The 55,612-nt window shown below is 50.9% G+C and overlaps 4 protein-coding genes and 1 pseudogene across 4 annotated transcripts; 2 read left to right on the plus strand and 3 right to left on the minus strand.

Annotated features, from left to right (window-relative positions):
• Window positions 1–349: 349 nt before the first annotated feature.
• Znf584 (zinc finger protein 584) lies at window positions 350–3,534 on the minus strand. Its single transcript, XM_076839414.2, has 3 exons — window positions 3,379–3,534; window positions 2,825–2,951; window positions 350–1,564 (listed from the first exon to the last, which is right to left on the minus strand). The coding sequence occupies exons 1-3, from the start codon at window positions 3,394–3,396 to the stop codon at window positions 564–566; spliced, it is 1,146 nt and encodes a 381-aa protein (XP_076695529.2). The 5' UTR covers window positions 3,397–3,534; the 3' UTR covers window positions 350–563.
• Window positions 3,535–23,089: 19,555 nt separating this feature from the next.
• Window positions 23,090–24,043, minus strand: Rnf225 (ring finger protein 225). Its single transcript, XM_076839418.2, has one exon. It carries the CDS (start codon window positions 24,041–24,043, stop codon window positions 23,090–23,092), a length of 954 nt encoding a protein of 317 aa, XP_076695533.1.
• A 1,253-nt stretch (window positions 24,044–25,296) lies between these two features.
• Window positions 25,297–30,322, minus strand: Rps5 (ribosomal protein S5). The gene is made up of 6 exons (XM_076839419.1): window positions 30,217–30,322; window positions 29,294–29,402; window positions 26,556–26,765; window positions 26,256–26,384; window positions 25,501–25,599; window positions 25,297–25,413 (listed from the first exon to the last, which is right to left on the minus strand). Exons 2-6 carry the CDS (start codon window positions 29,399–29,401, stop codon window positions 25,345–25,347), a joined length of 615 nt encoding a protein of 204 aa, XP_076695534.1. The 5' UTR covers window position 29,402; window positions 30,217–30,322; the 3' UTR covers window positions 25,297–25,344.
• Window positions 30,323–46,789: 16,467 nt separating this feature from the next.
• LOC143384372 (adenylate kinase isoenzyme 6-like) lies at window positions 46,790–48,349 on the plus strand (annotated as a pseudogene).
• Window positions 48,350–51,289: 2,940 nt separating this feature from the next.
• On the plus strand, window positions 51,290–55,150 carry A1bg (alpha-1-B glycoprotein). The gene is made up of 8 exons (XM_076839202.1): window positions 51,290–51,323; window positions 51,397–51,432; window positions 51,530–51,811; window positions 52,136–52,408; window positions 52,501–52,791; window positions 53,243–53,539; window positions 54,030–54,317; window positions 54,933–55,150. Exons 1-8 carry the CDS (start codon window positions 51,290–51,292, stop codon window positions 55,148–55,150), a joined length of 1,719 nt encoding a protein of 572 aa, XP_076695317.1.
• Window positions 55,151–55,612: the final 462 nt, after the last annotated feature.

Consider the following 55,612-nt stretch of genomic DNA (forward strand, 5'->3'; position numbering starts at 1 on the left):
AGGTCATCATTTTTATTTTATTTTTTTTGTACCAGGGATTGAATTTGGGGCACTCAACCACGAAGCTGTATCTCCAGTCCTATTTTGTATTTTATTTAGAAACAGGGTTTCACTGAGTTGCTTAGCACCTCGTCATGCCGAGGCTGGCTTTGAACTCATGATCCTTCTGTCTCAGCTTCCTGAGCCGCTGGGATTACAGGCATGTGCCACTGCGCCCGGCCCTTTTATATTTTTTTAATTGGAGACAGGGTCTCACTAAGTTGCTGAGGCTGACCTCAAATTTGCAATCCTCTGACTTCACAGCCTCAGCAAAAAGTGAGGAATTAAGCAACTCAGTGAGACCCTGTCTCTAAATAAAGTACAAAATGGGGCTGGGGATGTGGCTCAGTGGCTGAGTGCCCCTGAGTTCAATCCCTGGCACTCCCCTCTTCTCTGGTTGCTGGGATTACAGGTGTGCACCACCACCACCAGCACAAAGGCCATTGGATCTCCTTTCTGGAATGAGTCTTCTTGTGTTGAGCAAGGTGCTAGTGACTGAAGGCTTTCCCACAGGCCCTGATCTCCTAAGGCCTTTCTCCAACATGAATTTTCTTATGCTGAAGGAGGGTAGAACTGTGTTTGAAAGCTTTCCCACATTCTGGGCATTCATGAGACCTCTCTTCAGTGTGGAATTGCTGGTGTCGGTTGCGGTAGGACCTGGTGGTAAAGGTTTTCCCACACAGGCTGCACTCATAGGGCCGCTCTCCAGTGTGAACTTTCCAGTGCTGATACAGGCCAGAACGGGTCACATAAGTCTTCCCACATTGCTCACATTCAAAAGGCCTTTCTCCAGTGTGAACTCTCTGGTGAAGAATGAAGCTATTGTTATATTTGAAGAACTTCCCACATTCTCTGCACTCATAGGGCCTTTCTCCATTGTGAACTTTCCGGTGTCGAATGAGGGTGGACAGAACGCTGAAGGCTTTCCCACATTTGCTGCATTCATAAGGCCTTTCTCCAGTGTGAATCCTCTGGTGCAGAGCAAGTGCATCTTTGCGGTTGAAGGTCTTACCACATTCACTGCATTTGAAAGGTCTTATGCCTGTGTGAACCTTCTGGTGCTTCCTCAGTTTACAAGGGTAACTGAAGGCCTTCCCACACTCACCACACACATGGGATGTTTCTCCAGTGTGATTTTTTCCGTGATTAATATGAGTTGATTTCTCCTCAAAGGCAGTTCTGCCTGTTTGGTACCTGAAAGATTTCTTTTCAGAATGAGTTATCAAGTGGTCGAGGAGAGCAAAGGCCTTCAGGAAGCTTCTCCCACAGCTGCTGCACTTGAAGGGTTTCTGAGCAGCACAGACTCTCTGCTGCTGTCCACAGCTGGAGCTGGAGGGGAAGGCTGCTCTGTGCCTAGTGCTCCTGCACAGCTTCCCAGGGGTGGCCTGGTGCTGGAGGGAGCCTGTGGTGACTGGGCCCTCCTTCACAAACCTTTCATACACAAAAGGCTTCTCTGACAGGTCGACTCTGCAACTCTTCACTTGCTTGGGAGGGGCATCCTCATCCTTCATTCTACACAGACAACCTGAAGTCAAGAAAAAGCCCGTTGCTGGAGTTGGGCTGGAAGGAAGAGGCACCTTCATCACCAGTGCACATCACACCTTCCCAGAAGGGACTCCAAAGAACTGCTATGAGTTGCTGGGAAAGGTCTAGAGGAAGAAAGGCTGGACAAGCAGAACTGGGCTCTACTGACCACAGAATCAGGAAGACCTGGATGGAGATGAGGACACAAAATGGGGTGCAATGCAGGGAAGAAACCTGTGGTTACCAAGACACTTGTATCCAAAGGCTGTCAGCAGGGCCTTGGATGCTGGTGACAGTGAGCACTGTGAAGAGGCAGGTGTTTGTCCCAGCAAAACTGACTACGAAACAGCAGCTGGTCTTCAAAAAACATTTAAGGATATATACATATCTCACAGGCCACTAGGTGAGATTATCTAAAGCCTGAGAGTCGTGGCACGGAGAAGGCAAAACTGCACAGTGTCCCAAGGGAAAAGGAAGGAGGGAATAAGGTACAGTCACTGACCTCAACACAAAATGCCAGTGTACACAGGTATCCAGCATGAGCCTGTCAATGAAACCAAGGCATCCCCTGCTCCACCAAGGAATAAATCAACAAAAGAAGTTAAGTTTTGTACACTGAAAACTTAAGATGTGGAAAAAAACTAAAGAACTATATAAATGAGAAGACACCCCACATTCTCTGATCTAGAAGACTTACGATGGCAGTATTCCCCAGAATGATGTACTGATTCAAGTTCATGCTCCGGCCTGGTCCAGGGAGGGCCCTATAAAATTTCTTGTGGAAAAAGAAAGCACACCTGGGGCTGGGGATGTGGCTCAAGGGGCAGCCCGCTCGCCTGGCATGTGTGTGGCCCGGGTTCGATCCTCAGCACCACATACAAACAAAGATGTTGTATCTGCTGAAAACTAAAAAATAAATATTAAAAAAAAAAAAAAAAAGCACACCTGGAGCAAGGAGGGACATGTCCTCAGCAGTAAAAGGGCCAGAGAGTCAGAGGTGTGTGGGATTCGGGGGTCAAACAGTGAAACAGCTGCCCCCCCAAATCCTGCTGCACTAGGCTCTGGAGCCACAGGTGTTTACAGGCTGCCAAGAGGGCTGCTCAGAAAGAGGCAGAGAAAGGGCTCAACCCGGCCTAGCTCTCACAAAACCTAAGACTGGGACCCTGGGAAGGGGCAGCCCTGTGGTCCAGCTTCAGCGTGGACAGAACTCCGGGGGGAAAGGCCCGAGGTGCCAGTGTGCTGGGAGTAGTGAGAGACTTACCCAGTGAGCTAACGAGCGCCAGGTTCTCCAGCATCACATCACGGTACAGGCTCCTCTGGGTCACATTAAGGAGACCCCATTCCTCCCAGGAGAAATGCACGGCCACATCCTCAAACATCACCAGGCCCTACAAGGGCGGATTCAACTGAGACTTGAGGTCAACCCATGGTGGGGGAGATACTTATTTATTTATTTTCGACTTGGCACACATCCAGGTCCTCGCCCTGCGTCCCAGATCACTCACGGGCATTACTTCTCCTGTGAGCTCGACCTTCCCCCAACACACATACCCTCATACCTCTCCTACCCCAAGACCCCGACCTCAGAGGACTCGGGGCGGGTGTCACTGGTGCTTCTGAACACTGCGTCCTACCCACACCCCTCGCCGGCCCAGGGCCCTCTCAGACGCGCCACCTCCCCGCGCAGGTCCCCAACCCCGGCCCAGGGCGCGGACCCCACCGCCTGGCGCCCACGGCCCCGCTCCGGCCCGCACTGGGCCCCTCCCCCCGGCACGTCGTCCTCGGTCACCGGACGCTGCCTGTCCCTGCGCTCACCTGCGCTGGGCCGGCCATGGGAACCAGTGCGCCAAGTGGAAACCTCCCGTTACCTGCCCTCCAAAAGCCGGTCTCCCGCGCCCGAGCACTAGCGAGTCTTCCCGCCCGGGCCCGGGCGGTCACTCCCGGCGCTGGGTCCAGCTCGCCGGTGCCGAACCCGGCCGGCCCCACCATGCCGGAAGTCCCGCCCCGCCGGCGCGGCCCTCGCCTGGGCGCCCGCCGTCTCTTCAGCCGCACCCCGGCGCCCCGAGATCGGCGCGCGGTGGTTGCCAAGGCGACAGAGGAGGGCGCGGACTACATTTCCCACAAGCCACCGCGCCGCGCGTCCGTCCGTCCGGGCCAATCAGGGCCCAGGAGGGGGCCCGGCGGCTGCGCCCCGGACGGCGTTCCGGAGGCTCCTGAGCTTCGGAACCGGGAATCTCGGCCTTCGGAACTGGTGCGGTGAGCAGCTGGTCTTCAAAAAACATTTAAGGTCCCAGGTCCTGGAGGTCGCACTGCTGGGGTGTCGCCGGGTCGCCCCCTGGGCGTAGCGTCCGCTCAGAAAGTCTGGGCTTGGGGTCCCGGGCAGCAGAGGATCGGAGGAAGATCGGCGGCCGGTGCCCCGCAGCAAAAGCGACAAATGACCGCTGGTAGACAAGAGAGGGGTGCCAGGGAGTCTCCCCTGCGCTGGTCCTCAGCACAGTAGGCTCCGAGCCTACCCCATTTCCAGACATGGTGTCATTTCAGAATCGGGGTCTGTGGAAGGAGGGGTGGCAGTGGAGACAGGGTCTTGGATATATCAAAGTCAGGAGGCTGGCCCTAATTAAGACCTGCTCCTGGTCGTGGCCCTGTGTCTCCTGGAAGGAGCAAGGCTCAGAGGAGCATCTGCCTTGGGCTGATGCTGAAGAACTGTGCGCTCGTGACTTCAGTGCTCACAGTTTTCCTCTACTTTTCCGGTGTCGCCCTTGGAAGTTGCCACTGGTGCTGGGATGAAGGCACTGCCACCTCCTATTCCTAGCAGCTACATGAGCATCCTCACACATTCTACCCTGGGGTCATGGGTGGTCAAGATTGGGGTACAAGTCTAAATCTTCACAGCAGATGATGTCCAGCTCAGTCACTGTACAAAACGTCAGGCACTGCCTGTGCTAACATGGTCAATTTTGGGTCTACTGTACTCTTCCTGGGCGTTTCTCCTGGACGTTCAGTTTGTGAAGTTCAGTGTTGTGCTCAATGTACAGCTTATTCTTACCTTCTGGTGTTTGCCCCAGGGTGTATTGGCCTCTGCTGGGCAGTATTCATAAAAATCTGTCATCCCCAAGGTCTGGCTGCTTCAACATTCCACTACCAAAATCAGCTGTGGCAGACCGGCCAAAAGGAGACCTGTCCCTGGTGACCGTCCCTCAAGGTGGGTTGATCTCACATCTGCTTCCTGGTCCATGCCCTCTCAGATCTTGGTGAGTCCCTGACTCCTGATTTATTTTTCCATCCTCTTGATAGCTCTCTGAGTCTAGTCCCCTGGCTGTGCCCCTTCTCTCTTAGAGCTCAGCTGTGCAACGTTCACCTTTCCTTAACTATCCTGATCATACATCCTCAGCTCTATAACTCAGTGACACCTTATTGTCTCCAGTGGAGGCGGGCACAGGTGAAACTGCCCCAGCTCATGGTCAGTAGCCACGTACTGACATAGGTGGGTTGTCCCACCTGGACTGGACTTTCACCAGCTTATTCATACCCCACAGGATTGTCACCTTTAAGCTCCATGAGTTTACCCAACTGGAGTACAGTCAAAGGCACTGATTGATGATCTAGATAGAATTGAAACCAGGGATAGCACCAGAGGTTCAGCTGTGGAGATTGCAAGTGGTGGGGGGAGTCTCCCTGGGGTCTTCTTATACTGGTACCTGAGCTGTCCTTCTCGTGTCTGAATGCCAAGGTCACTAGCCTTGCCAACTTTCAATCTTCCTCCTGATCTGTTGGACAGTCTACCTTCATACCTGCTTACTGATTCCTGTAACTGTCCTCTGACTTGTTTTTGGTACTGGGTATTGAATCCAGGAGCACTTTACCACTGAGTCCTGTTTTTTTTTGATAGGGTCTTGCTAAGTTGCTGAGGCTGGCACTGAACTTGTGATCCTGCCAGAACCTTCTGAATCACGGGAGTTACAGGTGTTTACCTCTGCGTTCAGCTCTCACTCCATCTTACTGCCCAGTTCTAAGACGCTGGCCACTCCTTAACATGCTATGGACTGATACATATTTTTAAAAATATTTATTTATTTTTTTTAGTTTTAGGTGGACACAACGTCTTTATTTTTTATTTTTATGTGTGTTGAGGATCGAACCCAGTGCCCCGTGCATGCCAGGCAAGCGCGCTACCGCTTGAGCCACATCCCCAGCCCATTGATACATATTTAGTCACTGAAAACTGGTAGTTCTGTGAAGTGAGTTTGTTCTGCCCCACCAAGGCATAGGTCATATAGTCAATGAGAGGCATCACAGAGTTGGTCCTGAGCAGTGTCAGACAAGTTCCCACTCTTAACAGGTTCTCTCTTGAGCCTGCACTCATGGCTGTTTGTCCTGGCACTGCTTCCTGGCTCCTCACTTTGGTTTCACTTTTCCCACTTCACATTTCAGTCTGAGTGCTTCCCTAGAGACCACAGAGTCTTACTAAAGAGGGGACAAGGTGACCCCTTCCTCTAAGGTGCTCCACTGGGCACTGGCTGCTGGTGACAGCCAAGCATTGTGAAGATGCTTGTGTCACGGGGTGGGTGATGCCCTCCTGTAATCCCAGCAACTCTGGAGCTGAGACAGGAGGATCGTAGCTCTAGGCCAACCTAGTGAGATCCTGCCTCAAAATAAAAAGGACTGGGGCTGTAGTTTGGTGGTGAACACCCCTTTCAATCCCCAGTACAAAAAAAAAAAATCTCAGTTGAACAGGGGGCTGAGTTACATCAATTGTGACAGCCTTGCTAAGTCTTAAGTTCCTTGTGTGAAAATTAAAACAATTGGTAAAAATGGTACACTGAAACTCAATGGGAATATCTGGTTGGACCCAGATGAAATGAGTTCCCAAGGCACTCTCTCTTGCCAGCAGTAGTTTGCTCTTCAGTGTCTGAGAAAACTATCCCTGCTCTGCTTGAAAACCCGTGAGAAACTCACCTGGGGCACATGCCCATTCTCAGCAAGAGCCACATGACCTCTACCTAAGGCTGCTAGACCCATAACTAGGTTACATCTCAGCTTCTTCTTGGGGAGAGAACATGACTTCACATGGAGAAATTTCAAGACTGCCATTAATGCATCAGCGGGAAACTGGAAAATGTGTGAGATGGATTCTCAGGTCAAGAGGGTGGAATTTAATAACAGGGCTGACATTGTTGCGATTTACGACAATTTCCAATTTGATGTTCTTGCTCAGTTGCGGAAGGCTTAAGAACTGGACTCACTGGTGGCCTGAAGTCAGTGAGTCAGAGACGCCAGATCTTCCCTGGTGTGAAGTGGAGGGGAGGCCAGGGCTTAGGACAGGCTTGCTGGACTGGATTCATCCCGTGAATTGTCTTGTGCTCCGGTCATTAGCTAAATACTAACATCTCTGCTGTAATCCCAGAACCTGTGACTATGTTATTTTACATGGCAAAATTAATTTGCAGATGGGTTTAAGGTTGCTAATCAGCTGCCTTTAAAACGGGGTTGGTATCCTGGATTATTCCTGTGGACCTTGGAAAGCAGAAGAGGAGCAGACTTGGTAGTATGTGCCTCTAGACCCACCTGCTCAAGGATGTAGGCGACAGGGTGGCTTCGCCCAGGAGTTCATACCTGGGCAACACTGTGAGACACCATCTCGGAAAAAGAACACAAGTGAAAAAGTGAGTGAGAGAGACAGTAATCAAAGAAAAAAACAAAAACAAAACTGAGGAGTGATTGAAAGCATGAGAGGAAACCGAACGGCCATTACTGACTCAGGACGGAGGAAGGGGACCACAAGCCAGAGAATGCAGAGGCCTGTGGAAGGGCAGAAGGGGGTGCACCGTGGGTGCCATGACTGACAGCAAAGGTCTATGGAATCGTCTCCTGTGTGATGCAGATAGTGCCGGAGCAAAAGTTTCACTGATGTTACGATTCTAGACCCCAAGAAGGAGGACACAGCCAGAACCAGCCATCTCAATGTGGTCTTTCAATGGGTAGAGCCCTGCAGGTGTACGACACGAACCTCAGAGAAATGGAAAATTCGGAAACAATTTTTACGAAGAAACAGAAGGCAGCATTGCTGGAGCATATGAAAAAATGTTGGGCACGAAAAGCAGAATCTTCAAGCCAAACAAATACAAAAAAAACTGCCCAGAGCATGATGCTTTGGCAAAAATGATCCAGCACCATCCAGACAGGCACAAGACACTAAAGGGACTGGAGGCTCTGAGGAAAGAATCAGCACACCTTTCACAGACTCAAGAAAGCACTGGAGATAAGCCGGACTTGAGACAGAAACAGCCTCACGTTCTTCTCACACCCTCTACACCATTCAGCAAACCCTGGAAATGACAAAAAGCTCTAAGGCAGAAGCTCAGGAAACAAACATGGCAGGCTGATCCCACTCCCAAGGGTTCTGACAGAGCTGGGTGATCCTGAGTGTGTCTAGAATATCCTAAGACATCTGAAGCTTGGTGGTGACATCCTTTGCTCTTACATATTAATGATAATTAATATTAAAAATAAATGAGAACACATTTATTTTAATATAAAGGAAAACAGCTTCAGTGTATATTTGTTTTATTGAAATGAATTTTTCATTTTTAAAAGATAGGCAGCAACACCCACAATCATTTAATAAAGGTCTTCAAACTAGATGTTTTTGATCATTATTATTCCAGATAGTTTGTTTTTTGGTACTGGGATTGGACCCAGGGCATTCAACCACGGAGCCACATCCCAGCACTTTTTGTGTTGTATTTAGAGACAGGGTCTTGATGAGTTGCTGAAGCTGGCTTTGAACTTGCAGTCCTCTTGCCTCAGCCTCCTGATCTGCTGGGATTACACGCGCCACTTAGGTAGTTTTAACTGGTAACATTGATTCCTTATGAAATAAGTTGAAGATGTGAGAAGGTGGCATTTCTAGGATGTAAGAAGATGACCCAACTTCTAGAAATCACCACTTTGGAAAACGAAGTCCATAAATAGGCTTCAGAGGGGCCAGGAACCTGTGAGATTCTGTGCGAGACGAGTGTGGTGTGCGTTTGTTGTGGGAGAGATTCTCTGATGCTGAGAACCACTGACTGGTATGACCAGGAGCAGCAAAGCAAATCCACGTTCACCACTTCCTCTCTCCCTCTCTAGTACTCGAGGAATGTGGTTGTTAATGTTTTCTTATGTGCTTTGTCTCAACTGTTTTAGTCTTTAGGACTATTTTAATCAAAAAATATTTGAGGTGAAAAAAAAATGGTGAGAATGACCCTCAGGCTGGTGTCCAGCAAGGACATCAAGACCTTTGTGGACAACCACCGGAAGCTGAACTCTGAATCCCAATGAGCAAGATGTCTTTCAGAGCCTCAGAAGGGAGTGCAGCCCTGCTGACACCCCAGTTTAGGTCCAGCGAGCCCGTGTCGGACTTCTGACCTCAGAAACAGAACTCTAAGGCACTCATCTGTGTTTTGTCTTAAGCTGTTAGGTTTGTGCTGATTTGTTGTGGCAGCAATAGGGAACACATCACCATTCCCAACCATGCTCTGTAAGGAGAGGAGGGAGGTCTCTTCCACTAGTGTGATTGGGAAACTAAGAGAACTGCGCCATGAAGATCTCTGCAGGCCAGTTATAACCAGAGGTGCTGCCACTGGTGTGGGATCCTAACTATCCAGTACAGGTGGGCGTGTCTGCCAGTGGAAGGCCTTGACAGATTGATTACATTCCTCAAAAATAAATGAGAACCACAATAATGGGAAGTTATTCTCCACGTATGTATGATATGTTAAAATACAATCTACTGTCATGCATAACTAAAAAGAACATATTTTAAAAAGTGAAAAAAAAATAGTGGGGCTGGGGCTGTACCTCTGTAGCAGAGTGCTTGCCTAGCACACACAAGGCATTGGGTTCAATCCCTAGCACCACATAAAAATAAAAATAAAGGCATTCTGTCCCTCTACAACTCCAAAAAGCATTTTTTAAATAGTGTATTATTATCCCATGTGCATATATGACTACATGACTGGTGTGATTCTACATCATGTACAACTGGAAAAATGATAAGTTAAACTCCATTTATGTATGATGTGTCAGAGTGCATTCTACTGTTATGTATAACTAACTAGAACAAACAAAAATAGTGTTCATTTGGAAAGGTAGGGCCAAAGTCAGTGGTAAAATAAATAAATGAGTAGTGTGTGGACTATTAAGATAAGCTCTAGTTCTAGTGCCAAAGACATGACTTCATTTGCCAGGAGAGAATCACAGCCCCTCAGTTTTCAGACAGGTCAGCTCACAGCCTTGCAGACACTTTGCTTGAAGAAGAGACCAGGTTTTCCTGAGAAAGGACCTGGCATCATTGTCAAAAGCAGGCTCCACTGAACTGGGTGCAGCTCAGGGCAGATTGCCTGAGTTCCATCCCCAGCACACACACAGTACACAATCTCAGTCTTCTTCAACACCTTCCCAGAGGGACTTGCGGCTAGTTATTAGGGTGACTACACTGGGGAAAAGGATATGCCCAGCCCTTCTGGGGTTTCCTGAACACTTGTGTGTAAATTGACAGTTCCTCAAACCCCAAACACCATGATTGTCCTTTAGTTAAAGTGGAGCCCCATAATGGTCCATTGATAGATGGTCTTAACTCAGGTACAACTCTCTCTCTCTGTGTGGGGGCACTGGGGATCTAACACAGATGAACTCTACCACTGCGCTACATCCTCAGCTCTTTTTATCTTGAAACAGGGCCTAAGTTGCTGAGGCTGGCCTCAAACTTACAATCCCCCTGCCTCAGCCTCCTGAGTCACTGGATTACACTTGCATCACGGCACCCAGCTTCAAGTACAACTCTGGATGAATTCCTTGGGTTCACTGACCCACCCTGGTTACTTCCCCAGCCACTGAGTACATAATTGGTATAGGCATACCAATACCTGGCACAACCCACCTCACCACGCTGACCCCCAAAGTGAGTCACTTTGCAAGAAGGCTAAATGGAAGCCTCTGTCTATCTAAGCCCTGCCTAGACAGCAAACTGGAAAGAGCAGCACATCCCTGGAAGGAATGCAGATTAGATCCACAGTCAAACTTTAGAACAGCAGAAGTGGTTGTGCACATCACATTCCCATTTAACTCATGAGTTCTGCCTGTGCAGAAGTTATCATTTTTAAGAAGTATTTTGTCATGAACCTTTATTTATTTATATATGGTGCTGAGAATTAAAGCCAGTGCCTCACACGTTCTAATCAAGTGTTCTACCACTTAGCCACAACCCCAGCCCAGAAGTTAGCATATCTTGATGAATGTGAACCACAGAAATTTTTTTTTTTTTTTTTTTTTTTTGTGTGTGTGTGTGTGGTGGTGCTGGGGATTGAACCCAGGGCCTTATGCGTGTGAGACAAGCACTCTACCACTCTACTGAGCTATACCCCCAGCCCAACCATAGTAAATTTAATCCAGTGGTGACACCAATCATCCCTGCTGTTCCAGAGGTAGTGCCCTTATTGCAACATGCAACAAGCCCCCAGCGCTAGGCATGCAGCCACTGAAAAGTGGGTGTCTTTTTCTCCACATAGTTTGAAAGGACCACCAGAAACTATTTGCTTTTGCCTGGCCAGACCAACGGTGCACCTTCACACTGGTGCCTCAGGACCTGTCAGTCTGCTCTCTGCCATCATACAGCTCACAGAGCTCTTGATCATCTGGACACTCCAAAGGTGCCACATCAATCACTTTGTTGATGACATTATACTATGTGCATCTGATAAGAAGTAGCAAGTACTTTAGATACTTAATAAGACACAGGCAAAAAGAGTAGGAGAGAAAACCTATGCAAATTCAGGGACTGCTACCTCTGTGAAGCCCTTGAAGTCTGGCTGTGGATCTAATCTGCATTTCTTCCAGGGATGTGCTGCTCTTTCCAGTTTGCTATCTAGGCAGGAAATGGATACACCGGCTTCCATTTAGCCTTCTCGCAAAGTGACTCACTTTGGGGTCAGCGTGGTGAGGTGGGTTGTGCCAGGTATTGGTATGCCTATCCAATTATGTACTCAGTGGCTGGGGAAGTAACCAGGGTGGGCCAGTGAACCCAAGGAGTTCACCCAGAGAGGTACTGGAAGCTGGGTGCGGTGGTGTCTGATTCTATCTACCACAACAGACCAGAGGCAAAGCACTTATAAGCCTGTCATGTTCGACTCTACTTCTTCGGCTATCCACAGAGTGGTCAAGCTTCCTGTTTGGGGTGGGAACCAGAAAGAAAGAAGGCTCTGAAACAGCTTCAGGCTGCAGGGCAGCCTACTCTACTACCTGGCTTGGGATCCAGCCGATTCAACATTTGAAATGTTTGTGGCAAATGAGAATACTGTATGGATTGCAGAAGCTCAGGACGCTGAGGCAGGAGGATTGCAGGTTCAAAGCCAGCCTCAGCAAATTTAGCCCTACCTCTACCATGCGGCCAGCGCAATGGTTTCATTAATGAGGTTCTTGGCATAAAAGTTAGCTAGCAGAGATCGAAATAAACACACAGACTCAGTTACCTTTTTCTATGACCAGGTCCGAGACAGCTCCCCTCTCTGGTTCCCTCCTCTAACCGCCCGGCAGGGCAGCAAGGATTACTCAGGGCTAGCAGGAGAGAGAGAGCGAGCACGCCAGGGAGTAGCCTTTTATTGGGGAGCAAGAAACTCAGGGGATAATTCCATCCAATGAAGGTTGAAGGGGGGCCGCACTCCAAGGTCAGGGTCAGTGATTGGGCCTCCGGGGTCAGTGGTCAGTTACACCCCCACACGGACAGGTTCTCTCAACAGGAGAGGGCCGGGAAAGCTCCGACACAGCCAGAGCGCCTCAGACCCTGACCGGAGTCACCCAGTCACGTGTGAGAATGGCTCCCGACACTACCTAACTGGGTGAGAGCCTATCTCTTAAAAAAAAAAAAAAATAGAAAAAAAGGGCTGGGGATGTGATTCAGTGGTTAAGCACCCCTGGGTTCAATCCCCGGTACCAAAATAAATAAATAAATATATAAACAAACAAACCAGTATGGAGCCTCCAGCAAGTAGCAAAGCACAACAGGATTTAGGAGCAAGTCTGTACCTTTTCTACCTTGGAGAGTCTAGCTTGCTACTGCACCTTTAGTAGCAAACGAATGCCTATGAGCCATCAGGCAACCATGTGGCCTTAATGCCACGGGATACCACGTTACCATCATGAGCTGGGTATTGTCGGACCCTTGTAGCCCTGAGTCAGCTGGGCACATGCAACAATCTGCTGTTTTGTGAAAATGGTCTATTAGAGATCAAGCTCGGCCTGCGACTCAGCAGGCCCTGTCTCAAGACTTGTGGAGGGCTCAGTGGCAGAGCATTTGTCCAGCATGGGCAGCTCCCTGGGTTCAAATCCTGTACTGAGAAGAAGAAAAGACTTGACTGAGGAAGAAGAGAGGGTACATTTATAGCAGAAAGGGGCCATAACACCAACCAAGCCAGGGTCAGATAAATGGGATCCGCTGGGCACACTGAAAGCCCAGCCCCCAAACCTTACCCTATAAAACCTGAGGTGACGGCTGCTGAGGCTGCTTTCAGGGGCACTCAAGGGGAGCCAAGGACTGCATGTGCACAGCCCCTGCACCCACGGCACCAGCCAAGGGAGCAGCGAGTGGTCCGGCGTTGGGGTGCACTGACCTTCCCAAGTTCCCAGGGGTGAGGCAGCGTGCTGAGGAGGGCAGGAGGGATGGACTCAGTGAGCTTAAGAGCTCAAGGCTCTCCAGCATCACCCCATGGCACAGGCCTCTGAGCACACTGTGAAGCCTCTCCTCCTCCTGGGAAAAATGCGTGGCCACATCCTCAAGTGTCACCAAACCCTGCAATGGATGGGTTCAGCCGATCCTGGGGGCAGAAGTATGGACAGACAGACCCTGCCAGGCTCTTGACCAGAAAGGGTCCTGCCACACTTCCACTGCATCAAACTTCCCCAAGGCCCGCAGCACAGTGCACATCCTGATTCCACCTTCCCTCAGACCTGTTTCAGTCGCCTTTTCACTGCTGTGACCAGAAGACCTGACAAGAATAAGTAGAGAAGGAAAAGTTATTTGGGGGGTTCTCCTTCAGAGATGGCTACTCCCTTGCTTTGGGCTTGAAGTGAGGAAGGACATCATGGCAGAGGGTGTGGCAGAGGGAAGCAGCTCAGGGTAGCCCGAGGCAGAAAGCTCCATTCCACAAAGATACAATATAGGCCCCAAAGGCCGCTCCCAGTGGCCCACCTCCTCTAGCCACACCCTACAGTTACCCTGCAAGTGGGTTAATGCACCAATTAGGTTAAGGCTTTCATAACCCAATCACTTCACTTCTGAACCATCTTGTATTGTCTCACAGCTGAGCTCTGGGGGGCCCTCATATCTAAACCATAACAGCCTCTACCTCTGAGGGTCTGGTTGCCTCTTACTTTACTATCAGACACTGTGTCCAGTCTGCAGCAACAAAAGGCAGGTGACCAGTCTCCCAGCAGCTGGGGAGGCTGAAGCAGGAGGATGGCAAGTTCAAAGCCAGCTTGCAGAACTTAGTGAGACCCTGTCTCAAAGTAAAATATAAAAAGGGGGGGCTGGGGTTGTAGCTCAGTGGTAGAGTACTTGCCTAGCATGTGCAAGGTGCTGGGTTCAATCCTCAGCACCATGTAAAAATAATTAAATATAAATAAAAGTATTGTGTCCAACTACAACTAAAAAAATTTTTTTAAAAATAAAAATATATAAAATAAAAAGGGACGCAGCTATAGTCAGAGGCTGGCCTAGCATGCAGGAGGCTCTGTGTTCAGTCCCCAATAGGAGGGAAGGAAGAGGCAGGAAAAGAATAAAAGGAGAAAAAAGGAAAGCCCGAGGCTCCAGGGACAGCAGACACACAAGCCCACAGAAGGAGAATCAACCCAGACCCAGGCCCTGCCGACACTCTTACCTGCCTCATCGCCATGCCACGGGCTCCATCCCCAGTCACTCGCCCTTCAGGAGAGTTGGCTCCCACGCCCTCTCTGCATTCCCCTCCTGACACAGGCGCCCTCCACAGAAGGCACTGTGACACCTGCACCTTCCTGGTTTAAGAACTAGACAGCTGTTCTCACCATCCAGACCCTTGGGGCACTTATTGCCCCCCCCCCAATCCAACACCTAGGTGTGTTCTGGTCCACACAGCAGTTCTGACTACTCAGAAGTCTCCACCCAGGAGAGCTGAGCGCTTCTGCCCACACAGCGCCGCCACTCAGCAGCCTCTGGGACATCTCGAAATACTGGGCACAAACCCAAGCCAGGACCTTCCTCCTGAAACACGGACTGGGCTCTCAGTGGTTACCCCAGCCTTTCCAGAAACAGTGTCAGAGAGCACGCACCAAATGTCTCGCCCTGCAGGGAGCAGGCTTGCAGCACCACGGAACTACATTACCCAGAAATCCCAGTCCCATGGCACCCTGATGCTCGACAATGCAGAAGGCCCAGTCTCAGACAAGCTAGTCCTTAGAGGCAAAATAGATGAGTGGCTTACCCGGATGAGGGCAGGCAGGAATGGGATTTAACTGCTAAGGAGTATTAAGTTTCTTTTTAAAAAAATGTTGTTTGATACTTTGTCCCACAGCTCTGTTGTCCATGAATTGCATGGATGGGCAAATTGCAAAAAAAAAAAAAAAAAAAGCTTCAATAAAGCTATATTTAAAAAATAAAAAAGTAGGTGCCCAGGGTGATGGCACATGCCTTTAGTAATCTCACCTTCCCAGGAGGCTTAGGCAGGAGGATCCCAAATTTCAGGACAGCTAGGGCAATTCAGCAAGACCCTGTCTCAAAATAAATTTTCAAAATGGTTTGGCATGTAGTTCAGTGGTAGCCCATGGGTTGAACCAGAGTGATTAAAAAATATGGCAGGGGCTGGGGTTGTGGTTCAGCGGTAGTGCACTTGCATGGCATGTGTGAGTTCAATTCTCAGCACCACATATAAACAAATAAAATAAAGGTCCATCAACTGTAATGCCAGATTTGTGGGACTCCAGTAGACCTCCAGAGCCGAATCTGATGCAATCACACGAGTCTTTATTGCAAGCTCCAGCCTGGACTCACAACAACCGTTCCCAACACAGTGGTCCCAGTCCTTTGTCCAGTGAGATTTTATAGGTTTGGGGGGATACTCTATGCGTCACAGCATCACACAGCAAATCAATCCATACCGCGGGAAAAATCAAACAACAACCCTTAACATTGATTAGCACATTCAATGGTGGGAACAAGTTGGGTAGGGGTGATTGGTTAGTACAAGAGGGGGGTTCCTTTGAACTGATTGGTTTAAGCCTCGAGGGGTGTACATGCTGAACTACATGGTTTCCCAACATTTTATCAATCACTGTAAACTACTGGGGGGGTCATCTGGCATCCCAGGTATTCTCCCTGTCTCATGCTGATTGGAGGTTGCTAGGGGGCTGCTATGGGTCCTCACCTGGCCTGACTGAGTCAGGGACACCTGGTGCCACAGACCTCTCCTGTTATTTACAGACAAACAACTCAGCAGGGAGCCTAGAAAGGCTCTGAGAGTTTTTCCAAGGACAAGAGTTACGCCCCCTTCCTTAGGACAGGCCTTGAGGTAGAAGCTGCTGTTATTTATTTATTTTCTTTTACAAATTTTTTTAGACTTTATTATTTATTTATTTATTATTTGTATATGGTGCTGAGGATGGAACTCAGGACCTTGCGTGGGAGGCTAGCGCTCTACCGCTGAACCACAACCCCAGCCCCTATTTATTTATTTTCAAAAATGGAGTCACATCAGTTTCTTACAACAACTAGAAAATACCTATTAAAATTTTTAAAAAATAAAAAAAATATGGCAAAGGGGCCTGGGAATGTGGCTCAGTGGTAAAGTGCTTGCCTGGCATGCATTAGGCCCTGGGTTCAAATCCCCAAGCACCAAATAAATAAATAAATAAATATATGACAAAGAACCAGAGAGATTCATAGTTAGAATCTGAGCAGCCAGGCAGGATGGCTCAGATGCCTGAAGCAGGAGGATCCCAGGTTCCAAGCCCAGCCACAGCAACTTATAGCAAAGCTCTAAGCAACTTAGACTGTCTCAATATAAAAAAGGACTAGGTAGTGGCTTAGTGGTTAAGCACCCCTGGGTTCAATCCCTGCTACCAAAAAAAAAAAAGGACATATTCATCCCCAGGGAGCGGGGGATGCAGGTGACTGTCACTCCCTAGGATGGGGAAGCCAAACCCTGCTCCTTCCCATTGACGCCAGAATTAGACAGGCAGTCTGTGTAGATAGGTAAATAGAGTCAGGTCCAGGTCTGGTCAAGGAGGCCAGTTTTGAGTGAGTCTGGGAAGTTGGAGACTGTCCCCTGAGGGATCTTATCAAGAACCTGCCCCTGCTCCGATCTGTTGCCAAGTAACCCATCCCAGGAATTTCCCCTCCCTGTAGGGAGGGGAAAATGCACGCCAGGCAAGCACTTTACCACTGAGCCACATTCCCAGGCCCCTTTGCCATATTTTTTATTTTCTTAATTTTTTAATAGGTATTTTCTAGTTGTAAGAAACTGATGTGACTCCATTTTGAAATAGGGGCTTCCCCCTTCAGCCCACCTGTTGGCCTCCCACCGGCATTCCTGGGCCTAGTCACCTCTGCGGGAAGGAGAAAGATAAGGAGGGAAAGGAGAACAGAGGAACCCTGGACGTAGAACAAGGGAGGACACCTTGCCTCTGGGGACGCGGACACCAGCTAGGCCCTCCTCCCTGGCAGAAGTCGGTTACCCCTTTTTAAATAAGCCCTGCTTCCTAGCTTGCCTCAGCTGCTTCTGAGGCTCAGACTCCACGTGTGCGGCAGCAGGGCTCTCCCTCGGTCGCGTCTCACTCTTCCTCCACAGCCTCACCCACCTGTGGACAACTGGCCGCAGCCAAGTGTGCTCTCAGCTCGCTGTGCCGCCACGGCGCCTTGGGAGGTGCCCCTAACGACGGCCTGCGCCTGGCGACCGCCAAAACGCCGCGCCCCTTCAGCGAGCACTCGGTGTCAGGATCCCTGCCCGGCTCACCCGTGCCGCTCCGCCCGGCAGCCGCAGGTCACACCCTCCGTTCCCTCCCCTACTCGCGGCGGCAGCCTGGTCTCCACCTCCTCCACGCCCCCTCCGACCCCTGGCGCTCTGGGCGCGTCGTCAGAGCCACGCAGGTCTCAGGCTCCTGATTGGTCAGCCTCTCTGGTGTTCCCGCCCTGCCTGGCCCTGGTCTGAGAGCGACGCGCAGACCTCGCGGTACGGCGAAGGCGGGGCCTCACCCCGGACCTCTCGCCTCTGATTGGCCGTTCCGGTCTGACGCGCTCGCCGTCCCTTCCACCAGGCTGGGGGCTCCTGGCGCGCGCAGGGAGGGCGGGACCTGTTGCTATCGCAATAAAAGTCCCGACTCTCCTGCCCGGTGGGGGTCTCCTGCCAACCCCTCCGCTTTCCCGGGTGACCCGGGAGGGGGCGAGCGAGGAGGTAAGATGGTGGCTGAGTGTGTAGGCGAAAAGTGCGTCGGAGGAGAACTGAGGAGGGAGGGAGAACGGGCTGCCCGGCGGAGGCGAGGTGGGCAGGCATTTTGAAGAGAGCTCCCGCAGCCCACCCTGCCCTGCTGGGAGCCTGTTTTCCCATCTCTCAGTCTGCACATGGCACCCCCCAGTGTCCAGCGACGGCCCCTCTTGGCCCCCGGTTCCTCGGAGGCCAAGAGAATGCCCTTATGGCCACGGACTTGTCGGGTCTGGGCAGGAGCCTCTCGGCCCCTGGCAGGATTCTGTTTTGGTCAGGGCCCTCTAGAGGAACAGAACCAAGAGGAGGTATGATTATGAAAAGGGGGTTTATTAGCTTGGCTTATACAACCAGAAGCTGGATAGTCCACAGTGGCCATTGCAGGCTGGAGAGCTGGAGGAACCAGCAGCAGCATGGTCCAAGATGCTGAAGCCTCAGAACAAGAGAGATCAGTGGTGCTGCCCCAATCCAAGACTGAAGGCTTCTGAAAACTCCCTGGAGAATCACTGGCAGAGTCCACTTGGGAAGAGTGGAGGAGCAAGAGTCTGATGTCCTCCTACCATCCCAGCAGCAATCAAGAATGCAGTCAAGAAGAATCTAGCTTGCATCTGCTGCCACTTCCTTGTTCTTCAGCTTTTATTCCATCCAAGCCTCCAATCTATTGGACTGGGCTGCCCACATATAGGGAGGGTCTCCACTTTGGTTAGCTATCCCACATGCCAGTCATTCCTAGACGTATCCTCACCGACACACCCAGAAGCCTCTTTTTTAAAAATATTCTTTATTTTACATTTATTTGGTGCTGAGGATCGAACCCAGTGCCTCATGCTTGGTAGGCGAACGCTCTACTACTGAGCCACAACCCCAGCCCCCAGAAGCCTGTTAATCTTCAGCATTTTAATCCAATCAAGTTGATGATTTAAATTAACCATTATAGATCACAAACAGTGGAGCCCCTGACATCCCTCCTGGCTTGTGGGGAAGAGAGCTGGGAGACAGGACTAGGGAAGGTTTGGGAAAATGAGCTTGGCAGAGGAGGCAGTGTGGTGGCCAGAAGAAGGGGTCAGTCTGCTCAGCCCTTCATCTGCAGTGTGAGGTCCGTCCTTGTTCCTGAGTCCCCTAAACCTGGTATGTAAAAGTCACTCAACAAATACTTGTGGATAAACAAATTTCCTCAAATTGAGGGTTTATTGTCGCCCATATTAGAGAAGAGAGAGCAAAGGTCTGGCCCACACAGGCCTCTTGGGCACCTGTGCCAGAGTCTGAAGCTGTCTCCACTTTCTGGGCATCAAGGCACAACAAAATTGGGGCTAAGTGACAAGGCCATGGGACCAGTGGTGGTGTCCAGTGGGCATGGGGTGGGCAAAGGGAGGGTGCAACTCCCGAGCCCAAGATGAGAGGGAAATGGGCTGAGGTGAAAAAGTACCCTGTAGTCCTGTGCTGGGTGGTTTAGGGTAGCCCCTTTGTGGGCAGTGGGCAAGGAGGAACCAAAGTAGTAATCTACAGATGGATGTCAGCAACACCTGGGCTCTGTCATCAGCCTCCTTTTAGGGAAGGAGAGGATAAGGCCCAGGCTCCCAGACTGGAATGGTGCAGAAGCCACAGTAGTTCTTCCAAGGCAGCTAGTTAGGACAGGGAGGGGACAGCCCTGCCCACACCCCTGGCCTCCACCTGTCCTCCCCAGATTCATTTACCTTTCTGCAGGATATGCACCTACCTCAATGCCAGCTCTTGAATGCACTTAAGGATACAGCCCTGAGGTTCCCTCCTCCAGGATCCTGCAGGGTCCTCCTCAGACGGCAAACTCTCTGGCTTCTCTTCACTGCCAGCCAAGGATCCCTTTCTGGCCAGGTCTGCCCACCCTCACTCCCCCAGGTTGGGGTGGAGGAGAGTCAATGAGGAGGGAGATCTCAGAATCCCAAAGATGTCCAGGTGGTGATCCTAGAACCTGTGAGTCTGCTACCTTACCTAGAAAAATGGACCTTGTAGATTGATTAGATTAAGAGTCTGGGGATGGGAGTTATCTTGGATGATCTGTACAGACCCAGGGTACTCTCACAGTCTTTCTAAGTGAAAGAGAAGGGTCAGAGAGGTTTGTAGATATTATGCTGATGGCTTTGAAGAAACTATGCCAAGCCAAGGAAGACAGCTATAGAAGCTGGGAAAACTAAGGACACAGATTTTTGCATAGCCTCCACAAAGAACTAGAACTGTTTGAACCTGGATGTTAGTCCAGTGAAATGATCTTGGGCTTCTGGACTGCAGAACTGTAAGATAATAAATGTATGGTCCTAAGGCATTGAGTTGGGGATAGTTTGTTACAGTAGCCAGAGAAGGGACCACCAGCCCTGCTCCTGCCGGGCTGGCTTCCTTCCTGAGGCAGGGGTGTGGCTTCCCAGTGACCCAGTGTGCTAACCCCAGCTCCCACGGATGATGTTCACAGTGGTGTGGGGCAAGAACTGGTCCGGGAAGACACACCCTGGACGCCCTGGTGTTCCTCCTCTGGCTTGCCACCTGAACTACTTCTGAAGACACGCCTGAGCAGGGTGTTGGGGCCCTGGCAAGCCTTGGGTACCCGCCAGCATTCCCAGGCTGCATCTCAGTTATCTGTGATGCCACCAATTTCCAGTAACCATTCCCCCAGTAACCTCCTGGCACCCACTGCATCTCCAGTGCCGGCGACAGACATGTGAACATCACACAGGAGCCTCCCATCCCTTGGTGAACCCCCCAACACCAAGTGGGGTTTCAAGCCTGTGGTCAGTCTGTGCAGAAGGTAGTACCATCGGCCTCTCCTGTGACAAGAAGGCTTCTGGGAGCCCATGCCACCTTCCCTGAAGACCTGTGAACTAGAAGACTCCAGCTTCCACTGGAGCTGGAGGAGAGGCTCCGCAGAGCTGATGGAGCCACGGAGAAGGAAACTGCCCCTGCCATCAAACTAAAATGCTTCTTCACATAAAGGAAGCAGCCAAGAATGTGAGGAGAGCCTACTGAATGCGAGAAAATCTTGGCCAGATGCACCTCAGAGCATTAATCTCTAGGATAACTCAAGAACTCAAAAAACTGCACGTCAAAAAACCAAATAACCCAATAAAAAATGAACAAAGGAGCCAAACACTTCACAAAAGAAGAAATATGAATGGTCAATAAATATATGAAAAAATGTTCAATATCTCTAGCAATTAGAGAAATTCAAATTAAAACTACAATGAGATTTCATCTCAGTCCAGTCAGAATGGCAATTATCAAGAACACAAATAACCATAAATATTGGTGAGGATGTGGGGAAAATGATTAATTTGTACATTGCTGTTGTAACTGCAAATTGGTGCAACCACTCTGGAAAGCAGTATGGAAATTCCTCAGAAAACGTGGAATGCAACCACCATTTGACCCAGCTATCCCACTCCCTGATTTGTGAGCTTGGTAGGGGAGGCAATACTAAATATCAGCATACTACAGTAACAGCTCAATTAACAGTAGCTAAGTTATGAAACCAACACAGGTGCCCTTCAATAGATGAATGGATCAAGAAAATGTAGTACATATACACAATGGAATATTAGCCACAAAGGAGAATGAGATTATGCCATTAGCTGGTAAATGGATGGAACTAGAGACTTTCCTGGTAAATGAAATAAGCCAATCCCCCCAAAACAAAGGCCAAATGGTCTCTCCGATATGTGGCTGCTGATATACAATAAGTGCCCTGGGAGTGGGAGGGTATTGTAATGGATTGGACAGGGCAGAGTGGTGGTGGGGGGGAGAGAGTGAAGATGGGAATGGGAAAGACGTAGAATGAACCAGACATAACTTCCTGTGTTCACCAGGAATACACAACAGTGAAACTCTGCATCATGTACTCCCACAAGTATGTATGATATGTCAAAATACATTCTACCATCATATATAACTAAATATATAACAAAAAAAATGACCCTTGGAAATTAATCAGGGTGAAGGGACTCGGGCAGGAAAAGAGGCCAGAATCACTCAGGCTAACCAGGGAAGTCCAGGACTGCTCTAGTCACATGCTTGTGTCTGACTTGGGCCACCTTGGCTTCCGTGAGCCACGATGACCACAGCTGCCCCACAGCATGTTGGGAGGTTTGCAGGGTCATGATCCAGAGGTGAAGGCAAGCTGGGACTTAGAAACAGGGTAGCAGCCTGTCTTCATGAGATGGCCTCGCTGGGCCTCAGCAATTTAGCAAGGCCCAAAGCAACTAAGGGCTGGGGATGTGGCTCAGTGGCCGAGTGCCCTTGAATTCAGTTCCTAATACACTCCCCCCACCCAAAAAATAAAAAGTAAAAAGGACTGGGGATGTGGCTCAGCAGTTAAGGGCCTCTGGGTTCAATCTCTGGTACTAAAGAGAGAGACGAAGGAAGCCAGAGACAGGGCCCTAACCATCCCTGGTCAGGTCACCCTGCCCCTCCGAGCCTGAGTTCCAGCCAGGGGCATACTTGTCCTCCTATGTCCATCCTGCAGGCAGTAGAGTGAAAAGAAAAGCTCACACTCCGTGGGGGATAGTTGTCCCTGCAAGGAACACTGGAGGGGCATGACCACAAGATATCAACAGCAACTTTTCTCACCAAGACCCCTGGACCTACAGTGCGCCCCAAGGAAGAGTGGATCAGAACCTTCAACCCTGGTGCCGGCTGGGGATTCTTCCGCGGCCCTCTTTCAAGTTCAGAGCCCCTGTATGGGTGTCAGTGGGGTAGCGCCCAGCTGGACTCCACTGGACTCCCAACTGGATCTCAACAGGGGTGAGGTTCACCAATGACCTCCAGGAAAACCCTTACAAACGACAGGCCAGGGCACCCTCAGCTGGACAGCCAGAGGAATCAGCCAGAGACATCTCCAGGTGGCCTCCCATGAGGGTCAGGTGTGTTCCCAGAGGATCCATGTGGACCCGCTGCCGTGGTTGCTGCTGTCCGTGGTGGTACTACCTAAGTGCCCTGCCCAGTCTGAAGAGAGAGGTGCTGGGAATGCACCCGCTAAGGCCCCAGGGGATGCCCAGAGGATCCCAGGCGCAGCGCAGAGGCACTCATCGAGGTCCCCACACCCTCCTCATGCCCCGTAGTCGTGGGGTCCAGCCGGGGCCCTCCCCTGCTTGCCACGTGCGGTCTGATGGGTCGTCCAGCGTGCCCTCTGGATGGGCTGGGTCCTTAGGGACGCTCTCGTGCTCCAGCGCACCCACCGCAGGCCCTGGCAGGGTGTTGTCCAGGTCAGGGCTGGTGGGTCGCGGCGTCCAGGGTGGCCCCAGCGTAGGTCGCGGCGGAAACCAGGAGAAGCCGGGCTCAGGGGCCAGAGCCACCAGCTGCGGCCGCACGGGGCCGGCGGAGGCAGCGTGCGGGATGAGGAAGAAGATGTAGACGCCCGAGACCACGAGGCCCGCGGCCACCAGCACGGCCAGCGCAACGGCCGCGTTGAAGACCCAGGCCGGGCTGCTCAGCGTCAGGCGGCGCGACAGCGGGCGGCCGAGGCGCAGAGGCGGCGGCGGCGGGGGAGCGCGCGTGGCGCGGCTCTTGCGCGGCCCGGGCGGCGGCGGCGGCGGCCGCAGGTAGAGCAGCCCGCGGCGGCGGTCGAAGCGCACGGAGCCCTGGCGCGGTGATGGCGCGCGCGCGTCGCGGGGCAGCAAGCCAGGCTGCGTGGGCAAGGCGGGCAGCCCTCCGCGTGGCGCCAGGCGTGTGGGCGCGCGGCACACCGGACAGGCCACCGCGTCGCCGCCGCCCGCCGTGGCCAGCGACAGGCGCGCCAGGCACTCGAGGCAGAAGACGTGGCCGCAGTCTAGGCGCTTGGGCAGCTTGAACACGCCGTCGAAGGGCGACACACAGATCAGGCACTCCATGGGAGACGCGGGGGGCAGGATGGGGCCCGAGCTGGGGATCCCATCGCCCTCGTCCTCCTGTGCGTCCTCTTCCTCATCTCTACCTGGGGAGCTGGGGCCCCCACCCTGAGTCCGCAGGCGGCGGAGCCAGGGAGGCCGCGGGCAGGGCATCTGGACCCAACCTACGGGGAGAGGTGGTCAGGCGGGGAAGGGCAGCAGCACATAGGGTGCCAGAGGGAGGACTTCTAGAAAAGGGGCTGCCCTGAGGGGGTTACCCAGAACAGGGGGGTTGTCAGGTTAACAGGGGCCAAGGCGTCAGGGATGGGCCCTGGAAGGTCCAGGCAGAGAGCGAAGCCACTTGTAGATTGTGTGGACTCAGTGTCTCCAGGAAGGAATAGGTGCAGGGGACCAAGGTTAACCGGGACTCCCAGACCTGGGAAGCAAACCTGGCTGTGGCACCCAAGATGCCACAGAGCACCCACCAGGGTCAACGCCTGATGTGTTCGGATCAGTGAAGTAGACACGGGTGAAGGGACAGCCAGCAACCCTCCCTACCTTGTGATGCCTTCTCCTCTGCCTGCTGGGGGTGTCCCTCCTGTTCTGCCCAGTCTCTGGTCTGCCTGCTGTTGGATATCTGAGTGTCCCTCCCTAGGGGAGGGTGTCCGACCTGGGGCCACCCCCCCACAGGTCCCAGGCACCTGCTGAACTTGTCTGGCTGGCCACCCCACCCCCAAGACCCAGCCTGCCAGGAACAGCAAGCCTGACTTGGGCGGATGGATGTTGATACTGGGCAGGCAGGGACGCGACCACCCTTTTTCAAAACCTACCTTGGTGCCCCTGTAACCCTAGCAACTGGAGTTTGTAAGACAAGGATCCCAAGTCGGGGGTTGGCCTGAGAATTTCAGGGGGCTGGGGATGTAGCTTGCAGTGCGAGGCCACAGGTTCAATCCACTGTGAAACCAAACATTCCACTATGGAGCCACCAGATGAGCTGCCTGGGCAGGCTCCTGCTTTTCCTAGCACCCTGTGAGCAGCCTGACCTACAGGCCACAACCCAAACAGTGAAGCCAGCATACACCATACACAGAGGTGGACAGCTGGACTGACCAGCCTGCACAGGGCTGGGATGACCATGGCCCAGACAACAGACCTTCTTTACCTCTACCTGGGCATGCTTTTGGGGAGCCTGACTTCAGGATGATCCACAGGTACCCAGGTCTCGGGACCAGACCAGAGCAACATCTGATATGCCAGGCTCTCACATCATGGACATCCTCTCCCTCATCCCCAATACCTGTTGGAATACTCCAGGGCATCTGGCTGGTGCCCTGTGACTCAGGTTTCCACAGGCTGACAAGTCATGCCAGCGCCATGAGCATCCCCATCACACAAGGCCACCCCCCCAAACACAGGCAACAGATGGGTACAGCTGTCCCCAAGGGAAGACAGTTTATTGGTCAGCAGCTGGGAAATCAGCGGTTGGATTTGGCCACACGCTCCAGCTCGTCTTTCTTTTTGATGGCGTAGGAGTTAGAAGAGCCCTGTGAGAAGACATCTAATTAGCTCTAGATGTTGGGAGCGTCCCCCCCACCCCCGACCCCTGCCCTGAGACCCACATTCCAACCCACCTTGGCAGCATTAATGAGCTCATCTGCCAGGCACTCAGCAATCGTCTTGATGTTCCGGAAGGCCGCCTCACGGGCCCCTGTGCACAGCAGCCAGATGGCCTAGAGCATAGGGGTCAAATTAGGCCTGTAGGACTGTGGCCCTCCAGTAACTGGGCCCATTCAGACAAGATACAGGGGGAGGTGACATCCGCTGGAAAAAAACAAGTGTCCACAGACATACACACCCAGTGATAGGACTTTAGACCTGCCATACAATGTGATGCATGCTCTTGACCTGGACCTTTGATTGACAAGGTAAAGGGCACATTGGGACAGATGAATAAATGACACATATTGCATTGCTATTAAATTCCTCAGGAATGGAATGATGGGAACAGATAAGCCTTGCTCATAAGACACCTGCTCAAATGCTTAGGGAAAAACTGTTAGAATTACTACAACTGCTTCTTACCAGGTCCAAGAAGAGGAAACAAAAAGAAACCACCCAACACAGTGCATCTGTAGCATACACTACAATTATGGCACACTGTACACACTGTATATCAGAAACAAGATGAAACCAGACTTTGAAGGGCTCCGGGAGCCAGGATGTGCTCTGAACAGGGTGTGATTCCAGGAAGCTTTCCTGGAGGAAGTGAGTGAGGCTCCAGGTAAAACATGCAAACAGGGACAACATTTCTGCCCCAGGTAGGACTCCACCCACTCCTGGCAGCTCTTCCCATTCCACCTGCCCAAGGCCAAGGGCCCAGCCCCACCTGATTCACACGGCGCAGTGGGGACACGTCCACAGCCTGCCTTCTCACTGTGCCAGCTCGCCCAATGCGTGTTGAATCCTCCCGGGGGCCACTGTTGATGATGGCATTCACCAGGACCTGCAGAGGGTTCTAGTAGACAAGCGGGGCTATGAGCTCAACGTCAAGCCCCAAGTGCTCCCCCTCCCCGACTCAATCCTAAAACAGGGTGACAGCCACATAGGTGACAAGCGTGGCATGCATACCAGGGCGCTTCAGCATGTGGTACAGGCACAGCCTGCCTTGCTTGTCACAGAGTCCTACCTCACCAGTGAGCAGGTGGATGATCTCAAAGGCATGCTTGACAATGCGCACAGTCATGAGCTTCTTGCCGTTGTTGCGGCCATGCATCATCATGGAGTTAGTGAGGCGCTCCACGATGGGGCACTGCGCTTTGCGGAAGCGCTTGGCAGCATAGCGTCCTGCACTGTGGGGCAGGTACTTGGCATACTTCTCCTTCACCGCAATGTAATCCTGAGGCAGCAGGGGATTAGGAACAGTCAGGAACAGGATGGACACAGCCCAGGACCGAGGATACCCAGTACCCAACACTGCAATCCCAGTCTGCCCCCGCCCCAGGGGATATGGATGTGAATCCAGCTTGCCTTGAAAGAGGGAAAACTACACAAGTGGATTTCCTTCCATGTAACACTTCAAGAGCACTCCATTCACAAAGGAGTGAAGTCCATTGTTTGTCTTTTTTTTTTTTTTTTTTGCAACAGTGCTCCCTGAACATGGACGCTGTAGGGCAGACGATTCTCTGCTGAAACTACCACAGGATGTTCAGCAGTACCCAGTACACTAGCAGCAACCCACTCAGTTTTTGTTTGTTTTGGCAGTGCTGGGATTGAACCCAGGACCTCTCCAGTTACTGAGACTGGCCTCAAACTTGCAATCCTCCTGCCTCAGCCTCCCAGAGTTACTGGAATTGCAGGCATGCACCACTGTAATTTTGATAACTAAAAATGTATCTAGATGTTGCTGAGTGTCATCCGAGTCAGAAACATTGTTAAAGGCCAAAATGGTAGCCTTGCATACATAAGGATGGCAGAAGGAAATTAGAAGAGTATGCAAAGTGGACTGCATTTGATACTTCCATTACAAAATGTGCCCAAGGCCACTCATTATTTCCACGTGAGAACATAAATGCGAGCCCTCTACTGCTGAGCCACAACCCCAACCCCATCCCCATCCCCATCCCCAGTTTTTACATTTTTAATACCTTTATTTTTATATGTGTTACTGAGGATAGAACCCAGTGCCTCACAGGTGGTAGGCAAGTGCTCTACCACTGAGCTACAACCTCAACCCCGTAGTTTTTACCTTTCTAAAGCATTGTACAAAAACAAAAAAAGTAACTCAAATCCAATGTGACTGTGAGGCATAAACATACCATCTGGTTCCTAATGAAGAAGATTGGGCCTGTGGGGTGCTATGGTACAGCACTCGCCTATCATGCAAGAAGCCCCAGATTCCATCCCTTGCACCACAATATACAAAGCTGCCTAAGCAAACCCATGGAGGGGTGAAGTGAAGCTCTCCCAGACATCCAGAATGAAAATAATCCTGTATCCTTTAGGCATAGTACATAAGTGCTATGGCATCTTTAGAGGAAACAAAAATGTTTTAATTTCTTTTCAAACAAAAAGGAAAAAAAGTAAACACAAGTCACATTTATCTTTATACAAACGCATTCACAAAATATTATTATTACCACTGTTTTATGGTGCTAGAGATTGAACCCAGCGGCACTTAACCACTGAATTACATTCTCGGCTCTTTTTTTATTTCTTTTCTCCTTTGAGACGGGGTCTAACTAAGTTGCTTAGGGCCTCAGTTAGTTGCTGAGTCTGGCCTTGAACTTGTGATCCTCCTGCCACAACCTCCCAAGGTGCTAGGAACTACAGGCTTGCAAAATATAACCTTTAATATTAATTTTCTTAAAACACAGGAAGAGCGCTCAAAAATACAAGTTCCTAAGGTCCATGAAACTCCTGAAACAGGAAGCTGTTTGAGGGCTGGGGGCATGCTCAGCAAAGTGCACACCTCTGCATCAAGGGGCAGGAGTGGCAGAAACTGTAAAACAGTATGAGAATAAGACAGAAGTACAATTCTTGATTTCAACATGTTACAAAGCTACAGTAATCAGGACAACACAGTACTGGCATAAACATAAGATATACAAACCAACAACATAATTCAGAATCCAGAAATAAACCCATATATTCACGGTCAACTGATTTTCAATAAGTTCACCATTCAACTGGTTAAAAAACAGTCTTAACAGATGATGTTGGATAAGCAGACCATGTTTAAAAAAAACAAAAAACGAGATGCTGGGTTAGGGCTATAGCTCAATGGCAGAGCACTTGCCTGGCATGTGTGAGGCACTGGGTTCAATTTGATCCTTAGCACCAATAAAACTATATAAAATAAAGGCATTTTGTCCACCCCCCCCAAAAAAAACCCACCCAGATGCTGCCACTTTAAAACAATAGAAAAATATTTTTGTGTGTGTATAGTCCTAGCTGTTGAATGCAGGGCCTTGAACACATTAGGCAAGCACTCTACCTCTGAGCTATAGACCCTAGACTAAATGGTAAACAGTTATGTGTATTCACTACAAAAACAACAAAATGCATGCAACAGTATATGTGATACTTCTGAAAAAGGAACCCCATATAGAATTGTACTAACCTTTAGGCAAGATACAAGAAAGAGTGGATGTGGTGATTCAGCGATCTTTTTTAAACATATTTTACTTGTAGGTGGACATAATACCATTATTATTTATATGTGGTGCTGAGGATTGAACCCAAGGCTTCACACATGCTAGGGAAGGGTTCTAATGCTGAGCCACAACCCCAGGGATCTTTTTAACTGTCCTGAGTTCAAATGTTGACTTAGTGGAACAATCCCCAAGTTTCAAAGGTCTCCTCCTGGAAGAATCCACATCTCCTTCCGACGCCTAGTAGGGAAGGCCAGCGTCAAGACCCCCTCACCTGCAGGGAAATGTCATTGATCTGCACATCATCAGTGCTCCACTTCCCGAAGAGCTTGATGTCCGGGGTCTCTGCAACTGCAGGTGCGGCTGTCTCCCACTCCGTCATCCTGGGGACAGGGTGAGAGCAGAAATAAACAGAGTCCACCAGCCTGGAGCACAGGCTCCAACTCCGGTGGGATCAACTGTGAGGCTGACCCCATCCTGTGGGAATTAGAAGGGACCTAAGTAAATTGTGAACATTTAGGCACCCCACCCCCACCTCTGAGGCTGACCCTCCTCCTAGCGGTGAATCGAAAAGCTAGGAGGGACCATTTTCTCAGGCTTAGGAAAAGCACTCGGCTGCCATCTGTCTCACCCAGGAGCCCAGGTTCCAAGATGTGACAAGTCACCTTGTCCACAGCTGCTTCATGAAGCCCTACAGTGGCTTAGCAGACAATGCTAAGCATAGCATCTGACGGAAATCAAATACCGCCATGCCAATTTTACCCAGGCAAAATAAGCTGCTCTGAACGTCTTCCGCATCCTTGAGGTGGTAACACTATTTGACATAAGGACAACCGCACAAATCCTGCGACAGAACCAATGAAAGAGTTTCCATTCCGGCTTGATACTAGGCAGACACTGAGAATTCTCTGAAGAAAACGAATACTGGTAACAAATGGTTACCAAGGAGCTACGAAAACGGGAACTTCCGGTCTCCAGGTGCAGCCGAAAATCCCACATCCGTGCCCGGGAGCGCTGCCCCGGCGGGGAGGACCATGGCGTAGCACCAAGTGGCTTTGGCCGCGCGCGCTTCCGAGTACCCGTTTTCCAGAAAAGGGGAGAGCCGAGCATGGAAGGCGCAGGCCCCTGGGCCCCTCCGCCGATCTCCAGAAGACCCTGGGCCGCCCCTTCGGGACCCAGACCCCCCTACAGCCTAACCTGAGAGCACAGCTGGGGAGTCTCGGTCGCTCCGCGTGCACCACGCGCCACACTCGAACAGACAGGAAGAGGCCGCGCAGCGCAGACCGACGCTTTTAAGTGGAGGGAAAACTTCCGGGTCAGCCGAGGCTACGGGAGAGCACAGTGGCACTGAGCGCTCACAGACCAATCCGGAGTGAGGATGAAAGGCAGCCTCCCAATCAGACGAACGCGCCTATCCGCCGCGCACGCGCACTCTCAGAAGCGGGACCACAAGTTGCCTGGCGGAAGTGCAGTAAGACGTAGTTGCCAGGACACGGGGGCCTGTGCACAAGTGCATAGACGTCCAAAACCAACGCCGCCATTTCAAATGAGGGCAGAAGTCCGGGACGCGATCATTTCGGCCCGGCATTCGGCTCGGTACCCTATCGTTCTTTGCCGCCCTTAGGACTGCTTCCTCAGGACACACGCATCGCGTCTCCGCGTTGGTGGAGGGAGTCTGCCACCGCCCTCCGCAGTGCCACGAGTATGCGCCGTCCACGCGCTGCTCCTCCCCACTGCCTGGGTCTGCGGGTCCCCGGCCGCGGCGGTCCTTCCTCCGGTTACCTGCCGCCGGGATTTCCCCGCCGTCCTGCCTTTGATACCCCAGTTTCGCGTCCTGGGGAGACGGGTTCGCGGCGGTGAGAGCCAGACCCACAGGCTGGAGCAGTGCTACCCGTCTGGAGGTGGGGGAATTGGAGCCGGGCAGGGCTGGCAAGCTGGGTCCCCTCGGGGCGTTCTTTATCCTGGTGCTCATAACCGTGTCCGCGACCCCGCCTCTTGGGCTGCTGTTTTGAATTAGGCTGACTTCTACTTTAAAATTTTTTTAAAAAAAATATCTTTATTGTAGTTATCTTCTTTTTATGTGTTGCTGAGGATCGAACCCAGAGTCTTGCACGTGCTAGACGAGCGATCTACCGCCGAGCCACAATCCCAGCCCCTGACTTCTGCTTTTGAGACCAAAGGCTGCAATGAGGGATGGGACTGTTCCCCTATCCGGTTCCCATACAGGCCTCTATCTCCCCAGCTATTGCTTCTTCCAGCTGCTCCCAGAAGGATCTCTGAACAGGTCAGCTGGGGAAGGGCTGACAGTGTCCTTATAAAGATGGGGTAGGGATGTAGCTCAGTGCAAGAGGGGTTCAGTGCCCAAAAGCACAAGGGAAAGAAGAGGCAAAGTTGGGGGAGACACCCTTGTAACCATAGAGGCCTAGATTGAAGTGATGCACCCATAATCCATGGAAAATGGAGCCACCAGAAGCTTGAAAAAACAAGGGTCCTTCACAGAGAATGTGCCCTTGCACCACCTTATGAACTTATGATCTTCGGAACTCAGTAAATTGTGGTTTTAAGCCACTAAGTTTGTGGCGATTTATTACTGCAGACATCTGCACTAATATACTCCAGATACTGAAAAGCTCCCTTTGCCATGTTTGGCCTTTACTTCCATGTCACCATGATAAACTCATGGTGACACCTGAGATGCCATCCTTCCTACCTCATTCTCTTGCCTCCTAAAGTTAGGAATTACTCTGGGGTAAGCAGCTCCCTGATCCCATAGGGACAATTAAGAATCTAGGAACCAGATTGCTTACCTTTCGAAACAGTCTTATGAGGTGGACATACCCATTTTACAGTCAGGGAGGCCCAGAGAGATGAAGTAACATTGTCCAGGTCAAAGAGCAGAAGGTGGTGAGGCTGGGAATCTCCGATGGCTGCCCCATGGTGTGATCTCTCCTACTTCAGCTGTCTTTCCCATATCCCTGCATTGTGTCTCCCACAATTCTGGGGGTCCCTGCACATACACAATGCCTATGACATATTTGTTCTGTAAACAACGAGTGGTCCTTTCCCCTAGGTATGGCATAATCCAGACAGGGACTCTATCCCTAAACCCTCTCCCTCTTCAAAGGAAATGCTGCTTGCCCAGTAACCATGTGATTATGGGCTGTAGTTACAGAAGAGTTTGTCCTGCCTCCAGGCCTGCTGAAATAAAGGTGCAAAGGAATGAACAGGCATACTGACTCTCCAATTCTTGCAGGACTGCCCTGTCTCTCCCTGCCACAGTGCCATGCCTATGGAGTGTGTCCAAACACAGGCTTCTAGGGACAGCTGCCTGTGCCAGTCCACCTGCTGGGTGACCTGGCTTAAGCCTCTTCTAGGTTCAGTCTGCAAGCTGCAGATTGAGACCCTGTGTTGTCAGGATGACTGTAGATCTGGAGAGATACAGGGAGAGTGCATGTGCTGGGGTGTTGATAAGAATGGATCCAGTCCAATCCCCATATTTAGGGTTATCTAGTAGAGAAAATGGGAGGCTGGCCAGGCATAGTGGAGCTACACCTGTATTGTATTTTTTTAAAAATATTTATTTTTTAGTTGTGGTTGGATACAATATCTTTAATTAATTTATTTGTTTTTATGTGGTACTGAGGATCAAACCCAGGGCCTCACCCATGCTAGGCGAGCTCTGTACCACTGAGCCACAACCCCAGCCCCACCCCTGTATTCTTAGCTGCTGAGACCTGCAAGTTACAGGGCAGCTTGGGCAACTTTGACCCTGTCTCAAAATAAAAAATGAAAAGGGCTGGTAACGTATAGGTCAGTGAAAGAGTGCCGCTGGGTTGAATCCCTAGTACTGGGGGTGGGTGGGGAGGGAGCATCAGGTGCTGGAAACACAGGCATAAGTACATAGAGGTACTACTGTGGTTGAATTGTGCTTGATGAGGTTGAAGGCAGAGGCTCTGGGTCTGAGGCATTCCCTTACTCTGCTCAAAAGGGACATAGGTCAGAGATTTTTTTTAAATTGTCAGACCTAGTACCTCATGGAGACTGTATTAGTTTCTTGTTTGCTGTTGTAACAAATTACCACAAACTTAGTGACATAATACAACACACAGGAGGTCAGAATTCCAAATGAGTGCTGCACTGAGGTTAATACAGTGGGGGAGGACAGGCAAGAAGGTAACCTTTGCCTTCCCCACTGACCTAGATGCCTTCAACTCCTGCTGAAATTCCTTACTTTTTCTAACTTTGTTACAGTTTTCAAGATTTGTGATTTAGGGCTAAGTGTGTGGCTCAGTGATAGACTGCTTTCCTAGGATTAATCCCCAACACTGCAAACCAATAAATTTTTTTTTTTCTCTCCTGAGGAAATTTGGCCAAGCCACTGTGTTTTGCTTTCTTGGCTCCTGGTGTGTTTCTCCCTTCCTGGTAACTACCAATCTTCATTTCACCTCTGCACTTCCAGATCCTACAACCAGGGCCCCTGTTGGGAACTGGACCCAGAATAGTGGCTCCAGTTAAGCACAGCAACAGGGTCTGTGGGTGGGCTGCCATGGGATCATGCACCAGATAGTTACTCCAGAGGGAGGCCCTTTCTGTGCACAAGAGCCGGAGGTCTCAGTAACTCAGAACTCCTCTTTATGCCTGAGTGCCTAAGTCCTGTGTGTTTTTGGAGGGCAGCAACCCAGGCCTTCAGCCAGTGACAGAACCTGCTCCATTCATTAAACCACCACCCCGCTTAAGGTTTTTGGAGTTAAGGTCTTGGGAGCCACCAGATGACACAGGGGGCCAGCGGTCCTCCAAGTGCCCTCCAGTCATCACTCCAACCTGGAGAAGCACTGACAAGTCCTAGGCAGAGTAACAAACTAAGGACTAACCTTGCTGGACAGGGAAAACAGACCCCTTGGCAGGGGGCTCCATGTCCAGATTGCCACAGGATTGAGAAAGGGAATGGAGTAATCTGAGGGTTAGCAAATCGGTGGCACTCTGCCTGTGCCTGATTGGCTAACAAAATTAGCCTATGGATGCTTGCTTCGCAAGCACAAGGCCCTGGGTTCAATCCCCAATGCCAAAAAAAAAAAAAAAAAAAAAAGTCTATGGAGGGGGCCACGAGATAGATGGGGGCAAGATGAGAGTGACAAACAGGTAGGATGTCTGACCAGCTCATCCTATCCAAGACCAAGGACCAAGGAGACAAGTACCGTCTCACCACTTTTGTGGGAGGCCGTGATTCTCCGCCGAGGCTGCAGTCACCTGGCGTCCAGATGATGCCTTCACTCTGAGATTCTGATTTTGTCATTCCAGAGAGCGCGCGCTCCTTGGGACATTTCAGAACTCTCCAGGTGTTTTGCGTCCCCACCCAACACTTATTGTATCGAGGCTGGAAGTGGAAGCCCATTTCTGGGTCCCGACCCCTCGAAAACGTGACCGGGCGCAGGGTTAGCCAACATCCTGCAGGCCCATCTCCCGCTTGGCCCGGCGGGACCGGCGCGAAGGCGTTCTTTACCCGGACGCTGTCTCCTTGACGACGACGCAGGTTTGAGCTCTCCTTCCAGAGGGGGCGCACTACCCGGTTGCCGTGACAAACGAGGTTTCCCCGCTACCTCGGTTAACGAGAAAAGGGGCGCAGCAGAACTACGTTTCCCAGCAGCCCCAGCGCAAGCGTCGTCCGCCATGACCCTAGTGGGGTCCCGAAACCCTCAGTGACGCTCGGCCCGGAGGATCCGGGAGGAGGGCTCCGCGTTGCGTGCGGGGCGGTGACCATGAGACCGCCCCGGGCGAGTAAATGGCATTCTGCGCGGACCTGGGACCCTGGCCTTCGAGGCGGGGACCTCCAGGCGCTTCAGCGCTACGCTCTCCCGCGCCTGGGGACGGCGGCGGCGGGAAGCCTCGTACTTCCGGTCCGTCTACTCTGGGTCCGCGCCTTCAGTTCCGGGCAGGTCCGCAGTCTGTAGTCGGCCTTCCCCCAGGCCGCGTGGGAGGTCGCGCCCCACGAGGGCAGGCCCAGGACTACCGGGGCAGCCGGGTCCCTCCGGTGGCGCCTCCTGGCCTCTGCACTTGGCTTCCCCTCCGCGTCGCCAAGCCCGGCGGCTTCTCTCCCTGGGTCGGACCCAGCGCCAACGCCCCCGTGGAAAGGCAGAAGCAGCCGCCGCGCCTCCCCACATTCCAGCGGCACTCTGCTAGACGTCCCCGACGGCTTGTTCTTCTAAGTGGACGCCTAGTACGTTGTTTGCCTTCAGTCCCCCACCTCACTCCGACCCCGCACAGATGTCCAGTGAGTGCTGACACTTGTGTCCCTGAGGGCCGGCCCGGAAGGAGGGCGGCGCAGTGGGGAGAGGACAGGTACAGAAGAGTCGTGCCGGCACGCAGGGGCCTGCTTCTCCCCGGCTGTGCCCACCTTCCTCCCCGCCGCGTGTACGTGCAGGACCGACGGCTAGGGTTACTGTCCTTTAGGATGGTCGGGGAGGTTGGCCTGTGACCCAGGGAGGTGCTGCTGCGGTGGACGGGGCACCTCTCCACACCTCAGACCTGCCCTGTAGATCCTCCTGGGCTCAGCGGACTTCCCGGGCCGCGGACCAACCCCTGGGGGAGTTGAACCCCACTAAGTTCCTGGGTTTCTCTTCGCCCTTTGGTTCTGCAGGGCTGAGTCTTGAACACTTGGTCTCTCAGCTCCCCTGTGCCCTAAGGTGATGATTCTGCATCCTGCTCTCAACACCAGCAGCCCTGGGGACACTTAGAAAGGATTTGCTGTCAAAGCAGCCTGGGACAGCTGTAATGCAGGGCTGGGGACATGCTTCCCAGCTCCGGGGACCTGAAACCCAGATTATTCTTGCCATGCTTGTTCTTGGTTCTTGGGTCCAAGATCAGAAGGATTTTCAGTTTCAGGTGGGGGTAGTTGGATGGTGCAAGCTGGAAGGAACAGGGCCGCAAGGCCTGGGTTGGGTTGTGGGAGGCAGGGTTTTTTTTTGTTTGTTGGTTTGGTCCTGCCCCTCCCCCGTCCCCCCCCAACAGTATTGGGGGTTGAACCCAAGGACACTCTTATCATTGAGCTATATTCCCAGTCTTTTTTATTTTTGTGGGGGCACCTCTCCACACCTCAGACCTGCCCTGTAGATCCTCTTGGGCTCACAGGACTTCCCAGGCCGTGGGAATTGAATTCAGGGGCACTGGACCACTGAGCCATGTACCCAGCCCTGTAGGCCATGTGGGAATGCTGAGGTCTGTCAGGAGGCAGTAGGGGCAGGAGAAGGGGAAGGCCTGCCAGAAAGGCAGGGCAGGGCAGAGAAAACAGTTTAGGACAGTCTAGCTGTAATGATTCCGGCAAGCTTTAAACTGCAGACTATTTCCTAGTTGTTTGGCACCTGCCCTGGACGACTGAAACAGGAATATTGCCTCCAGAGGCACAGGGGCCAAACTGGTCAGTTGTCGGAAGCCATTCTCACACGTGACTGGGTGACTCCCGGTTAGGGTCTGAGGCGCTCTGGCTGTGTCGGAGCTTTCCCGGCCCTCTCCTGCTGAGAGAACCTGTCTGTGTGGGGGTGTAACTGACCACTGACCCCGGAGGCCCAATCACTGACCCTGACCTTGAAGTGCGGCCCCCCTTCAACCTTCATTGGATGGAATTATCCCCTGAATTTCTTGCTCCCCAATAAAAGGCTACTCCCTGGCGTGCTCTCTCTCTCTCTCTCTCTCTCTCTCTCTCCTGCTAGCCCTGAGTAATCCTTGCTGCCCTGCTGGGCGGTTAGAGGAGGGAACCAGAGAGGGGAGCCGTCTTGGACCTGGTCATAGAAAAAGGTAACTGAGTCTGTGTGTTTATTTCGATCTCGCTAGCTAACTTTTATGCCAAGAACCTCATTAATGAAACCATTGCGCTGGCCGCGTGGTAGAATTGGCGCCCACGAGGGGGGCATTCTAGATTAGCTAGATTGAGTGGGAGCGCGCTATAAAGATAAAGAAAAAAGTAAAGATAAAGGAAATAGTGACAATTTGGGTCACAAAAGGAAGTGGTGACAATTTGGGTCACAAAAGTACCTTAAGATATTGAAGGAAAGAGACGTTAAATTAATTAAAATGGGAAATTCAACTTCTACGGATAAGGAAATGTAACTATTTTAGACAGTATAATTAATCAGAAAGGAAAACAGATAAAGAAAGCTCAGTTATTACAATTCTTAGAGATTGTAGGTAAATATTGTCCTTGGTTTTGTAAACAAGACTCTCCAAATTTACTTACTTGGGAGAAATTAGAAAGAAAGTTACAAAAGGTCTGTCTTTCTAATGAATTACCTGGAGGCATAGATAATATTCAGAGAACCTGGACGGCCTTGGAAGTTTGTCTTTTTGAATATATGGGCCAGAATTCGTGGCCCCCTGAAGACCTGCTAAAAGGCATTCAACGGGCCATCAAGTCTATTCAAATGGAAAATCCGCCTGAGGCTACGTTAATTCCTTTTCCTTTAAGCCGCTTAAAAACGAAGGCACTAGGGGCCAGGCCCAAAGTTAAAAATGTAAATTTAAACTTGCAAAATCAGGTTACTCGGCAGGGAGATTATGGAGAGCAACATCAGAAAGGAGATACCTCCGAGGTCCTAGAGAGCCCTCCAAGGGAGGTAGACAATCTTCCTGGAGAGGAAAATCTGGAGGAGATTCCTAGAGGGGCTCAGAGTTCCTCTCAGCCACGTGACTTAGAAGCCCAAATTCAAAATGGTGATAGCGCAGAATCCGACCTTGTCTCAGAGTCAGAGGGAGAAGAATCAGATGTTGAAATTCGGGATTTACAGAGAAATTTCGACAGGCTGCGTTTAACACCGCCTGCCCAGGCTACTCAAATTCAGCCCATACCCGCTAACAGAACAAAGTTTAACAGGTACGCTGGATTAACGATGACCTTTCTTACCCCATTCCAGCGAGGTATTAAGAAGGCTCAGGAATTGGGGAAGAGATATTTTAACCAAAATGGGATTATTATTAGTTACTCCTAACTCTATGAGATCAGTTGAGGAAGTTAGTCAGAGATATTTTCCTGGAGATGATAGGGAGACCCTTCAAGAAGAGTATCTGTTTACAAACCACTCTCCACGACAAAGATTAGTAAATGCTCCAAGCCAAAATTTTTATTAGGGGCCCTGAGTACTTCCCCGATCCCTAAGACAGCTGAAAAAATCACTTGGCTCACAGAGGAGCCTATATGGATTTCTCAGTGGCCCATCTCAGGGGAAAAGCTTAAAATAATTCACAGGCTAGTTGAGGAACAACTTCAGGCTGGTCATATAGAACCAACGCTTAGTCCTTGGAACACACCTATTTTTGTTATTAAGAAAAAGTCAGGAAATTGGAGATTGCTACAGGATCTAAGGGCAATAAATCATGCAATTCAGCCTATAGGATCCTTACAGCCAGGACTTCCCTCTCCCACAGCCATTCCTTTAGATTATAGCTTGATGGTAATAGATTTAAAAGACTGTTTTTTCTCTATAAGGTTACATCCTGGAGATTGTGAGAGATTTGCTTTCACTGTCCCAACAATTAATTTTAAGGAACCTGTTAAAAGATATTGCTGGAAAGTACTCCCACAGGGAATGCGTAATAGTCCTACTCTGTGCCAAAAATACGTAGACCAGGCAATAGATCCCATAAGAAGTAGCTTTCCTGATACATATATTATTCATTTTATGGATGATATATTATTGGCTCATGCTAATTCAGAGGTACTTTCAGAAATTTTTACTCAGTTAGAGACTTCGCTTGCAGCAATGGGTTTATGCATAGCTCCTCAAAAAATTCAAAAAGTGTCACCTTTTCAATATCTAGGTCAGATAATTCAAGGACGTACAATCCGTCCTCAAAATCTTCAGATAAGAATTAAGGAGTTACATACCCTTAATGATTTTCAAAAGCTATTAGGAGATATTAATTGGCTGAGGCCATCCTTAAAACTAACTACTTCTGAGTTAAGTCCTTTATTTCAGATATTACAAGGAAATCCTTCTCCAACCTCTCCACGTCAGCTAACTTTAGAGGCTAAAACAGCTTTAAGGAAAGTTGAAAATACAATTAAAAATGCACAGCTTACTAGAGTTGATCCTAAGGAAATGGTGTATTTATTAATATTTCCAACTGAACATACACCAACAGGAGCCATATGGCAAAAATTAGGAGTTATTGAGTGGATTTATTTATCCCACTCCCCTCAAAAAACATTAATTCCTTTTCATGATTCTATAGCTCAATTAGTAATTAAGGGTAAAACTAGGATTTTACAATTAATTGGATCTGAACCTGATATCATAATTATTCCATTTTCTGTTCAACAGATTAATTGGCTTTTTCAAACTTCTAGCCCATGGCAAATAGCTTTTGCTGATTTTCCTGGCCAGATAGATAGTCACTATCCTCGTGATAAGATTATACAATTTGCATCATTAACGTCACTTATTTTTCCAAAGATTGTACGTGCCCATCCTATAGATGAAGCCTTATCAGTGTTCACTGATGGATCAAGTTCAGGTAAAGCAGGATTTTATAGTCGTGTTCACACAGAGGTAATACAAACTTCTTATACTTCTGCCCAAAGAGCAGAGCTTCAAGCTCTGATTTGTGCCTTAACTTACTTTACAAATGAGCCTATTAATATTTATTCTGACAGCTTATATGCAGTCGGAGTTACTAAAAATATTGAAACTTCAGTTATTGGGTATACTTCATCACAAGAGTTATTTAAATTATTTCATAATTTACAAAAGGCAGTGCTAATGCGGAAATATCCATGTTTCATAGGACATATATGAGCTTATACTAATCTTCCAGGACCTTTAGCTTCAGGTAATAACAAAATTGACAAACTCATAGCTTTTTGTCAACAGATGTCTTCATATGACTGTGCACTAGCTTCCCATTCCTTACATCATCAAAATGCTTTTAGCTTACGTAAAAAATTTAATATTACTAGAGAACAAGCTCGTCAGATTGTAAGCCAATGCCCTAAGTGTGTTATTCACACTCCATCTCTGCCATCAGGGGTAAATCCCCGTGGATTAAAGCCAAATCAAATCTGACAAATAGACGTGACTCATATTCCTCAATTTGGTAAGCAGTGTTATGTGCATGTCATAGTGGACACTTATTCTAGATTTATTTTTGCCACAGCACGTACTAAGGAAAATTCTCAAAATGTAATTTCTCATTGCCTAGCAGCTTTTTCTGTTTTAGGATGCCCTATGCAGATTAAAACAGATAATGCTCCAGCTTATGTGAGCTCTTCTTTTCAACAATTTTGTCAAGAGTTTAAAATTAATCATAAAACAGAAATTCCTTATAACCCCCAAAGTCAAGCCATTGTAGAACGAGCTCATTTATCTATTAAACTTCAATTACAAAAATTAAAAAGGGGGGATAAGCTTATGACTCCCCAAAATAGCCTTAATCATGCCTTGTTTGTTTTAAATTTTTTAAACTGTGACGCAGAAGGTCACACTGCTGCTGAGAGACAAATGTCTCCCTCAGTAACAGGCCCTTTAGGCAGAGTTTTGTGGAAAGATTTACAGACCGGTCAGTGGAAGGGCCCAGACCCGGTGATTATATGGGGCAGAGGGCATGCTTGTATTTTCCCAGAAAATTCTTCTCGTCCTATTTGGGTGCCTGAACGTGCTATCAGACATGGAAGAGATAGAACCCAGATTCAAGCGACTGAGGATCGACCCAGAGGAGCCCCCATCCAGAAGGAGGAGATATCGGAAAAGGATGAAGAAAGACCAGATTGACCCAGCCAAAAAGCTGATTTCATGGGAAGACGTGAAAAAGCTAACAACCCAGGCTTCCCGAATACTTCGAAAACAGGACCCCAATGATGATGGTAACAACAGTAATTGCCCTACTGGGCTGTCAGGTAAAGGGGGATCAAGTAGACACTTACTGGACATATTTCCCAGATCCACCCCTGGTACACCCAGCTGTGTGGACTGGAAAATCTATTCCAGTATTTACTAATGACTCATTCATGATGGGAGGATTTACAGATACTCATATTACTCCCAATCATGTGACTAGATTTAATTATTCTGGCTATAGTGCCCAATTACCCTTGTGTTGGTCCCACGATAAACATGCTGGCTGTCTGAAAGTATCATTCGAAGAAAAGACAGCGATTGGTAGACCTAGACTGACAAATAATTCTATTTATGGAGATTTAAAGCCTAATACTAGATCAGTAATTAAGATGGGACTTTCCCATAATAAGCCAGTCATTTCTGCCAAACCTCCACGGATACACCACTGTCCAAATAGTTCTACAATTGAGATTGGCACCTTTCCTAAATGGATGGATTGTATAAATCCCTTTCCTGTACAACATAAGGTGTCTAAAGATAGTGGGTATATTTTAGACTGGTCTCCAAAAATTGATAAGAGACTATTACGAAAAAAAAAAAAATTCTGCTATGACACCTGCAGGATTTGTTAGTAACATTTTGACTTATAGTAAAGGTGGTGTTCAAAAAGATATTTGGCGTTTAATTGCTGCCTCAGAATTCTTACATTTTACAGACAAACCCTTACCAAGATTTATTGGCAAGAACTGTAAAGAGGGATCTTGCTATGGCTTACGAGCTTGTGTCCAATCTCCTTATGTTTTAATTATTGGAAATGTAAAAGTTAAATGGATAGATGACAGATAATATTGTTACTTGTAATAAATGTAACCTAACCAATTGTATTACTAGGTATAATGGAGGAAAAGGAGTGCTGATACTTCATCAGCCCTCTTTTGTTTTATTACCTGCTAATATTTCAGAGCCATGGTATGCTGATGCTGGTTTACAAGTCTTACAGCAAATTCATGCCCAGCTGGCAAGACCTAAACGTGCTATTGGAGTTATAATTGTTGGTGTTTTGGCGCTAGTCTCTTTTATTGCATCAACTGTCTCTGCGTCTCTGACATTGTCTCAGAATATTCAGCATGCAAAATTTCTTAATAATTTAGCTCAAAATACTTCCAAGGCTCTGCGTAATCAAGTAAATATTGATGAAAAGATTGAAACTAAATTAAACGCCTTAGAGGCAACTGTTATTGACATAGGTAATGAACTTTCAGCCTTAAAATTTAAAGAAAGGCTTAAATGCCATGCTAATTATAAGTATGTGTGTGTTACAGCTGCCAAGTACAATGCTTCTCTCTGGGATTGGGAGAAGGTTAAAAACCATTTGTTAGGTATTTGGCAAAATAGTAATAATAGCTTGGATATTCTGGAACTTCATCACCATATCCAAGACATTCAAAATAATAGAGCTGATTTTTCAGATCCTTCTTCTTTGGCTAACCAAATATTGAAGGAGTTAAATGGATTCAACCCTGGAAATATTCTCAAACACTCGGCCTGGTACATTATTGGATTATTCTCTTTGCTGCTAATTCTTTATTGCGTTGTAATTGTAGGATGGCGAGTCTTCAGAACAAGAATGCAGAAACTCCAGAGAGTGAACCGCCACCTCATTTTTGCGAAAAGAAAGGGGGAATATGTCGGAAGCCATTCTCACACGTGACTGGGTGACTCCCGGTTAGGGTCTGAGGCGCTCTGGCTGTGTCGGAGCTTTCCCGGCCCTCTCCTGCTGAGAGAACCTGTCTGTGTGGGGGTGTAACTGACCACTGACCCCGGAGGCCCAATCACTGACCCTGACCTTGAAGTGCGGCCCCCCTTCAACCTTCATTGGATGGAATTATCCCCTGAATTTCTTGCTCCCCAATAAAAGGCTACTCCCTGGCGTGCTCTCTCTCTCTCTCTCTCTCTCTCTCTCTCCTGCTAGCCCTGAGTAATCCTTGCTGCCCTGCTGGGCGGTTAGAGGAGGGAACCAGAGAGGGGAGCCGTCTCGGACCTGGTCATAGAAAAAGGTAACTGAGTCTGTGTGTTTATTTCGATCTCGCTAGCTAACTTTTATGCCAAGAACCTCATTAATGAAACCATTGCGCTGGCCGCGTGGTAGAGTCAGTCTGCATATCAAAGACTTGCTGCTGGCTGGCCCCAGGAGGGGCTGCTGTTGAGACAGGGTCTGTTTGTTACCCAGGCTGGACTAAGGTGATCCTCCTGTCTCAGCCTCAGTGCTAGGACCACAAGTGTGTGCCAACCTCCCAGCTCAGAAAGACTTTTGAGTGAAAGAAACCGTAAGGTACAGAGAATAAAAATCTCATATTTTCACCTTCCATCCTGTGATTGAGGCTAAAGGTCTCCAAGCTGGTGTTCCCTGCTTCTTCTCATGCCCTCTGGTTCTAGTTGCAGCCTTCCAGGGCCCCTTTTTAGCTTCCTTATATACTCATGACCTCAGCAAGGCCATGTCAGGGAAATGCCCTGTCTGGGGATTGGCTCGGTGACAGTGGCAACAGCCATCAGGCCTAGACCTTCTTTGAGCACTCTGGGTCTGTACCAGAGTACTAATTGTCCATGCTTAGAATTTCCCATGTGTGCATATGTGTGTGGTGTTTTGTTTGTTTTTTGGTACTGGGGATTGAACCCAGAGGTGTTTTACCAATGAGCTACATATCCAGCGAACCCTCTCCACCCCCGTTTTTGAGTATTTTGAGACAGGTCTAAGTTGCTCAGGGCCTTGCTAAGTGGCTGATACTGGCCTTGAACTTCCAGTACTCTTGCCTCAGCCTCCTGAGTTGCTAGGATTACAGGGGTACACCATCAAACCAGCAGGTGTGTGTTTTTAAGACAACGGACACTTATCATCTTGTATATTTTCTTAGGGTGAAGAAGTAGGAGGAGCTTGGCAGGGTGATTCTGACTCAGGGTCTCCCCACTGTGCTGCCCTCCTTCCGGGCCGGCCCTCAGGGAGAACAAGTTTCAGCACTCACTGGACATCTGTGTCAGGGTTGAACCTGCATTCATCTGAAGGCCCTTTTGGGAGCTAGAGCCAGTAAAGACCAGGGATTCCTTGTGGGCAGAACCCCTGGTACTCGGGATCGAACCCAGGGAACTCCTTCCCTGTAGGACTTCACTCAGCTTAAGTGGGTACAGTAGGCCACCTATGGGCACTCAGACTGCCAGGAAAAGCTGGAGGGTGAGAGTGAGGGTGACGGCTCTGTCTGATGCTGTGCTTTAATGATGAGCCTCAGGGTAGAGGGGAGGATGGCGGGTCCTATCGAAGAGAGGGACACCCACAGTCCCCTTCTCATCCTGTGCACACAGCCTACATTGTGCAGCTCCCCTGCAGTTACCCTGAGCTCTGCAACTGGGGTCTAGCTCTGGGGTGTGGACAGATGATAGATGACATGGAATACAGTAGACCATCTTCCTCACCTGCTTCATAGCCAGAGAGAAAACACGCAGCTGAAGACTCGAGGAGGTTGGTTAGACGTTAGAAGGGACCTGGGCCCCTGAGTCACTGGGGACACAGCCTTTCTTGAAGGGCCCATTGACCCACTTCAGACTGTCCCAGGGCAAAAGTGTCATATGGCACTGAGCTCCTGTAATTGTTATGGCAGTGTTGCCTGCTGCTGAAGACTTTTTTAAAAATTAAAGCTAAAATCATTACTTGTGCAAAGTGAGACAAAACAAACGTGTTAAGGATTTTTACTTCCTTGGTTTTTTATTTGTAGGTTGGTTGGTTCTGGGGTTGGACTCAGGGGTGCATTACCACTGACCTACATCTCCAGTACTTATTTTGAGTCAGGGTCTAAGTTGAGGATGCTGTCCTTGAATATGAAATCCTCCTGCCTCAGCCTCTCCATTAGCTGGGATAATAGGTGTATGCCACCAAACTGGTGGATTTTTACTTATTGACCAGAGAAATAGTAAGATGTCTGCAATTCTTTGAAGATGGAGGAAGGGACCACAAGCCAAAGAATACAAGGAAAGCAGCTGAACCCATTGGAAAAGGCAAGAAAAGTGGTTCTCCCCAGAGCCTTAGTGGGAGCTCAGCTGAAATCAACTGTGTGTGTGTGGGGGGGGGGGCGGGTGTTGGGGAGTGAACCCAGGGTCTGAGGATATCTTGATTTCAGCCTAGTGATGTTCATGTCAGGCTTCTGGCCCCAGAACTGTGGGGGGAAAATACATTATTTTTGGTACTCGTTATGGAACCCAGGAACCTTACCACTGAGCACAGGGTATCAGTAAATTGCTGAGGCTGGCCTCAACTTACAATCCTTTACTTCAAGCCTCCGAGTGTCTGGGATTACAGTCATGCATCATCAAGGCCGACACCTTACGGTTGTCTTACGGCATTAATTCGTGGGATTTGCTACAGCACTGGACTCCATCCACTCCCTTAATAGGTTCTCCCCTCTTCAGCTGAAGAAGGCTGCAGCTGTTGCGCTGATGTGCTCAGAGCTTCAGGTTCTACAGGAAACGGGGGCGCCCACACAATTCCTGGCCCCACGATGCTCACAGGTCCACGTCTTTCGTTGAGCGATGTGTGGCTGGGCCACGGGCCCACACCAGGACTGGGAGTGGGGACTGCCGGGGGAAACCAAGCCAAAGAGGCAGTAGACGGACTCAGCTAGGACGCCGAGTCCCCACTGGCTGGGCAGCGCGCGGTGGAGAGCAGCCGCTAGCGGCCGAGACGGTGCGCGGTGGCGCCGGCCAGGGTCCCGCGCCGTCTCAGCTCCGAGGGGGCGGGCGCAGGTCTCCTCAGAGACCCTGTGCCGTCACTCAGTCCGGGGAGCTGGCCTCGCTAGGTCCGTGCCGGGGGGGACGCCGGGCTCGGCCAGGACGCTGTGAGGCGGACGGCCGCCGGGCTGGGGGGCCGGGGGAGCCTCTCCGAGACCACCGAGAACCCGGCCGCCACGGCGCCCAGAGCGGCCCGGAAGTGGGGCTCAGGCGGAAGCGCCGGGCCTTGCGCGCTTCGGGGCTGGACTGGCGGCTCCTCTACGCACCCTTCCTCTTCGTGCGATAGTTCGGCTTCGGGCCCTCCCTGTCCTTGGCCGCGCCTCACTCCTTGCTCGCTCACCTGCCCGTCGGCGCCTGGGCAGTGCCAGCCGCGCTGTTCCTTGGCCCAGGCGTTGGTGGCCGCGGGAGGACCGGCCTGAGGGAACCCGAAGGGGAGGTGGGTGTCCCAGTTTGGGGGAGTGGCCAGTAGGAACCGAAGGGCCCACCCGGACCTGGAGGTTCTCTCCCGGGAAGGGCTGGCGGCTGGGCCCGCCTTGTGTCCCCCGCAGGGAAGCCCTGGACCCCACACGACTCTATGGGAAGAGAAGTCGTGAACCCACTCGACTCTCCAGGGTGACAAAACAACAGCTACGGTGAAGAAAACTGTAAAGCCTGTCCCCTGTGGACCTACAGCCCCAGGCGAGAGCCCCTGCCCAGTTAAACCCTGGAAGTGCTCAGCGTGCGCGCCGACACCGTGTCCTAAAAACTTGAAAGGAGGGTCTCTGGAAAACCAGCTAAAACCTAAAGGGCCGCGCGGTGGCCCACGCAGCTCTGATCCCAGCTGCCCAGGAGGCTGAAGCAGGAGGATTGCAAGTTTCAAGCCAGCCTCAGCAACTTAAGGTGGCCTTGTCTCAAAATAAAAAATAAAAAGGTCTGGAGATGTGGCTCAATGCTTAAACACCCCTGGGTGCAATCCCCAGTACCAAAACACCACCACCAACAACAACAAAAAAAAAACTAAATGGAAGGGACCCTGCCTAGTAATCCTGGCCACCTCCACAGTTGTTAAGGTCACATAAATCAGCAGCCGCATACAGCACTCAAAGAGTGAAGATAGCTCCTGCTTCTCCCCAGTCAGGACTGGATTTGCAGACCCCCTTCAGTGAGCCAATCGAGGACCTCAAGCTACTCTTCAGTACAATCACTTAAGGATTAGCTGAGTGTTTTAATAAGGTAATGACTATTTTGTCTTATCTATAACCAAACTTACTCATTGTCTCTGCAATGCTGACCATAAACCTTCCAACCAAGGTGTAGGGATCTGTTCCCAGGACTGAACCTCACCCTTTGGTCAGTAATTGGCTCAAGTCAGCCTCTAAGAGATCTTTTAGTCTAACATATTTGTTTAAAACTTTACAATTGATCCCATATAATGCCTGACCCGAAATGCAGACCAGAGTTGTGCCTCTGGATGTGATCATGCGATGGAAATGTGTCATAAAAGGCCAGGTACTCCAGGGGTTGGAAAAACTACACTAGGCAAAGGACTTGCATCAATATTAGGACTGAAATACATTAATGTGGGTGATTTAACTTGAGAAGGGTAGTTATATAATGACTGATGAAGAATATGATTGTCCCATTTTAGATGAAGATAGAATAGTTGATGAGTTAGAAAACCAAATGAGAGAAGGTGAAACTGTTGTAGGGATAGATGAGGCAAGGCACCAAAGACAGCAGGAAACAGTTTTATTTGGCTGCAGCCATGTTCAGAGGGCACAGCTTTTGCTGTAATCAGCTAATCCTCTGAGTTCATGTAGTTTCAGAGTTTTACACCCAGCATGTAAGGGGAGGGGCTCAGAAGTTCACAGTCTGCAGAAGTCCACATAAAAGCAGCTTTTTCTTTCACTGTTTTGGGCAAGTTAACCCTTCAAGGACAACACTTGAGAATAGGAGAGCTTCTTCTCCCCTCTCTTTCCTCCCCCTGCCAGCTATTACAATGGAGCCCAACTGGCAACTTCTCTTATCTTAAAATTGTAGACATCTCTGTGAAGCCCAGCTCAAGGCCAGAGGCCTTATTTGCACATTTCTACAAACTAGTATACTTGATACGTGTGAAAAACTAGTAAGGGGTGTCCAGAACCTGGAGTGCTGGTATCTTCTTGGCCAGTGGCCAAATAAACAGGGCAACACGAAAATACGAAGTTTATCTACATTGGACTCTTTTGCTGACAGTCCTAAAATCAGCCATGGTGGAGATTTCTGGAGAAGACAAGACTTTTCTGTGGAGAAAGGGGGTGCCACTTTAAAAGTATTGTTGATTACCATAGTTGTGATTTCTTCCTTGGACACTGGTTTCACATAGTTTTTGTGTTGAGAACAGTTAACAGTTTATTGTACAAAAGACTTGAAACAAGGGTTTATGTGGTGAGAAGAAATTAAAAGATAACATTCAGTGTGAGATTTTTCAAGTTCTCTGTGAAGAAGCCATAGCATCCTACAGAAGAAATTGTGCATCAACTGTCCAGCAATAAACTAGAACTAGAATAATATAGATCACATCTTGAAATGGATTGAGCAGTGGGCTAGAGATAATAGCACTTGATTGGTCACTTTACAGTCACTCTTATTGATTTCTTTCTGTCCACTTCATAGAAATTGCCCACATACCAGTAAATATTAAAATCATGTTGGGGCTGGGGATGTGGCTCAAGCGGTAGTGTGCTTGCCTGGCATGCGTGCGGCCCGGGTTCGATCCTCAGCACCACATACACACAAAGATGTTGTGCCTGCCGAAAAACTAAAAAAAAAATATTAAAAAATTCTCTCTCTCTCTCTCTCCACTCTCTCTTTAAAAAAAATAAATAAAATAAAATTATGTTGCAGGGGCTGGGGATATGGCTCAAGCGTAGCGCGCTCACCTGGCGTGCGTGTGGCCCGGGTTTGATCCTCAGCACCACATACAAACAAAGATGTTGTGTCCGCCGAGAACTAAAAAATAAATATTTAAAAAAATTCTCTCCCTCCCTCCCTCTCTCTCTCTCTCTCTCTCTCCCCCCCACTCTCTCTTTTAAAAAATAAAATAAAATAAAATCATGTTGCAGTCCTAGCAGGTGCACATGCCTGGGTCTCTTTTTCTCTACATGAAAGCTAAACAACCTCAAGTATAATGAACATAATATTAAAAGTAAAAATTGCCATTTAATGCTTTAGTTACTAAATAAATATGACCAAAGAGGTAGGTATCTTTTATGCTTATTATAGAAGATACAGATGATTTATTAAAGTAAAAAGTAAAGCAAAAAAGAAAAACTTTACACCTTGCCCACTGTCTTTTAAATTTGTCTAACTCAGGGTTGGCCAAGGACTGCTGGATTTACTTGTCTGCAGCTCCACAGATAATATGGCCATTCCAGGCCATGTGTATCCATCCTAAATATCAAGGTGGTCATCCATTCCAGCTAATAACTTTTGATGATTTATACTAATTTAAAATTACAGGTACTACTAAACACAATGACTGCAAGGGCAATTCAACTCCTTCAGTACTAAGACTTCATCTTGCCTGCCAATATAGGGGCCTATTACAACCCAAATGAGGCTCAAGTTCCAGGCGCCCCTCTATCTGGAGGGAGCAGAGGGCACAACTAGGGGAAATTAGAAGACCATTTTTGCAACCACACCTTAATAATTACCCCCTCAAACAACCACGCTAATTATGCAGAGGCTCAATAAGCCCCCTTTAAACAAACAGTACAGTCTTCTGAAAACCAACCTTGAAAAGTATTAATTATTAAACAGAAACTTAGGCTACAGCCAGGACAGACTTTCTGCTTGCACAGTATCTTCCCTTGGGAGACTTGTTCCAACCCTATCCCTGCAGAATGCTTGCTAATCCTTGGATATGAAAACTTGACTGTGGAGTCTCATTGACATAAAAAGAAATTTCTTGGGCTGGGGATTTAGCTCAGTTGGTAGAGTGCTTTCCTTGCGTGTACAAGGCCAAGGGTTTGATCCTCATCACCAGGAAAAAAAAAAAGACCTTAGGGGCAACCCTAGACCAGTCCCATGGTCCCTTCCAGCCTCTGACAGGGGCTACATTAACTGGAACCCTATTCACATGGGGATTTGAAAATAAAAAATGTTCACTATTGAAACTAGTTTCTTTGTTGAACAAATTCCTACTTGTGCCTACCAGCTCACTGGATAGGAAAGTGTACACTAGTCTATCTAGCATAGCCCCTAGTAATAAGTCTCTAATCACACCTTTCACATCATCCATTAGAGCTAAGCAGGATATACAACTAATTCCTTTCCAGGTGGGATTAGGAATAACTGCTGGAGTGGGTACAGAGATAGGAAAACAATCTTCTCCCCTCTCCTATTTTCAGGTTTTGTCTGAAGATCTAATAGCCTCAGGGGCAGAGTGGCAAAGGCCTGCAGGACAAGGAGGGGGAGCCAGCCTGGGCTCAGGAGGAGAGTGGTGGAGGTGCATGTGTGCATGGTGTTGCACAGGATAAGTGCACTCCAGCACTTCCCGTGTCCTAAAGCCTTTGGATTCTCCTCATTACACCACAGCAGCTCATTGAATTTGGGCCACCATGGAGTCCAGTTATCAGCCAGACTACTAAACAAACTTGATCTTCAAGCTGCAAGAGCTAACAACTGTGTCTCGTCTTGTAAGTTATCCCATATGAATCAAGAGGATCCAGGGATGGAAACTGATGCACACCTGCAACTCCAGCTACATGGGAGCTGAGGTGGAAAAGTCACAAGTTCAAGGCCAGCCTCAGCAACTTAGCAAGACTTGGTCTCAAAATAAAAACAGCTGGGGGTGGGGAGTGTATCACAATGGTAGTGCTTGCCTAGCATGTTCAAGGTCCTAAGTTCACTCCCCAGAACTGGGAGGGAAATAATAGTTGATCCTGGCTCTTATGGCTTGAATACGAGGCATCCCCCAAAAGCCTCTGTGTAGGAATACTCAGAAGCAAAGTGACAAATTATGAGAGCGGCAGCCTAATGACAAGCTGATTAACGGGCCCATGTTGTATCCCGTCTTCTTTGGTAAATACCCTTAGATGTCACATTTATTCCCCAGTTTATGCTAATTACAGGAGTGAGGCTTTGCAGCTCTACTGAGGTGTGATTGGGGTCCTCCAGAGTCAGCTTTTACACTCATCTCCCCAGAGCACCAGGCTCAGCAGAGGTCTCGGGGGTGGAGGGGCGGGCTGTAGGTCATGGGCCCTCACAGGGCACCTACCATGGGTGGCCTACATGACAGTAGGCTAGTTACTGGGGAACTTGGGCAACCTAGGTAGTGTCCACAGCTGTGTCACCCGCAGAGGCTGGGTGTCCTGGGTAACAGGTGGGACTTGATGGCTTCCAGACAACCCACGTAACTCACAGGGTCCCCCACCTCTGGGTCACTGTGGGGTGTGGCTCATGAGGGCAGGAGAGGACTCCACATTTCTTCCCAGAAAAGGACCCTAGTGCTGTGCCTATCGACCACCAGTTATCCATTAATAGTACTATTGCTCAAGCCATGGTGGCTCCTGTAAGGTTCATCCTTGTCCCCAGTCCCAAAGCCTCTGTCCCTGCCTTTTGGGAAAGACAAACAAGGGAAGAGGTCAGTGCCCCAAGCCACCTGCCACTACATACAACACCAACACTCGAAGGCAGTAGAGTGCAGGGTCACCACCATGTCTGTGCTGGTGGCCTTCCTGCTGCTCTGGGGTAAGGTGTTGGGGTCTGGGCTACCCTGGGACAGGGCTATGTGAATGGAGCATCATGGGTGCTGTCTCTACAGGTCTCACCCTGGACCCAGCAACCAAGGCAGCCGTGGGTAAGTGCAGGGCTGGGGCCTGGGGGACACTGGGCCCCCGAACTGTGGGGAGCCCCTGTCCTCCAGCACCAAGTTGACCTAACGTCCCCTGCCCCAGTATTTGAGACCAAACCCAGCCTGTGGGCAGAGCCAGAATCGCTGCTGGAACCCTGGGCCAACGTGACCCTGAGGTGCCAGGCCTGCCTGGCCACCCTGGGCTTCCAGCTGCTCAAGGATGGGGTGATCCAGGAGCTTGTGCACCTGAGTACACCCACCATGGAGCACCAGTTCCTGCTGGGAGCAGTGACCAGTGACAACCAGGGCCTCTACCGCTGCCGCTCAAGGTTTAGGGATGGACGATGGACCGCACTGAGCAACCTCCTGGAAGTCACAGGGACAGGTGTGCAGGGCTGAGGATGGAGTCCAGGAGGCAGTGGGGTGGAAGCTGATGGGCAGTCTCCCTGCAAGTCACCTGGCTTCTGAACCTGCTTCCCATCTCTCCAGCGGGGAGGATGTTTGTACCCTCCCCAGAGGGCTAAGAATAAATGACTGAATCCCCAGAGAGTGCTCAGGGCAAGTCCCTCCATGCTTGCTCTTGCCTCCCTTAAAAATATGCTCCACCTATCTGGGTCCCTCCCATTTTCAGAGTATGGGGTCCCGGTCCAGGTGAGCCACCCGGGTCCAAGTCATGCAGAACCACTCACCCACCCTGCCTCTTCCACAGAGCCCTTGCCCCCACCTTGGCTCTCCCCGGAGCCGGTGCCCTGGATCACACCCGGCCTGAACACCACTCTGCTGTGTCACGGGGGGCTGTTGGGTGTCACCTTCCTGCTGAGGCGGGAAGGCGACCATGAATTTTTGGAGGTGGCTGAGGCCGGGAAGGGCAGAGAGGTCACTTTCCCAGTCCATCGGGCCGGCAATTACAGCTGCAGCTACCGGACCCACGCCGCAGGTGACCCCTCTGAGCCCAGCGCCACTGTGAGCATCGAGGAGATGAGTGAGTGTTGGCCCCAACACTGGGACCCCGCGCGGGGCGTGGGAAGGCTGCCGGGCAGACTGGCGCCACGCAGCGACCTCTCTGCCTCGCAGCCACGCCGCCGCCGCCAAGTTTAAAAGCCCAGTTCCCCGAGGTCCTGCGCCCCGGGGACCGCGCGACCCTCATCTGCGTGGCGCCCCTGGGCGGCGTCCACTTCCAGCTGCGGCGGCGCGGAGAGGAGTTGCTGGTCCCCAGGAGCAGCACCAGCTCGGACCGCGTCTTCTTCCACCTGACCGCGGCGGACACGTGGGACAGCGGCCCCTACACCTGCCGCTACCGGCTGCGCTCCGAGGAAGCCGCCTGGTCCGCGGACAGCGCGCCCACGGAGCTCGTGTGGAGCGACCGTGAGTCAGGCGCCCGGCAGGGGCGTGGGCGGCGGCGCAGGTGGCCCTGCGGAAGCGCGGTCCGTCCACCGGCCGGGGATGGTCCACGCCGCAACCTCCAGGCCCCGCAGGGAATGACCGGGTCAGGCGGCGGGTGTGGCAGGAGCCATCTGTCCCGGGGCCAGGGAGGGCGGCGGGCGGCGGGCAGGCTCGCTGAGGCTCACCCCGGGGGCACTGGGCCGCGAGCCCCGCGTGAGCGAGTTCGTGGGCGCCGCAGACCCCGCGGGGCCAGCCCCCGACCAGGGCCGTCGGGCCCCGGCGCCAGGCCGCCTCTGGGAGCCGGAGTTCCTGGACTGGGAAGCGCTGTGCGCTGGGGCCGCGGTCCTCCGCGCGGCGGGATGTCTCTAGCGGGAGCTGGGTCCGGCCCAGGCCCAGCCGCCCTGGGCCAGGTCAGCCTCCTCCTCTTCCACAGAGACGCTGCCCGCGCCGGTGCTCGTGGTGGAGCCCGAGGGCCCAGGCCCTGCGACCGGCTCGCTCGTGCGGCTGCGGTGCCGCGCGCCCCGGGCTGGGCTGCGCTTCGCGCTGAACCGCGAGGGCGCGGGCGGGCAGCGCCTGAGGGGCCTGCTGAGCCCCGCGGGGCCAGAGGCGGTCTTCGAGCTGCCGGAGGTGTCAGCCGCGGACACGGCCAACTACAGCTGCATCTACGTGGACCCGACGCCGCCCTTCGCGGGCTCGGCCCCCAGCGCGCCTCTGGAACTGCGCGTAGACGGTGAGCGGGCGCGGGAAGGGCGTCCCGGGACGCTCCGTCTCCCTCCTGGGCGGGTCCCGCAGCGCCTCCCGCCGTGGGCCCCAGGGGGTGCTTGACCAGGGCCTGGGGCCAGAGCCAGGTGTGCTATTCAAAGCCCTCTTCGGGGCCGCGCCTCCGCAGGCGGGGTCCAGGGGTGATTCTCCCGAGCTCCGGGCTCCACCCCGTACCCCTCATAGAGGCACCTGGGGAGGAGGCGGGCCAGAGGCCGCGCCCTGCCGCCTGACCCTGGGGCCGCACACCGCGGAGAACGCCATTTCCTGGATGGCTTCTTCCCTTCCATGACGCTGGGGGTCCCCACGAAACCTCGGGGCAGGCCGGGCCTGGGGTCCCGTCGTCCTGGCGGACGTGTCGCAGAGGCGAGGTACAGACGCGACAGCGCGACGGCTGGGTCGCGGGGCAGGGAGTGGAGAGGCAGACCCGCGGCCCGGGCCTCACTGCTCACGGCGCGCAGGGCTGCTTCCCCGGCCGCGGCTCCGAGCCCTGTGGAGCGGGCGGGTGCCCGCGGGCCGCGACGCCGTCCTGCGCTGCGAGAGCCACGTGCCCGACGTCGCCTTCGAACTGCTGCGCGCGGGCGAGGAGGAGCCCTCGGCCAGGTTCCGCACGGCGGGCGACTCGGCCGACCTGGTGCTGGAATTCGTGGGGCCCCAGCACGCGGGCAACTACAGCTGCCGCTACCACCCCTGGGGGGCCGGCTCCTTCCCGTCGGGGCTCAGCGACCCGGTGGAGCTCCTGGTGGCGGGTAAGCCCCGGGCATGGGGCCCGCGGGGCACCCGAGGGGGCGAGGCGGGCCACCTACCGCGCCCCCTCCTTCCCCAGGGGTGTCCCGGGCAGGGGCCCAGGCCTGGCTCCCGGCTCACTCTCGGTCTTACTGCCTAGGACGCTGACTCGGCTCTGCGCCCACGTAGGTCTGCAGCCCTCCTGCTGCGGCTGGAGGCCACACCCGGGAGGCTGGCAGCCTGTCCTCATTTCTCCTAGAAGTTAATAAATGTCAGGAAAGTTTGAAACGTGTCTTTGCCAATAGGTTCAGGGAGCTGTTCTTTCAGAATTGAGATCTGTGTTCTGAAAAGTGCATGGGCTCTGGATTGGATCCTGAGGGTGGAGGACTAATTCTGGGTCCACACTTCCCAAAGTCCCTCTTTTCTTTCTCTTTCTTCTAATATTTATTTTTAGTTGTAGTTGGACACCATATCTTTGTTTATTTTTATGTGATGCTGAGGGTCGAACCCAGGGCCTCGCGCCTGCTAGGCGAGCGCTCTACCGCTGAGCCACAACCCCGGCCCCCCCAAATCCCTTTCTTCCGCCTCCTCCACCAAGCTGCCCCCTCTTCCCCAGGCACCTCTGCACCGCCTGGCAGGTAGCCTTCTCCAGACCTCCCAACCCTGCTTTGACAGGGGCAGTCCCCACACCAGGCTGCATTCTGTGGTCTCCTCTTCCAAGTCTGATGGTGGTCCTGGATGGTGGCAGGCCTGCCACATCGGAGCCCCATCAGAGCTGTGTCAGCCGCTGGATTTTGGTCTTCCGCTCTCCCACAGCTCTGACAACCCCCGGGACCACTGCATGGTCCCTGCCTAGAGCTGGTTGGTGAGGTCCTGGCACACAGTAGGTGCGTTAGCACCATTAAGTAATGATAAAGTGTTCCGCGACGTCTATAAATGACTACGTCTTCCATGAATGATGTGAGCTCTTTCTCTAGCTAGGGCTTTACATATATATATGAGAGATGGAACCCTGGAGTGCTTAACCATTGAGCTACATCCTAGCCTCAAGTAAAAACTAAACTATTTTACTTAAAGTCAGAGTCTGGATAAGTTGCTGAGGCTGGCTTTGAACTCACCATTCTCCTGCCTTAGCATCCTCTGCTGCTGGGATTACAGGCTTGCACCACTACCCCTGGCTCAATTGTAAAAACATTTTCAAAGACCTTTGGCTTTATTAATTTATCTATTGTCTGTTTTTTGTGTCATTCCCTTTCTTCTATTTCTGAGTTAATTTTTCTGGGCCTGGAGTTTCACTTTCCAGAATGTTTTATAAATT

The sequence above is a fragment of the Callospermophilus lateralis genome, chromosome 18 (genome assembly GCF_048772815.1).
Source record: "Callospermophilus lateralis isolate mCalLat2 chromosome 18, mCalLat2.hap1, whole genome shotgun sequence".
Lineage (NCBI taxonomy): Eukaryota > Metazoa > Chordata > Mammalia > Rodentia > Sciuridae > Callospermophilus > Callospermophilus lateralis.

What these genes read in the sequence shown, in the direction of transcription:
- Rps5 (XM_076839419.1), bottom strand. Translation starts at nt 29,401, where the DNA reads ATGACGGAGTGGGAGACAGCCGCACCTGCAGTTGCAGAGACCCCGGAC. An exon ending in TCAATGACATTTCCCTGCAG is followed by an intron (nt 26,766 to 29,293) that starts GTGAGGGGGTCT and finishes CTGCTGCCTCAG; the next exon opens with GATTACATTGCGGTGAAGGA. An exon ending in TCCACCTGCTCACTGGTGAG is followed by an intron (nt 26,385 to 26,555) that starts GTAGGACTCTGT and finishes CTTGTCTACTAG; the next exon opens with AACCCTCTGCAGGTCCTGGT.
- Znf584 (XM_076839414.2), bottom strand. An exon ending in GGCGCTCGTTAGCTCACTGG is followed by an intron (nt 1,565 to 2,824) that starts GTAAGTCTCTCA and finishes TCTTGACTTCAG; the next exon opens with GTTGTCTGTGTAGAATGAAG.
- Rnf225 (XM_076839418.2), bottom strand. Translation starts at nt 24,043, where the DNA reads ATGCCCTGCCCGCGGCCTCCCTGGCTCCGCCGCCTGCGGACTCAGGGT.
- A1bg (XM_076839202.1), top strand. Translation starts at nt 51,290, where the DNA reads ATGTCTGTGCTGGTGGCCTTCCTGCTGCTCTGGG. An exon ending in GGCCTTCCTGCTGCTCTGGG is followed by an intron (nt 51,324 to 51,396) that starts GTAAGGTGTTGG and finishes CTGTCTCTACAG; the next exon opens with GTCTCACCCTGGACCCAGCA. An exon ending in TCTGGAACTGCGCGTAGACG is followed by an intron (nt 53,540 to 54,029) that starts GTGAGCGGGCGC and finishes CACGGCGCGCAG; the next exon opens with GGCTGCTTCCCCGGCCGCGG.